The sequence below is a fragment of the Onthophagus taurus genome, chromosome 8, assembly GCF_036711975.1.
Source record: "Onthophagus taurus isolate NC chromosome 8, IU_Otau_3.0, whole genome shotgun sequence".
Lineage (NCBI taxonomy): Eukaryota > Metazoa > Arthropoda > Insecta > Coleoptera > Scarabaeidae > Onthophagus > Onthophagus taurus.
In genome coordinates, this window is record NC_091973.1 from 20,973,631 (window position 1) to 21,045,719 (window position 72,089).

General features: G+C 38.2%; 5 protein-coding genes across 5 annotated transcripts; 4 read left to right on the forward strand and 1 right to left on the reverse strand.

Annotated features, from left to right (window-relative positions):
* Positions 1 to 25,983: 25,983 nt before the first annotated feature.
* Positions 25,984 to 28,211, forward strand: LOC139431402 (uncharacterized). Its single transcript, XM_071199061.1, has 2 exons — positions 25,984 to 28,084; positions 28,150 to 28,211. The coding sequence occupies exons 1-2, from the start codon at positions 25,984 to 25,986 to the stop codon at positions 28,209 to 28,211; spliced, it is 2,163 nt and encodes a 720-aa protein (XP_071055162.1).
* Positions 28,212 to 28,653: 442 nt separating this feature from the next.
* Positions 28,654 to 29,448, forward strand: LOC139431403 (uncharacterized). The gene has a single exon (XM_071199062.1). It carries the CDS (start codon positions 28,654 to 28,656, stop codon positions 29,446 to 29,448), a length of 795 nt encoding a protein of 264 aa, XP_071055163.1.
* Positions 29,449 to 48,765: 19,317 nt separating this feature from the next.
* Positions 48,766 to 53,037, reverse strand: LOC139431404 (uncharacterized). The gene is made up of 2 exons (XM_071199063.1): positions 49,242 to 53,037; positions 48,766 to 49,196 (listed from the first exon to the last, which is right to left on the reverse strand). Exons 1-2 carry the CDS (start codon positions 53,035 to 53,037, stop codon positions 48,766 to 48,768), a joined length of 4,227 nt encoding a protein of 1,408 aa, XP_071055164.1.
* A 3,065-nt stretch (positions 53,038 to 56,102) lies between these two features.
* On the forward strand, positions 56,103 to 57,962 carry LOC139431405 (uncharacterized). Its single transcript, XM_071199064.1, has one exon. It carries the CDS (start codon positions 56,103 to 56,105, stop codon positions 57,960 to 57,962), a length of 1,860 nt encoding a protein of 619 aa, XP_071055165.1.
* Positions 57,963 to 57,981: 19 nt separating this feature from the next.
* LOC139431406 (uncharacterized) lies at positions 57,982 to 59,532 on the forward strand. Its single transcript, XM_071199065.1, has one exon. The coding sequence runs from the start codon at positions 57,982 to 57,984 to the stop codon at positions 59,530 to 59,532; it is 1,551 nt and encodes a 516-aa protein (XP_071055166.1).
* The last annotated feature ends 12,557 nt before the right edge of the window (positions 59,533 to 72,089 follow it).

A 72,089-nucleotide genomic window follows, 5' to 3' on the forward strand; every position in this document is an offset into this window, starting at 1 on the left:
GACAAACCAAGTGGCTTATCTAAAATCTTTAATTGATGATTATATAGATTTAAAGTGCAAAATTTTACCACAAATTCCATTTAAACCTAAACAACATTTCATAACCCATTATCCAGAACTATTTCTTCATTTTGGTCCACTTCGGCACTTGTGGACTTTGCGTTTCGAGCATAAACATCAATACTTTAAAAATGTAGTAAGACATTCTAATTGTTTCAAAAACCTCTTAAAAACTTTATCATATCGACACCAGCTTTTACAGAGCTTAAATATTGCACAAAACAAGCTGTATAATTCAGAATTTATTACTGAAAGTATTAAAATGTGCACAGAAAAATATTCCTCTGTACACTCATACCTTATGTCAATTAATGTTATTGATAGTACTGAGTATTTCATAACAGATCAGGTATTATACAGAGGAATTATATATGCGAAAAATTTTGTAATTTGTTACGGGCAAAATGATGTTGGCGATTATTTATTGTGTAAAATTAATAATATACTATTAAATTTTAAATTGAGCACATGTACTTTCATTGGAACTTCAGTTGTTGTATCGTCTGATCCCATTAGTGGATTATATTTCGCTAATAATAATGTTTCTGATAAATTAGTATACATAAATGTAATGTCTTTGATCTGCATAGAGCCTCTTTTGGTGCAAAAAGTTGGTAATTACCATCAGTACTCTTTTAGGTCTGCACCACTTGAACTATAACTATCACACACATTACATTGTATTATACCGCTTAAAAATGACGCTGTTTAAAGTATGGGATTCGACACGTAATAAACGGTTTATGGTAATGGTTCCTGATGGAGAGGATCTGTATGAACAAATAGTACTTAGAGGTAAACATTATTTCAATAATTTTATATTGCGTATATTTTGTTACTTCCTATAGTATAAAAATTTATTATTTCTTAGCTTCTACCAAATTACAAATAAATGGGGTATCGTTAGTGCTAGAAGAAGATGGTACAGTGATTGATGATACTAACGTACTCCGCGAGTTAAGGTCTGAACAAACACTTTTGCTCCTAACTGCCAACGAGAAATGGACGGAGCATTTAAATTTGACAACGACAGAATCAAGAACGTCAGGATTTAGTACGCCGACATCTGCTACATCTTCAATGCTATTATTTAATATTGAAAGTAGTGATAATATTGCAAATCTGAATGTTGAAAATGATAACACTGAAATTAATAATATTGAAATTAATAGTATTGAAATTAATGATATTGAAAATGAAATGAATGTAATGAATACTGAAACATTATCTAATAGAAATGAAGAACTCGACTGGACTAGATTCCAAATACCTTGTCACAAGTTCCCAGCTAACTACTTACATTTATATGAACAGGGGACAAAACACCAACATATTATTACAGATATGGTCCACATAATTGTAAATGTATTAAGAACCATAGATACCCAACCACCGATGCGTACACTCAAAAATATAGCTAGAGAAATATCGTAAAAGTATCCTAAAACTTTCTGCGATGTAGACGATGACGGTGCAGTATTAGGGAATGGGTTCGCAAGTTTATTTTTCAAATTACATGAACGGGTACATTATTTAAGGAGGCCACACAAACGGTCAAATAATAGTGTAGAACCAACAACTCCAAAAAAATTTTTAAAAAAGAAAACTTCTGCACAGGCAGGATGCTCACAATGGGCATCTGTTGTAGTTAACCACATTGAAAACATCAATTATATTGATAATTTTACACTGTAAATTTACAATTGCAATGTAAATTTATGTTAGTACGTGTAAATTCACTTTTACTATAATAACATTACAACGAAACGATGGGTCAAAAATAACCAATCATCTCATCGTAATTTTCCCACATTTTTTTTTCAGTGTAGATATATTGTTTACTAAAGCATTTGCTGCAACTTTCGTTTGGATCCGTTATCATATCCTTGGCCATGTATGTTTTGCACATCTAAATCATAAGTACTTAATAATTCATTGGTAAAGAAATTAAACAATCCTTCTCCAGTTGCATCCAATACTGGATAGAACCCAAGAAATAGTTCTTTAATTTCAATAGGAGATGTACTCATATCCACTATTCTGGCTACAAAAGAAATTTGTTCAACATGCGTTACATCTGACGTACAATCTAAAATAACAGAAAAATATTTCGATTTTTTTATTAACTCTTGAATTTTTGTTTTTATCGAATTAGCCAGTTTCGTAATAATTTCATTTTGGAAAGAGTGTCCTAGGTAATGAGGCATGTAACTGTAGTTCTTACTTTTTTGAATATTATTGATATGATTTGAAATAATTGGATCAAATTTCGCCAGCATTTCTATACCTTTTAGAAAATTTCCGTTATTTCGTTCATATAATACATCAGAATCACATCTAAAAGCTAAACATTGTCCTGCTAAATACTGTACAATTGCAACAATTCTGGTGACAATATCACGCCATCTTCTTTTCTCCGACTCAAAATATCGTTATTGTTCACAGTCTATAGTACAATTCTTACTAAGTCTTTTTTTCAATTCATTCCACTTTTGATAATTGAACATATGATCAATACTTGATTCATGTCGGGATAATTGTGTAGCCAAATGTCGCCAATCAGAAAATTCGTCTTTTCCTCCTAATTTCATTGATTTAATGGAAAATAATTTGCAACAATAACAAAATGTGCTGTTTGCCTTGAGTGAGTACACCAACCGTTTTTCTCCGTTTTTTTCTTTCAATCTTTTCACCATTTGGTAATATTCGAAAGTATTGTGACGGTGAGAACGTCACAATACTTTCTTCATCGCTGTCTGTGTTTGTAGGAAATTTTATGTTTTGTTGAATCGATGGAGGTCCTTTTTCAACGAGAATTTCCAATAATCGGTTATTGATTATTGCTGGCCAAGTAGAGGGGTCGTGTAGATTTATAGATGAGGTCGAAGATACATTATCAATTTCTATTTCAGTATTTTTTTTCATACGCGGAACTTGCGGGACTAGTGGTAATACTGGTAATGTCATCAGTTGGGATAGTAATGTTACTAATATTATCAGATGTTGCTTCGTCGATAGAAAAATTCCTCGCTGAAGTCGAAACTGGATTATTATCTTCATCTAACATAACAAACTTAAGCATAGAATTTCGTAATTTTTTTTCTTGCTTATCTTTTTCCGCTTTACGCTTTCTATAAAAAGCACCAGATTCACGCTTTGTCTTCCTTTCTGACATCTTCAATCTTTATGCTTATGTTAAGAAATAATATCCACCTTAGTTAACTTAGTGTCTAAGTAAATAGGAATTTTATTTATCTTCGAATCGGCAGGTTATTTCACAATAAACTAAGTTAATAAACCAAATATTAATACATTGAACATTTGGGAAACAATGGTGGGTTTGGAATGCCAACTTAATCACAGCCGTAACCGATTTAGAGGTTAGCGCTGACCGGTTAGGAAACATTTTTAACGATTTTAAATTTTACTTAAAAGAGGTAAGTGTTGTCAACAAAAAAATCAGAACCAATTTTTTTATTTATGGTTGGTAGCACGATGTAGTTTTACTTTCGGCGACTAGATGCCGCTGAAGGCATTCGAAGTTTGAGTAATTTCCGTCGAGTCGTATGATGGCGCAAACTGAATATTTCAATATGGTTTCTTTTTAATATTTCGTCTGTGCATATGACGGCCGGCCGCCTTCGTGCATGCACGCTTCGCACGCTCGGTAGAACCGGGCCTGGTTAAATTTCATATGTATATACTAATACTCTTGTAATAAAATGATTAGTTAAAATTATGAAAATATTCTTCTTACTTACCCAGTGTGACGTTTAGTTCCTTTGAAATAACTGATCAAATCTTGTCTGTATTATTCGTATTTAGGATTTTGTGAATTAAAGTAAAGATTCAAACTTTCCTAACTTAACTCCTTATTACAAGCACGTTGACATGTTACACACCGAGGTGAAGTGATCATTCCTCTTCGACGGTACTCCCATCACACCCACGCATGCGCAATATCGATAACTTTCAATACATTACACACCTCTCGGCGAATCAACGAACTAAACAAAAACAAAACTAGTAATTATAATTTAACCTAACCGGTATTTTGCGTGTGCGTTATGGACGTAACGGTATTGACTCGTCTTTATCAGAAACAGAAGGCGGATCAGGCGAAATTATCTTATCTCTATCATCCCTATTCGACTCATTCTCTATTTCTGGTGGTTCGACGGGTACTACTTCGGCTTCGGTTTGCGGTCTAATATTAACAGTAGCATGTGAAACGTCATCGATTACTAGTTCTCTTCTATTTATTTGATTGATGTGACGTTTCCACACTAAAGGCGTGTTACAAACAGAAATTAAATAACAATTCTTTCCAATAATTTTTTTTACTATTCCTGCGGTCCATTTCACATTATTATCACGATAATCATTACAAAATATAGTATCACCAACTATAAAACTCTTTCTTTCTTTTCCCCCTTTATAAAATTTATTAGAGTTTTGATTTTTCACAATATTTTTTTGAATTATTTTTAAATTTACAGGTAAATTTTTACTGTTATTTCTATCAGGTGTAAGTAAATCTAATCTAGTTTTTATTTGTCTGCCTAACATTATTTTAGCTGGCGATTCTTTAGTAACACAATGTGAAGTGACACGATAATTAAATAAAAATACACAAAGTTCTTTGTTTAAATTGCAATGTGTGTTATTTTGAATTTTTTTATATATGAACGATTTTAAAGTTTTTACAACATTTTCGGCTAAACCATTAGATTGTGGATTGTATGGTGGAGAAGCGACATGATTTATACCATTCATTTTCAAAAAAGTTTCAAATTCTACAGACGTCAATTGTGGTCCGTTATCAGAGACCAAAGTTTTAGGTACTCCAAATCGTGCAAATACTTCTCGTAATTTATTAATTGTTTGTTCTGTTGTTATAGAGTTCATTATGAAAACTTCTACCCACTTTGAAAAAGCGTCAACCATGACTAAAAAATATTTATTTTTTATAGGTCCGCAAAAATCAATATGAATTCTTTCCCAAATGTTATCTGGTACAGGCCAACATTTTAATGTATGTTTAGGTGGATTACACCGATTAACTTGACAAATTTCACAATTTTTACATAAATTTTCTAAGTCTATATTTAATTTAGGCCACCAGATGTAAGATCTGGCTAATGATTTGGTTTTAACAATACCCATGTGAGCACAATGTAATTCACTTAATATTTTCTCTTGCAAAATAGTAGGTATTATTATTCGATTTCCCCAAATAAGCAAATTATCTTCTATATTAATTTCATTTTTACGTTTCCAATATGGCTTAAATTCTTCGCGTTTTTCCTTTTCTGGCTAGCCTTTATAAACATATTCTTTAACTTTACTTAATATTTTATCATTATTTATTTCTCTTACGATATCCCTACAATTTATTGGAAATTCACTTTGACTATTAATATAGTCCACCAAATAATTCTCATGAATTTGCTCATTACTAAATTCTTTACATGGAAGTCTAGATAAAAAATCCGCTGTGTTATCTGCGGACTTAACATATTTGATTTCAAAATCATAACCAAGTAATGAATATACGTATCTCTGAATTCTGTTACTGGCCATTAATGGTACACCTTGCTTAGGTGAAAAGATATACACTAGTGGTTTATGATCAGTCAAAATAGTGAACTTACGCCCATACAAATATTGATGAAACTTTTTAATACCAAAAACAATGGCAAGTGCCTCTTTATCAATTTGAGAATACTTTTTCTCTGAAATTCCTAGTGTTCTAGATGCGAACGCAATGGGCTTAACATCATTAGACTGAAAAGAATGTGCCAATACAGCACCTAGCCCATACGAAGAAGCATCAACAGTTAATATTACATCAATTTCTGGATCATAATGAGCTAAACATTGTGGCGACAATAACATCTCTTTAATTTTTAAAAAAGCATCTGTACAATCTTTAGTCCAATTCCATGAATTTTTTTTTTTGCAATTGATATAAAGGATGTAAAATATCAGGTATTTTTTGCAAAAACTCCAGAATCTAATTGCAAATTACATTTTAATTGATTTAATTTTACCGCCAAATAAATCGGTTTATTTCTGTGATTATTAATACAAAATAAAGATGATTCATTCAATAAATTTACATTTCTATTCTTGCAAAATTTGCTAAGATGCCCTTTTTTATTACACGCGTGACAAATATAATTTCGGTAACGGCAATTCTCTGCGCGATGATTAGTCTTACCACACCGATAACACATCAACGACCCTTTCGTCGCGACTGAGCGGCTGTTGTCCTGCTGCGCCTGCGGTCTACCACCCCCTCTGCTTGATCCTGGACGATTCGGTCCTGCGCGAAGCTTAAGGATCTCACCGGGTTCCTGCTTAACGACCTGCTGCTGACTGAGCCGTTGATTCGTTCCGCCACTTTGCAAAAACTCCAAGGACTCGGCAATTTCCATCGCCTCCGCGAACGTTAATTTTTCGTCCTCCATGATGACTTTATCCAAAATTCGACCCGGATTTAACCCAGCAATAAATTTGTCCCGTAACGCCACGTCTAAGAACGTTCCGAATTTGCAATATAATCCCAATTTTGTTACTCGGACGCCCTATTCTTGCGTATTTTCCCCTTCGCTTTTCATTGCGTTGTAGAAATTTGTTCTTTCGACGAAAACAAATTTCTTCGGCTCGAAATGGGTGTCTAGAACTTGAATTATTTCTGTATATGGCATTCCTTCCGGTGTACGCGGTACCAGTAAATTTTCCAGTAATAAATAAGCCTCTTCGGATAAACTATTTAATGCCACTGCGCATTTTACCCCGTCTTGATTTACCCCATTCGCGATATAATACTGCTCCAATCTTCTTTTGTGAATTGACCAGTTATTTATCGCCGGTGTAAATTGAAAAGCAAACGTGGTCCGCACGTGGTCCATCGGTGGATTTCCGTCAACCATTATATCTTAAATTTCTTCCTTTTATCCTCGTCGCCAGTTGTATTATTCGTATTTAGGATTTTGTGAATTAAAGTAAAGATTCAAACTTTCCTAACTTAACTCTTTATTACAAGCACGTTGACATGTTACACACCGAGGTGAAGTGATCATTCCTCTTCGACGGTACTCCCATCACACCCACGCATGCGCAATATCGATAACTTTCAATACATTTATAGTGGTTGTCACTATACTTAGAATTTTCTAAATCATAGAGGGCCTTATTTTCCCTTACCAGTTCGATTAACTTCTCGTCATTCATATCTCAATAACACGATAAACAATAACAATAACACAATAAACACGAAAAATGTAAACGCGAAACACAATTTTATATTCAGTGCAGTTCAATAAAATATTGAACTGAACCGTAACGGTATCCCCACTATCAATAACGTTTCCGTCACGTCTCAGCTTGTCCGTTAAAAATATGATTGCATCAATATGGAACGGAACGGAATGGAAACGGTATGTAAATGGAACGGAAGGTGTGCATGCGTCCACTCATTTACAGCCTATAATATTTTACGTAAACGGAATGGTACCGGTACGGACTGGAGACGGAACGTATAGTGAGAATCAACCTTAAAGCGGAGCGCATCTAAAACGTATGTTATCGCTTCGGCGACTGAACGTTTTGGCTGCCGCCTTCACGCGGGAGGCGGAACTTGCCGGGCGTGTTGTCTTGGTCGCCGCCTTCAACGGGGAAGGCAGACGGCCTGATCACTCCCAATCGGGAGTAGGTGGGCGCGGCCGGTTGGTCGGCGTCCAAAGGCGGTATATGGTGATACTCTCCCCCTCAAGACACCAGGCCGTACTGCTTCCTTAGAGGATGCGACGACCAGCGCGGCAGGCCGCACCGCCTCCCTCGAGCAGGTGGCGACCAAATGCACACCTAAGGTTAGTACCGCCATCCCCGAGAAGGCGACAACCGAAACAACCCCCGTCCTTGGCAGCACTGCCTCCCCAGTGGAGGCGAAAGCCATAGCACCATCAGGCCGTACTGCTTCCCTCGAGGATGCGACGACCAGCGCGGCAGGCCGCACCGCCTCCCTCGAGGAGGCGGCGACCACCTCCACTCCGAGGTCATTCGCCGAGGCGTTGGCTTCCATCCCGGCGGGTAAAATGGATGTCGACGTGGCAGTCGGTCCATCCAACGGGAAAAGGAAGGCCAGCAGCGACCTGGAGGACGAGTACTCGGAAGCCGTGCGTCCTCGATTGGAACGCGTTTCCAAGCGGGTCCCCCCGGTAATCCTTCATGCGAAGGAAAACTGGGATTCCATTTCGGCGGAGATGGCGAGACTTCGGATCGCCTTTTCGAAAGCCAGAGCGGTTCCGCAAGGAATCAAGATTGAGCTCCCCACCGCGGAAGCCTATCGCGCCCTGGTGAAGATGTTGATGGCTGGTAAACACCAGTACCACACATTCTCTCTACCGGAGGAAAAGCCGTTAAAGGTGGTTTTTCGAGGCGTCCCTACCAGTATCGGGGAGGACAGCATTGCTGCCGACCTGAGAAAACAGGGATTCTGGCCCGATACGGTAAAACGTATGCGCCAGGGCTCTGAAAGGAGGCCGATCCCGTTAGTCCTGTGCGTCTTGAAAAAGACCGCGGACGCCAAACGGATCTTTGACCTCAAGACGGTCATGGCTTTAACCATAACTGTCGAGAGCGCCAAGAAGAAGACGGAAGTCGGCCAGTGTCATCGCTGTCAGCGTTACGGCCACTCCCAACGAATGTGCAACGGTGCACCTCGTTGCGTGAAGTGCGCTGGTGACCATCCGACGGCTTCCTGTGCCAAAGCAAAGGATGCGCCCGCCAAGTGCGTCCTTTGCGGTGGTCCTCATACCGCCAACTACAAAGGGTGCCCAAAACACCCGAAGGCGGCGGAAACGAGGGCGCCGGCGGCAGCCCCAAAGGTCAAAGCGACCGTTCCCCCGAAAGCACCTATTCAGGCGCAAAAGGGGGACAAAAAGGCTCCAGTAGTCGCGGCGAAAACCGTGAAAGCGGTTAGTAGTCAGGCGAAAAAGCCGAAAGGCAACGCTAACGTTGCCCCCAAAGCGAACGCTCCAGCTACCAAGGTAGTTCGGAAAGAGGTCGCGGCGCCCAAAGCTAAGCTCAACGAGCCGAAGCAAAAGGCGACCGACGACCCCCCGAAGCTGTCGAGGTCGCAGAGGAGGCGTCACAATAGGAGGCTTCGTAAAAGCGGGTCGATCGCGGTGGCTGAAACACCATTCCCGGTCAATGTTGCGGCACAGGCGGCGGTTGAACCCCCAACCGACCCCCTTGTCAACATACTGGCGATGATGAGCGAGATCATCCAAATCGACAAATCCGATAGGGACGCGCGAGTTAAGTTGTGCGTCCAAATCATGTCCGAGATGATGAAACTCTTATGATGACTCATCGAAGACCGAGAGTACCGCATTCGCTTGAGTTGGCTTATTGGAACGCCAACGGCCTTGTCTGTAAACAGAATGAACTTCGCGAGTTCGCCGAAAGGTACGACCTTGACGCGATACTCATTTGCGAAACCCATCTGCGAGCGGGCGACAGGCCACGGCTGCCCAATTATCGCTTCTATCGAAACGATAGAGTTGGTGCAAGAGGCGGCGGGACAGCCATCTTTGTAAGGACCAGTTTGGATCATTACGAAGATCTGACTCCCCCTCTTCAACATCTCGAAGCTACTACGATTGTGGTACGAACACTATCGGGGTGCGTCCGCTTGGTCGCCGCCTACAATCCGCCGAATCGGCGGCTGTTGGAAGACGACCTAACGGGTGTCTTGGATACGGACAAAGGCGTGGTTATCGCCGGCGACCTAAACGCTAAGCACCCATCGTGGAACAGTCGGATCGCAAACGCGAACGGTAAAATACTGCGGAGTTTTACCGACGAGACGGGCATTGTCACCGATGCCCCCGCCGACCACACGTATTACCCGTCGAACGAAGGGCAACGATCTGACGTTTTGGACGTGGTTGTAATCAAAGATGTCAGACTAGTTCATAGAGTTACCACGCTCAACGAACTTAGTTCCGATCATCTCCCTGTGCTGCTGCAGCTAGGAGACGTCCCGGACGTTCGCGTCCCGGTTGAACGTTCCACTGTATCGTGGCCGGCTTTTAGCGACCACTTGCACCACAATATGGGACAAATACGACCGATCCACAACGCTCAGGAACTGGATGAGGCTGTTGAACGACTCACGGTCGCAATCGAGGATTCTCTTCGATACGCGACCAACACGATTCCCGTAAAGGACCATCGATGGGTGCTTCCGGCGCACATCAGGGAACTTATGCGGGAGCGTGATCGCGTCAGGCGGACTTATCAGCGCAATTGGGATCCCGATCTCAAGCGTCGCTATAACCGTCTGCGCGGTGATGTGAGAAGGGAGCTCGCGGAGTTCCGATACGCGTCTTTCGACGCCAAACTCGACGCCCTGAACACCGAAGACGATCACTCCTGTTGGAAGATGGTCAAGGTGCTGAAGGGGAACACGACGCGCATGCCGCCCATTCACGGTGAAACCGGAATGGCTTTCACTCTCGAAGAGAAAGCAGAGGCTCATGCCGATAACTTCGAAAACCAGTGCAGCCCGCTATGCGACGATGACGAAGATGAAGATTTCATCGATCGAGTCGAACGCGTAGTGAGTAGGCGGCTGGCCGTAGAAGATCGTCGGCATATCGAGCACGCTTCTCCGACCGAGGTGAAAGAGGCAATCGCGAGATGTAAGTCGAAGAAGGCATCGGGACCGGACGGGATAGGAAACGCTGCTTTAAAGGCCATGCCTTTAAAAGCGGTCGTTTCGCTGACGGGAATCATCAATGCGGCGTTCCGGCTGCGGCATTTCCCTACCAAGTGGAAATGCGCGGACGTCGTCGTGTTACCGAAACCCGGGGCGAACCTAACGTTCCCGCAAAGCTACAGGCCCATCAGTTTGCTTTCTTGTCTCGGCAAGGTATGCGAGAGGATCGTCCAGACGAGGCTACAAAGATCAGTTCAAGATCTTAAGCTCATTCAGGACGAACAGTTTGGTTTCCGACCCAAACATTCGACCGTACACCAGGTACTGCGACTTGTCGAATACATAACCGAAGGCTTCAATCGAAAGCAAAGCACTTGTGCGGCGCTTTTCGATGTTGCCAAGGCGTTCGACAAAGTATGGCATGAAGGACTTTTGTTCAAAATGCTAGAAGCGGGCGTGCCCCTGGCGTTGGTTCAATTGATCGCGTCCTATCTTGGCGGTAGGAAGGCGCGCATCAAATTGAACGGTACGCGTTCGACAGAGCGAATCCTAACTGCTGGCGTCCCTCAGGGGTCGTTGCTTTCACCGATACTCTTTTGTATCTTTGTTAGCGACCTACCCCGGTGCGAGGGCACTCAGTTAGCGATGTACGCCGACGATGTGTGCATCTACAGCAGATCTTGGTCCCCCGAGATCGCCGCTCGTAGACTGCAGACAGCATCGGATCAGCTGCAAGACTACTTCGCAAAGTGGCGGGTCAAAATCAACGCTGATAAAAGTACCGCAGTACTCTTTACTCGGCGTAGACAGAGACCCCCCGATGCGTTGGTACTGCGAGGGAACGAGCTTCCCTGGCATTCCGAAACCAGGTATTTGGGTGTCATTCTGGACTCTAAACTAACTTGGAAAAGTCACATCGAGGCCATGGCGAACCGGGCGAAGGTAGCTCTGGTCAATCTGTACGCTCTGATAAATCGCCGAAGTAAGTTGGATCCTCTCCGGAAGATTCGACTCTACAAAGCGGTTATCAGACCTGCGATGACATACGCTTCTTCAGTCTGGGGTTACGCCGCGCACTCGCACGTGCAAAAACTCCAAGTGGTTCAGAACAAGGTCCTAAGGATGGCATTCGATGCTCCTTGGTTTGTTAGTAATGCGACACTGCACAATGATTCCCAGATGGTGACCATCGAGGAATTCATTCGGAACAAAGCCAGTACCGAGTTTACGCGGCTCGAAGACCACCCAAATCCCCTCCTAGCGGGATTAACGGATTACGACGTTGAACACCTTCGCCATAAACGGCCAAGGCTGCTTCTCGTCTGACGATCCGGGAACCCGACTGTCCTTTCCAAATCCACTTCCGATATCGCTAATTTAGCGAATATTAACTAATATATTTTCCGTCTGTTTTAGATCCGATGAAGAGGGTTAAGGAAGATTCCAGGAACCTCAAGAGGCCCGTCAAGTTCACCGTTCACCCCCTCAAGACGCCGTAACGGGCGGCGATGTTGTTTTTGGGGCCTGTTGTTGGTGTGGGTGGCGAGGCCTTGGTGGAGGTGCCGGACGGAGGATGTTAATGTGCGCCGTTGTTGGTTCTGATGAGCGATGCCTTCTTATCCAATAAGTTGTAGGACCGGCTTCTTCTATCACCGTGTGGGGCCCTGTCCAGCGAGGTCCGAAAGGCTGCTTCATGTATGCGTGGGCTCGTTCCATGACTTTTTGTCCCGCAACGAATCGTCTCGGTGGCTCGTAACCCAGTAGTAGACTGGCGGGAGTTTCCTTCGTGGCGGCGTTTCGACGACGATACGATGTGCACGTGAATTGATTTATATTTTTTGTTATTATTGTAAAATTGTTAGAACAATTTTTTTTTGCTAATTTCTTATAAGGACATTAGTACGTCTATTTATATTACAATAAATCTTGTCTATTGTAGTTTATTTTATTTTTATCAAAATAACAGTGCGAATACGCATGGTGAGCGAACAATTTTTGGAGTCACTGTAAGTTGTTTTTCCAAATTTTTTAAGTTAAATATTTGGTGCTTTGGTAAAATTATTATATATTTTATGTTTAAAAAGAAAAGTTTCAATATAAAGTTATATATCAGTGAATTTTTGTCTTGAATTTTTGTCAATGTTATTACTCTACCCTTTAATTCAGACGCTTGTGATTTTGACGATCCTGGTTTCAGATAAGGATTTTTAATCCAGCATTGTGACCCTTTAATGACCCTAATTTTTGCATCCCGATGCCATATGACCATGATTATAACATTTAAAACACACCCGTTCTTTCCTTTCCAAGTGCTCAGTTGACGGTTTTAATTCCCATTTATCTCGATTGTTGTTTATCATTCCCGATTTTCTATCGTGCCCTAGTCTGGATTTATTTGTAAACATCTCTCGACTCAGTGGTTTCTCAGGGTGCTAACCTCGACGAGTTTCTTTCGTTGACCCTTTAAAATTATTTACATTCTGTAAAGTATTAATTTCGAAAGCCATTCCGCCCATCATCATTTGATTTAACTCTTCCTGACTTGCTATTTCAGCAGCTTTGTCAAGATTCAGCTGTTTTTCTCGCATCAACAGGACGCCCTTGTGATTTCCCTTCTAAAGCCCAAAGGAAATTGTGTTTATAATAATTTATTATTTTTCTTAGTTATCCCCTTGTGGGGTTATTCTCACATATTAAAAAAATTAATGGAAAAAGATTTTTTATAAAGAAAATAAAAATTGACTTTCATATTTACATATAATACAATTAATAGAATAGATTGAAAATTTTCTTGGAGCATAGCTTCCACGACTAGTTTTCTCTTAACCCATATTGAACTAGTCTTTTCTATAGCCATTACTCTTTCTAATTTTTACCTAGGTGTTCCATTATCAGGCGTGCGGAATGCGTAGCAACGCTATATGCCGCTCTCCTGACCATTTGCTGGAAGGCATGGTCCATCACTCCCAGCTGCTGAACGGCTTTCTTGAGGGTTTTGTGTTCCTCCGTCTTTACAACACCTCCCAAACTGCATACTGTAAAGATGGCCAGCTGCACATGGCAATGATGTGCCGCCCTTAGTTCTTCTACTAGGTTTAAGTTGCGGGGGATGTGATGGAGGTAGAGGTCTTTCCATTCTCTTGTTCGACGGATATGTATATGTCTGGTTTGTTGTGGTGTAGCTTTTTGTCCGTAATAATCTGTTGTCCTGCTCTTAGTGAGATTATTTTTTTACCCCATTTGTAGTTTATTGCCGCCTTGCCATATTGCAGCTACCTTACCACTTCTTCCGGGGCTTTCGTTGTTGATAGGATGGATTTCAGCAACCTGTTCTTTTATGCTTTTTATAACCGTTTTGATGTCTATGTTTTCCTCAATTGAGTATTTCTTTCTGATGTATTCGTAGTCTCCTAGGGGGTTCTACAGCCCCTGCGTTTTGGGGTTTCGAACTGTTTCCTTGCCTCCGCAAGCTCCTCATGCTCAACCAGATAATAATATCCTTTTTAGGTCCTTTTTAATCTTTATGCACCTATCAAGACATCGGTTCTACATAAGCATTACCGCCCTTGGGTTACGGACAACAAAAACTTCTTATGAGATTGAGAGATACGGCCTATAAGAAGTTCAAATCCTCTAATTCACCATCTGATTTTACTTACTACAAACAACTACGTAACTTCACCAATATTGCACTCCAACATGAAAAGAAAGCCTTTTTATCTCACGTATTCAGGCATAATAATTCAAAAAAACTATGGGGTGCCTTCAGATCTTTGGGAGTGTATAAAAATAAAACTAGTGGCATTCCTAGTAACATTGGCGATGCTGATTCTATTAACAATTTTTTTCTATCCTCTCAAAATAACAGCCCTGGTGATGCAGATGTTATACAATTCTATAATTGTAATTTACTGCCTCAGGTATCTGGTAGGCTGTACTTTTCGCTTGCCTCTAAAGAGGAAGTCTTTCGTACGTTACAATCTATTAAAACTAATGCAGTTGGGTGTGATGGTATTAGCGTAGAAATGTTGTTGTGTTGCCCTGTTATTGTTCCATATTTGTGTCATATTATAAACTGTTGTCTGGAATTTGGGGTTTATCCCGACCAATGGAAAACTGCATTGGTTTCACCAATTCCAAAAAACAAGAATCCAAATGCATTGGTTGATTTACGGCCTATTAGTATTTTAAATGTTACCTCGAAGGTTTTGGAGAGGATTGTGGCGGCGAGAATTTGGGGCCATCTTAATGAATTTAATATATTACCAGCCAATCAGTCTGGATTTCGCCCTGATTTCAGCTGTACTACGGCTCTTCTTGATGTTACCGACGATGTCTTGCGTGGGGTGGATGAGGCTAGGCTATCCTTGAACATTCTTGTTAACGATGAACAACTAAACTTTACGCACGTTGCCCGTAATTTAGGTATTGCCATGGACTCTGATTTGAGATTTAAAGGGCATGTCAGTAATCTCCTTCAAAGAGCCTACTCCACCCTTAAGCTTTTGTATTCAAGTAAAAACTTACTGCATCAACAATTAAGAATTCATTTATGCGAGTCACTTGTGTTATCCATTTTTAATTATGGGGATGCTCTGTACCACTCTTGCATCGATGCTGCGAATAGATGTCGTATTCAGAGGGTGCAGAATTCTTGCCTTCGCTTTATCTATGGTATCAGAGGATGTGAGAGAATTTCTCATACGCTCGGTTGGGTCGGTTGGCTGAATATGTCACGACGTAGAATACTACACTCCGCTTGTCTGTATCATAAAATCCTTACTTATAAAACCCCTCCTTATTTACACAACAAAATTTGCTATCGGACAGATATTCATAATATAAATGTTAGGCACCGTTACACGTTAACAATACCGAAGCATCGGATCGAACTGTTCAAGAGAGCCTTTTCCTACTGTGTGCCTAGCATTTATAACAATATCCCACTTACTATAAAGCTGGAGAATGTGCGTGGTTTCCGAAACAAATTAAAAATTGAACTGCGGAGACAGCAGGAGGAAGCGGGCAATCATTAGGCATATCAAGCATTTTATGACACACACACACATTACGCACTCCCTTTCATGTGGCATCTAGGCATCGCCCTTAGCCACCTTTCACACTACCTTTCACTCGACCCACTTGGCCCCCGGTTCGGATAATATCTTTCCCGGGGTTACCGTCCCTAACCAACGTGGAGGTGGGGTCATCCTACTACCCGACGTTATCACATATCCCTCCCCCTTTCACCATCATACATCCCGCTGCCACCCTAGTGTCCGCCGTGACTTTACGTCCTCTCACGGACCATGCCGGAGTGAGGATTTTACCCCATCTTCCGACACTTCAGAGTGGCCGCTTACACTCCTTCACCAAGTGACTGTCGTGCCTTTACGGCCTCTCACAGTCCATCCCGCCAAGAGATTTTTCCATCCCATTAGCGGGACTTTAGGGGAATCACCCTAAAAAACCAGCCGTACGCCATCGCGTCTCTCGCTGATACATCCACCCCTCCTTATATTCCACCAAACATTAAACACTTAAGAAATTTTAGCTAACTAGTAGCTAATACGCTTCTATTTTATCATTATTTATACGATCAACACCATTATATTGATATCTCCCTTAATCCCAAATTTTCTTTGTTTCAGGTGCAGACCATCGGCCAGCCCATCGACAAATCAACGTTCACAAGGAGCAGCAGAAATAAGGTACGAATACCCTATGTTTATAATCTCCAGTACATTACTTTACATATCTAACTACATTTCACCCATCTTTGTTTCAGATGACACATCTTTCGACTGTCACCCTACACTTAACTATCGTCTTTATAATTTGTTTTGTTTTAGGCACGTACTCACTCCCTCATGGGCTTCACTGGACTCTATGGAGCAGTCGGGATCGTCGCAAGAAGCTAATATCTCCGCAAAAAAAAAAAAAAAAATTATAAAAATATAAATCCTTGTACATATAACTATACACATGTAACTGTAAAAATATACTAAAAATATGTAACTCTGTATAAAAATATAACTCTGCAAAAATATATACTCTGTAACAATATACAACTCTCAAACAAATAAGCAAACAAATAACAAATAAATAAATATATCTCTGAACTTTCACTTATTTTACGTTAGTATCACAGATAATTTTGGTTCAATATCACAAAGAATTCGAAAACGTGACTAGACTAGACGTTATCATTTGATACATTTTCTCGTCTGCGTATCGTAAATAACTCATCAACAAAAATCTTAAATAGTTCATACCTGTCTTGTGCTGTCATAATTTTATCATATTCCTTCCTTTCCCATCCTCTCTCGCACAATGCCTTATAATATGTATTTCGAATTTCATCGTACTTTGGGCAAGCCTCGATCATATGAACTAATGTTTCTGTTGCACCACAAGTGCACAGTCCATCTCCTCTCAGCCCAAGTTTCCTAAGATTTTCGCTTATCGGCCCATGGCCACTTAATGCAAAACCAATATGCAACCCAACCTTTAACCATTTAGGCCATTTATTCCGAACAGTTTTAACATACATATACGTTGTTCTGCCTTTTTCTGATACTTCCCACCTATCCTGCCAAATTGTTTTTACCTGTATCAACGCGTTCTTTTTTATCGATTTCCTTGTATTTCCCAATAAGTCTCCGCGTATTCCTAAAATATTCTTTGACTTACCCTTTATCTTCCAGGATGCCGCCCAGCTCGCCGCCATCTCTAAGTCGAGCGGAGCACAGCCAGCCAGCACCTGCAGGGCATCATTTGAAATTGTTCTACACAACGGAAGCATCGCTAACAACACAACTCTTTGGATTGATATCAATTTCCTGGAAAAATGTGCATTTGAGGCTCTCTCCCCCCACACCTCTACACCATATCCCACAATTCCCATAAATAAGCCCTTGTACAATATTCTTGTAGCATGTCGGCCCAGGCCCCATTCGCTTCGCATTATAGATCTTAATTTATTCACTGTCATCAAGATTTTTTGTTTAATATACTCCAAATGCGGCAAGAAAGTCCACCCTTCATCCAATATTATCCCAAGATATTTTACTTTAGTACTGTACTTTATTGTTTTTTCTTTTATCTTCAAGATAGGATATCTTTTCATTTTACCCTTTAGTAACATCATCTCTGTTTTGTTTTCCGCTATTTTTAATTTATTTTGAGTCATCCAATCATTTACTTTTCGTAATACGCAGTTTCCTCTGTTTTCTATTTCCGTTCTACTGTTCCCTTTAATTAGAAGCAATATATCATCCGCATAAGCCACAATATCCACACCTTCAAAATGACAAGCCAGAAGATCATCCAGAAGGATTGACCAGAATCTTGGACCCAAAACAGACCCCTGCGGACACCCCCGCACTACCCTTCTCCCTATGATCTCCTTCCCCGCCCTTATGTTTATGTATCTGTCCTTAAAGTAATCCAACACCACACCATATACTGCCTGCGACACTCCAGCCAACCTAAGTCGCTTCAGGAGTGCCGGCCACCAGACCGTATCAAAGGCGGCCGCCACGTCAATGGAGACACCTAAAACATATTTATCGCTAGCCTCATTTCTTATCTGTCCTACCTTATTTATTGCGTCAACCGTTCCCATGCCTTGTTTAAATCCGTATTGTCTGTTACTATTCATGTTTTTATCTGTATAACTCTTTTCTATTTTGTTCCAAATTACCCTTTCAAATATTTTACCCATAACTGGCAACAAGGAAATAATGCGATATGACTTTTGGTTATCCGCATCTTTACTAATGTTCTTTATAAGCAGTGCTGCTTCCGCGCATTTCCAGGCAGTCGGAAATCGTTTACTATGCATGCAGCCATTTAAAATAGTTTTTATAATACCAGGCTTATATACCCACAACTGTCGCAGATATTCCGGGAATATCCCATCATTTCCTGGCGCTTTCCGCAGCCTCATCTGCCCTATAGCAGTATTTATTTCATGCATAGATACCCAATCATGCTCTCTATCAGCCATGTAATATATTTCATCGAGCGATTCCACCGGGCCACCCACTACCAAAGCGTCCAGCACCGCATTCACCGTCTCCCCCCACCCCCTTGTCTCTTCTCCGTTCACCTTAATTGATCTATATACCTCTCTTACTTTGAGTTTTTGCATGTGCATTTTATAGATATACCCCCAAGGGTCTTCACTATTTCTTTGAACATAACCTTTCCAACTTTCCATTTTTGCGTTTCTTATCTTTTCCTTATACTCCCTAACTCTGTCCCTGTAGTTTCTTTTCAGACCTAGTATGATTTCCTCCGCCCTTCCCTCTCTCACTCCTCTCTGCACCTCCCTCCTCATCCTTCTCACTATTCCCTTATCATAGTCCAATTCCCTATTCCACCACCTATTTCTTTTATTTCCTCCCCGCCTTCTACTCGGGAGTGTCCTAGCCATAATCGTTCCCATTCTATCGTTTAGCGTTTCTACCATCTCATCAACATTTACCAACTCATTTATCTTTTTCACAAACTCCCCATCCATAACCTCCCTCATCTCCTCCTCCACCTTTTCCCATCTAATTTTTTTGATAGTACCAATGCAACTAATGTCTTTTTCTTTATCTTTTTCAGGTCTACCCCATTGGACAGAGAATAGGATCCCCCGATGGTCGGAGGTGGTGACAGCTTTCACCCGCCATTCGCCTACTAAGGACAGAGCCAGCCCGTTTACAATGGTCAAATCAATGTTGGATTCGCCGTTGGGCGTCCAGTAGGTAGGAATATTGCCTGCCTCATTTACTGTGTACAGGTCATTGGTAAGTATGAATTCTTGCAGAATTTCGCCCTTTCTGTCAAGTTTTCTATCGTGCCACATTGGTGATTTGGCATTGGCATCCGCACATATAATAATTGGCACTCCCTGGAACAGACTTAAAGTATTTTGTATCTTACCTACATATGCAACAATATCATCGGAGTATTGGCAATACAAGGACACAATGACCAACATCTTTTCGCCAACGCCCAGTGTTACAACCACACAATTCTTATCAGTTAGCCCCGTTTGTATTGTTACCACCAACGTGTTATTTAAAACAAAAATAGCGGAACCTGGTTCCCCAGATCCGCATTTAATTATCCTCCCTAGATTTCTTTGCCACATGGGCTTATTTACTGGTATGTACGGTTCCTGTAACAGCAAAATATCAAACTTACCTTGCATTGCAAGGCACTCAATCTCTCCCATCACCGCCCTGGAGTTTTGACAGTTAAGCTGCAATATTTTCAAACTAGACATAGTTTGTTTTTTCTCGGCGTAGTGCGATCTGGCGAACGAACTCTGGGCAGCTGACCGAAGTCGTCGAGTGATTACTTTGCCTATTTCTGCCCTTACAACATTTACAGGTCGGTTCTTTAATTTTATCCGCACAGTCTTTAATTGCGTGCCCCGTCTTGGCGCAGTGCCTGCACGTGTCCTCGCCCTTGCATACTTTCGCAACATGCCCAAACTCTAGACATTTGAAACATCTTGTAACTAGGACATAATCAATTACCCTGCATGATCTGGGCCCTATATATACCCTGCCAAGTTTTACTAGCTGCTTCCAGACTTCTACCGGTACCTCGAGTATTACGTTACTTTCAACTTCTTTCTTAGCAACTCTAGTTATTATTTTCGATTCTTTGCAAAACTTTTCGCATGTAAGCCCCATTTCAACTGTTATGTTCCTGTTATAGATATTATTCAGTAGGGTCTCCTCCGTTATGCTGTTTGGGACATCAAAAATTTGGACCGTAGGTTTCAGACTTTTTGGTTTCTCAACTTTTAAGCCCATTTCCTTAAACTTCATACAGTCTCTCATTTTTCTTATTTCGTTTTCACTCGCAACCTCAATCACCACACCAGAGTTTCTTATCGTTCTTATTTTATCTATTTTTACGTTTCCCAAATCGCTTTCTATAACTTTACACACTCTTTCTTTAACCATCTCGCTACTAACCACATCACCCTCTTCGCAACTCTTAATTAATATTTTACTCTTTGTTTCAGGTATTCGGACGGACTTCGCCACCAAGCCAGTTCCAGTTCCCGTTCCAGCCACCACCTTCGCAAATGACCGAGACTGGGCCGAAGGACCAGCAGACTGATCAGGTACGTCACGTTTAATATCATTAAGCCTGTTTAAATATTTATTCTGTTCCCTCAATTTCATGTTCTCCACCAACGTCTCTCTCAACGTGTCCTCGAGGCCATTCCACTTTTCGAGGATCACCACAGAAGCCTCTTTAGATATTTTAGATGCTGCAGACAACAGGTAAGTTTGTAAAGCAGATCTCTCTTTCTTAATTTTTTCAATCTTATCCTCCTCCCTAAAAAAAAATTTTTATAAAATAAAATAAATAAATATGCAAATAAATATGTAAATAAAATATATACTTATAACAAACTCTGAAATCGTATAAATATCGCTATCACACAAAACACTTAGAACGCAGCAACTGTAACCTCATTGGTTACGATACTGCCACTGCGCAAAGCATTTTATGACACCTTGAAACCTTTGAATTGTCGTTGCACTTGGGGTGGGTGGTGGGATGGGTTTTAGATATAATTTCATTTAATACTTCCGAGGGCCAATGAAAAACAGTTTGCGCTTTCGCTAATTGACTTGGCCCTCTTTAACTCCATTGATTGTTTATTAGTATTATTATTAGTTTATATACTTTCCTTTGTCATATGATTTTTTTTTGTATTACTCTTCTTTTTGCAATGTATTACATGGGGTTAATAAATATTATATTATTATTATTATTATTAATATCTTCTGGGATACTGGATCGCCGTTTCCGCCTAGATCGATCTGAATCTCAGACCGCCCAACGATGGTGTCAGGTACATACGCTGGTTCGAAGTTGTACCGCTTTTAACATTCGCGCTGACAGCAATCTTCCGAATTTCCGTGTCCAGTTTTCTGCATTTCGTCAGGGTTGACAACACTGATTCTTCAGGGTATATTTTCCCCATGACGTATATGGCTGCCGGTAACACCCGTGTAACTACCGTGTTGAACAGTTTTCTCTTTTGGGATGCGTTTAAGCCTGAGTTCATTCTTTGTACCGCTTTTTCTGTAATTTTCGTTGTTAGTAGTTCGTAGTTATTTTGCGAGCCTCTTTCTATCTGGTAGATACCTAAATATTTGTATGCTTTGCGAATTTGTGGTATATGATCTTCATCGAACTGCTCTTGTGTTTTCATTCCTGTATCAAGTGTACCACATTTGTTATAATTCAGCTGCAGGCCCAATTCAGCCGACCCATTTTCTACAATTCCTATCGCTCTGGCTCTTGCCTCCTTTGATGACGTTTGGAACTTAATGTCATCCATATAAGTGATAGTTTGTATTCTGCCGTGGCATGATTTTAGTAATTCCACGGTTCTATTTAGAAGCGGGCTGAGGCAGTCTCCTTGTAGGATCCCTCTCTGGATTTTTATTGGGGGACCTAGATCTCCTTTGATTCCTTTAATCCTGGTGTGCCATTTAGTTATCGCCGCTGTTATGATATTTTTGAGTTTGGAATCCACCGGTAGAGCTTTAACTACTCGTCGTAGACTGTGGTTGCTGATGGAGTCGAAGGCCTTTTTAAAATCAAACCATACCGTAAAATACAGGTCAGTGCAACCGTCCGGTAAACGGGAGACCTGGGTTCGATTCCCGGCGCTGCTAATTTTTCCTTTCTATTATTCCTGACTTCAACGTGTGAATGCTAAAAATCCTTCCTTCTGGTTGTTTGTTTATGTTACTTACACGTATTTATTATTCCAATTAATATTTGATTTTGTGAATTATTGTTACTAAATTTTAAATTATAAAATGTTGAAACCTTTATGCATTTTTTAAGAAATTGGTGTTTGAATTTAGGTTATTAAAATTTTGATAAGAGCCGCACCAAGGACCTTGACATTTCAATGCTTTATCTTTGAATCTGTAGTGGTAATAACAAAGTGAAGAAGAAGAAGAAGATTGATCTTCTTTTGTACGATTTCTAGAGTTAGAACGCGATCTATATCTTTGTTGACAATTTTGACAAGTAAAATGTGGTCTATAATTATCGCTATCTTTAACTTGATTTTGAATGTTGGTAATTTGGGTTTCCATAATTGCTTGTTTTTGAGAAATATTTGTAATCAGTGATTGACAAGAAATGTTTAGATCACTAATTGCTTTTATCAAAGATAAATTATTTTGTTGATTCTATTGAGCTGTTGAAACATCCGAATTTTGATTAATGTTGGAAATATTATTATGAGGAGCAAATTGATTAAAGGAATCCCAGATTTTATCTGCAATTTGTAAAAGATCATCAATATTTTCTTTTCCGGATGCAAGAAGTGCTACAGAGATGAATGGATTGTGGAATGCTTCCACAATTTTAAAGGGAGATCATGACTAACCATCTGTGTTCCGCCAACGGTACTCAACATACCTCAATAGAAATCAGATGGTTTTTGATTTCCCATCTCGGCACCCGACAACAGTTCATCAAGTCTTTTTTCTTCACTGAATGATAGTCGAGAAATTAAAGCAGTTTTAATTGTATTATACATATCTATATCATATCATATATCTTTATCAGGAGGTGAAGAGATAATGTCAAAAATATTAGAAATTATATCGAAAGGCAAATTTGCAACCACCAAATGATGCTTGGACTTATCATTTGTTATTCGAGAAATACAAAATTGGGATTCAATTTGAGTGAACCAAATTTCAGGTTTTGATGTCCAAAAGGGTGGCAATTTAAAATTTGAAGATGAATCACCATTTTGATTCGAATTTTCTGTCATATTGACGTTGATTTATTAAATTTATTAAAAGAAAATAATTTTGAAATATATATTGCGAAGTTGTTACTTTTGGGAAGGTAAATACTTGTAACGCACTTCCCGATTCCGATGCCAATTAAAAGAAATTTAAATTATAAATTAAGTAGATGCAAGTGATTTTCTAAATTTTGATGTTCCAGTAAGTTTGATGGCGTCGGATGATACGTCTTTCTTGATTTTAAATTTGTTCTTAAGCTCCTTTTTCTTTGATTCAATTCATTTATTTTTCATATTCAATTTGTGTTATCTTTTTCTTTTATCTTCTTAAAAATTTAATTTTTTCTTCTTAGATTTTTAACTTTTTCTTTATAAATTATCGTTGTCTTGTTCTTGCGTAGGCGTAGTCGCTTCCCGGGGTAACCAAAATATGTGGGGGTATTCTCTCATATTAAAGAAATTAATGGAAAATGATTTTTTATAGAGTAGTATAGAAATGAGAGTTCTGGCGCAGGAGCTGCTCCCCCTGTGACGTTACGCTCCAATGTTATAAGATAGGGAAAGTGACCAACTTAAATCTGGGTTGTGAAAAAAGTTACCAAGTTTGCAGAGAAAATCAACTTAATAATTGTTCAAAGTGTTGTCCGTTATTAGCTAAACAATGGTACAACCGTTGTTCAAAACTACGGCGCACATTTTCAAAAACTTCCCTTTGAATTCCACGGCAAGCTGCAGTAATTCTCTGACGAAGTTCTTCTAAATTTTGAGATTGAGGGGTAAATACAACAGACTTTAAATGACCCCATAAAAAAAGTCTAATGGCGTCAAATCTGGTGATTTGGCTGGCCATTCTATAGGACCTCTTCGTCCTATCCATCTGTTTGAAAACGTATTATCTAACCACTGTCGTACTGGGAGAACATAGTGAGGAGGAGCTCCGTCTTGTTGAAAATGTAATTCATTCTCATCAAGTAAGGCATTTTCTTCTCTATCCAACTGATTCTCGAGAGCTTCCGTAATTAGTGGATTGATAGTATTTTCTAACATATCCAAGTACACTTCGCCGTTTAAATTTCCATCGATAAACACTGGACCAATCACTTGGTCTCCCAAAATGCCGGCCCATACATTAACTTTTTCAGGATATTGTGTATGCCCTTCTACAGTCAGATGAGGGTTTTCATTACTCCAATATCTGCAGTTATGTTTATTTACAAATCCATTTAAAGAAAAAGTGCATTCATCACTAAAGCAGATATTTTTCACAAAAATGTTGTTATTATTAATAATAGTGGTCACTTCTTCACAAAACTGTATTCTCCTGTCAAAATCGTCTTAAGTTAGCTCTTGATGTATTTTCAATTTATAAGGATGGAATTTGTGAAGTTTTACAACTTTATGAACAGAACCCAAGCATATACCAGTTGCACGAGATACCTGACGCAATGAAGTATTGGGGTTGATACCGAAATGACCCAACACTTCCAGTTGAGCGGTTTCATTCAAAACTCTCGACTCATTATGTTTTATGTTGGCAACAGACCCAGTCTGAGTGAATTTCTTCGTGAGATTCAGGACGTATGTATGAGATACGTTCTTATCAGGATGCCTTTCATTAAAAACTGCGGCAGTTCGTCGAGCACATTCATTTTGGGATCCATACATTAATACAATTTCAATCCTTTCCTGCAAGCTGTAAACCATTATTGCTGTTTGTTTAAAAAGTTTAATTTATTTACATTTTGTTTATTTTATAGAACTGTTAAAAAATGTATTGTTTTCGTTTCATTCACATATTTTATTATTATTTTATTTTTAAATTCAAATATTATTTCATATCGTATTTCTTGTTCCTGTTTGTCTTGTATAAAAGTCGTGTTTTTCGAATAAATGTCCTCTTTTGTCGTTCAGATTTTGTGGTGTTTAATTCAAAACCTGTTCCCCCAAAAGTTATTTCGATTTTCAATTCCCGAAAAATACCCCTTGAATTCCGCGAAAGTTTTCGTTTAACATTTTTTGGTCCTTCGAGCCGGATGTTATAATCGCGGATTATTTCGATTTTCGCGGAATCACGTTAGTTTCTTCACGTGTGCGCCATTTTTTGGTGGTCTTCAAAAACGTGGGTGCTCCAAGGCTTCACTTGGTGCCTTTTCAACGCCGTCATCCGGGTGCTCCAACCCTCCACCAGGTGCTTCAGGTCTCCACCAGGTTCGACATCGCCTTCAACGTGCTCCAAATCTTCTCCTGGTGCCCTTTCAACACCATCATCCAGGTGTTTCAAGTTTCCCTCAGGTGTCATCGTTTCAACGAAATTCATTAAATCTGCAACAGGTGACAATTTACTTAAGTTTCCGAACATTTCTTATTCGTGTTCGACTTCGCGATGCCGAAAGAATCATCCGCGAGCGAACTAGACGTTATTTTCGAGCGTCAAAATGAACTCTACAGTTCAATTTCTCGCGCAGCTGATAATGCTCGTAAATTGGCCATACCCAACCGAACTTCTGGCCAATTCGCCGCTCGTTTAGAGAGATTGACCGATAATTGGACCGAATTTAGTAAAAACCATCGGCTCTTAAATCAATATCGGTCAAGTTATTCAGAAACCGTATACTTCTCAGATGATTTATATAATTGTTGTGAAGAGAGTTACATAGACTCTAAAGCCGTTATCATAGATATGCTGAACGACATAAAAAAACCTTCAGATGCTACGGTATCTACTGCTCCGGATGTCGTCGAGTCGCGTTCCAAGCAGCTTCCGCGCATTAGTTTACCAACATTTAGCGGGCGGTACGCGGATTGGACGCAATTTCGCGATCTTTTTGTAACTATGGTAAAGGACAACGCCTCTTTAACAAAAGTAGAGAAATTCCAATATCTCAAGATGAGTTTAGAAAAAGAACCCTCCAAATTAGTTAAAAATCTTCTTATTACCAACGATAATTTCGACGTCGCGTGGACACTGTTGGTAGAAAGATACGAAAACTTAAGAATCTTAATTGACACCCAACTTACCATTCTGTTATCCATCAAAGCTCTTAAAACCGAGTGCTCTGTTGAGCTCAATATGTTAATCTCGGAGGTAAAAGAGTCTCTCGGAGCGTTGGAATCTTTGGGATGTCCAGTTGATCATTGGGATCATCTCTTAATACATATCCTCGTGAGAAAGCTGGACTGCGAATCGATCAAAGAATGGGAAAAGTCGATAACTGATCGTAAGGTTCCGTCAAAATTTTCAGAATTCTCTCAATTTCTTATCGGGCGCGTTTTAACCCTCGAAGCTATTGAGAAGCTATCCGATAAACGAAAAAATTTTAGTTTTTCTTCAAGATCAGGCAACAAATCGGGAACGATAAAATCTCACAATGCATCGGCTAAGAATTGGACATGTGTTTTGTGCGGCGACGAACATTATTTATCTCGATGTAAAGCCTTTCTCGCGAAATCACCAAAACAACGTTCCGAATTCGTCGCCGATCATAAGCGTTGTTACAATTGTCTCGGTCGTCATCTCCTCGATAGATGTCTTGTAACATCACGATGTCGCACGTGCGCGAAACGACATCATTCGCTATTACATGAGTTTCCCCCTGAAAAACTAAACAAAGTTATTTCAAATGAAAACAATAAAACTAATTCGAATTTACCTGAACCTTCGACAAGTCATCGTATTCACTCGTTCCATATTCATTCTTCTGTTCTGTTAGCAACAGCCTTAATTAAAGTTAAATCAGTGCGTGGTGACCTTTTTCTGGTTCGCGCCTTGATTGATCATGGCTCGAAAGTCTCCTTCATAAGTGAATCGTTGGTGCAGCGTTTGTCTCTTCCTCGTAGTGCAGCTTCCGTTCCAATTAACGGTGTTGGATCGACGCGAACGTGCATATCCAATGGACTTGCTTCGATTCAATTAGTGTCGCGACATGATGGTTCGATCTCGTTTGAAGAAAAAACGTTTATTCTTCCGAAACTAACTTCATACGTGCCTAAAGTACAGTCGAAAAGTATTCCTCCGGAACTAAAGACACTTGATCTTGCTGATCCTGAGTTCAACTCTAATCGCAAAATCGATCTTATTCTTGGTGATAAATTTTATTCGCGTATCATTCAAAATAACATCCGAAAATTTAATAATGGGTTCATGGTAGCACAAGAAACGTTGTTCGGTTGGATTCTCTTCGGTTCAGTGTCCGATTCCTGTTCTATCTCAAATTCAGAGCGGTACGGGTTCCAGTGTTCGGTCGATCGCGAGCTTTTGGAGACGATTCAACGTTTCTGGAAGTTGGAGAACGATTCTATTCCGATCCGGAAGCTTTCTTCCGACGAAGAAGAATGTGAAAATCATTTCCTTCAGACGTGTTCGCGGGATTTAAGCGGTCGGTTTGTTGTTCGGTTGCCTTTCAAGCGATCTCCATTAGCGCTCGGTGCCTCTTATAACGTCGCCGTTAGATCTTTCGGACGAATGGAACAGCGGTTCGCGAAAAGTGAGAGACTATCTGTATCGTATCACGACTTTATGCACGAATACTTGTCTCTCGGACACATGCAGCTCGTTTCATCGAACATACAAGCTCCAAATTATTATCTTCCGCATCACGGAGTGGTTCGTGAATCCAGTACTACAACTAAGTTGCGCGTCGTCTTCAACGGGTCTGCTCCAACATCTTCCGGACTCTCATTAAATGAATGTTTACATATGGGTCCAAAGTTACAGTCAGAATTGGTTGATGTTCTATTGCGTTGGCGACGTCATAAAATTGTCTTTTCTTGCGATCTAGAAAAAATGTATCGTCAAATTTATATTCACCCGGAAGATAGATCCTTTCAGCGGATAGTTTGGCGTGATAACCCTTCTCAAGAGATTCAAAGTTACGAATTAAAAACGGTTACCTACGGTTTATCGTGTGCACCATTTCTAGCTATACGATGTCTTCGACAGCTGGCCAACCAGCATTCTGGTCTTCAACCATCCGGTTCAGCGGTACTATTAAACGACACGTATGTTGATGATATTTTGACGGATGCGGAAAACATTGTCGAAATTGGCCAAATCATGCAACAATTGAATTCTATTCTCACGGCGGGCGGCTTTCACGCGCGAAAATGGATTTCTAATCATCCTGAAATACTCGCACAATTACCTCCTGACGATATGTCGGTCACTAAGACAGTTAATTTCAGTGAGGATGATTCTCCACGAGCTTTTGGACTTCTCTGGAACAATGAAAGTGATCAATTTTTGTTCGTGTTAAACAATAAAATCGAAATTAAAGATCCACTCACGAAAAGATCCGTCTTATCATTCATAGCGCGACTGTATGACCCTCTCGGACTCTTATCTCCATTCATCATCACTGCCAAAATCTTCATGCAGGAGTTGTGGGTGCGCGGGCTCGATTGGGATGATGAACTTCCGGGCGATCTCGCAAAAAAATGGACCCTTTTTCAACGCGATCTTTTAAACGTTCCAACGATTCGCGTTCCGCGATGGCTCTGTATTGATAGTGACACAATTAATATTGAGCTTCACGGTTTTTCCGATGCGTCTTCGAGTGCCTTTGGTGCGGTCGCTTATCTTCGGGTAGAAAAATTGGCGGAGGTGCGGGTAGTGTTGATTGGATCTAAAACAAAAGTTGCTCCTTTGAAAAATGTATCGATACCACGCTTGGAACTGTGCGCGGCGGTAGTTCTTGTTCGGTTGATAAAGCGCGTTTCGGTTGCATTAAAACTAGACAATATTCCTGTTTTTCTTTGGACTGATTCCACAGTAACGGTTTCGTGGATACTCAGCCACCCAAACAGATGGAAAGACTTTGTTCGTAATCGGGTCATTGAAATTCAAGACTAGAGAATCCTGCAGACTTAGCTTCGCGAGGTGTTCCAATCAACCGCCTTCAGAACGAATCCATCTGGTGGTCTGGCCCTCCTTGGCTTTCTGGTCCTTCAAATTCTTGGCCAACTTCGCAAATTCCAAATTCTCCAGAAGCCGATCGTGAGAAGCGAACTACGATTTCATGCCATGTGGCATTGGTTCAAGGCTGGGATCTAAAAACAAAATATTCTTCGTTAATAAAACCATTACGAATAACGACGTGGTGTTTTCGTTTTATTAAAAAGCTTAAACGTGACTTTGTTACAGAGTATATTGATCCAGACGAAATTGAAAATTCTCTTTTGTTTTGGGTTCGTGACAACCAACAAAGCAACTTTAACGAAGAAATTCAATGTCTACATAATGGAAGACCTATTCCAAAGTCAAGTTCACTATATCGACTTACCCCTTTTCTTGACGGTAATGGTTTACTAAGAATCACCGGACGTCTTCACTTCGCCTCTCTACATTGGGATGAAAAGCACCCAATGATTCTTTCAAAAGATTCCCATTTTACCAAGCTGATTATCGATGCTCATCACAAACGGACGTTGCATGGTGGTACACAATTGACGTTATCTTCAATTCGAAGACGATTCTGGATTATTGGTGGAAGAGCTCCTGTTCGAAAATTCATCCACCGATGCATCGTTTGTGCAAAACAAAGATTACAATCAAGTCAACAATTGATGGGTCAACTGCCGCCTTCACGGGTTGTTCCCTCCAGACCATTCCTTCACTCGGGGGTTGACTACGCAGGTCCATTCATTTTGAAAACTTTTAAAGGACGAGGTTGTAAGACATATAAAAGTTACTTAATCCTATTTATCTGTTTAGCTACTTCCGCCATCCATCTAGAAGTAGCTACAGATTATACAACGAATGGATTCATAGCCGCTTATAAACGTTTCACTGGTCGACGAGGACTTTGCCAGTGCTTATATAGTGATTGCGGTACTAACCTTGTAGGAGCTGATAAGGAACTCCGCTCTCTTTTTACTGCAACCTCCAAGGAGTGGAGAGGAATAACTGACTTATTGAGCAACGATGGAACACGTTGGAAATTTAACTCTCCAGCATCACCACACTTCGGAGGAAAATGGGAAGCTGGGATGCTTACTCACTTACGAAGAGTTTACTACGGTTCTCATTCAAATTGAGGCTATTTTAAACTCTCGACCCCTTTGTGCTGTTTCAGATGACCCAACCAATTATGAAGTTCTTTCTCCGGCACATTTTCTGGTTGGATCATCTCTTTCTGTTGTTCCGGAGCCTTCATTATTGGACGAAAAGTTAAGCCGTCTCAACCGATTTCAACTTCTTCGAAGAATTATCGATGAATTCTGGAATAAATGGCAAAAATTTTACCTTCAATCCCTTCAAAACAAAACAAAATGGTTTGAAGAGGTGAACTTACCAACGCTTGGATGTTTAGTTCTCGTCAAGGACGAGCGACTTCCACCAGCAAAGTGGATGTTGGCTCGTGTTTTAGAACTCCACCCCGGAAACGATGGTCGTGTACGAGTAGCAACCATTAAAACACCTACTACAACACTGGTGCGTCCAATTGTCAAGTTGTGCGTTCTTCCACATTAAATGGCGAATGACGCGAATAACAAAGATGGCGAGGATCCAATTGATGTTTCGATTGACCGGTTGATATCGGTCGAATTTTTTTTTCTTTTCTTTCATTTTATTTTTCATTCATTTATTCAATTTCATTTTATTATAAACTTTTCATTCTTTTTTTGTGTGTTCAATGTAAATATTTCAATTTTCTTTGTCTTACTTACGAATTACAGTTGTCTGTGTTGCCGATTCGGCAAGGCGGGCGGTATGTTTAAAAAGTTTAATTTATTTACATTTTGTTTATTTTATAGAATTGTTAAAAAATGTATTGTTTTCGTTTCATTCACATATTTTATTATTATTTTATTTTTAAATTCAAATATTATTTCATATCGTATTTCTTGTTCCTGTTTGTCTTGTATAAAAGTCGTGTTTTTCGAATAAATGTCCTCTTTTGTCGTTCAGATTTCGTGGTGTTTAATTCAAAACCTGTTCCCCCAAAAGTTATTTCGATTTTCAATTCCCGAAAAATACCCCTTGAATTCCGCGAAAGTTTTCGTTTAACACTGTTTTATTTAAATAACTTTGTTAAGTGGATAACACAAAGTTGTTTAAGTAATAACCAAATAAACTTATGTTTAGAATTGCACTTTTATTTTATTCTTTTCTCGCACTGTGAGCCTGCCTATAACTCGTTTATAGAAAGAGAAAAATTTCGTCTCTTTTTTTCCTTTTTTTGGTCATTCGAGTCAAGAGTAATTTTCATACAGGTTTAATGTAATATACTTTCAATAAAATTTAGTTTAATTCATAATTATACGTGTTTAGTTTTCTTAAATATTTCCGATTGCTCCGAAATAATAAAGCTGATTAAAGTTTTTAATATTAATTAAAGCGGGAAATACAAAACAAAGATTTCCGCAAAAATTTTGAACACGAATCAATCGATCAATTTAAAAAAAATAAATACTAACTTAAAAGACCTTTAAAATGAGGTATCACTTGACACCCCCTTCCATTTAAGATTTTTAAGGGGTTGGTTTCTGGCGGCGGGGGGTTGAAGTGAGTGAGTCAATTTTTGCATAAAAAGTTGTCCCCCTTGGTTTTATTCTTTACCTATTTCAGCGATTTTCTTTTTAAACTTCCGGATTTACAGAAATTGAGGTGGAAAGTTTTGAAATGAAGGGTGTTCATTTCAAAACTATGTATAACAGTTGAACAGAACAAAAAAAACATAAATTTAATAATGATAAAACTATTTACAGAGCTATTAAACGCTATTATTATTAATACTATGATGACCCCAAGCTAATGTATCAATCCCGTCATTACAAATACTACTATTCATTTTAACGTAGTAAAAATTATGTGATGAAAACTCCTAAAAGATAATTGCTTTCTAAACAAAACCGCTTTAGAATTTAAACATTCGATATAATTTTCAAAAGTAATTTTGAAATCAAAAGTATCGGAATAATGTTTTGAAGTTTGAAATATAGATTACAATTTGAATGGCGGTATTTACCGCTTATGTGACAATGATCTCGAACCTTAACTTGATCGGATGTGAAAGGATTTTGACAAATAAAACAATTTTCAGCCGAATCGAAATTCCGTTGCTCATCGACCGTTAGAGGTAGCATTGGTTTTACGGTTTTGAAGTATTTGTCGTAAATAAATTTGACATCATCGAGTAATTTTGAAATAAAAACTTTAGACGCATCCCCATATACGATTCGAATTTATTGAAATCGCTATCAACGGTGGAATTGATGTAATAGGCGAAACTGTAGGGCTGATGCATCTCTACTTTTTCGGTAAAAGATTTGGTTGGATTAGGCTCGTAAAAGTTGTTTTTTTAATACCGGTCAATATTTTACGCGTACTGACAATACATCGACGCAAACACAACCCGCACCGTTCCAATCTCGCACATCACTACCGCACAGTTTTCTTCCATACACGACGACACAACATTCACCAAGAGCCAATCATTCCTTACCGCGATTATCGCCCCACATCCCGTTAACCCGCACTTCACCACACGCCCCAATCCCCCCACATCCCATACAGACGACACACTTCGCCGGCAATTGCTTGTTCGGGCAATCCTTTTCAGAATGATCTACGCCTGAGCATTGTCGACATTTCTCCACCCTATCAGAAACTCTGGCGATGTGCCCATAATCCAGACATTTAAAACAGCGCATAACCAGCACACAATCCACTACCCTGCACGACTTTCCGTCAACGTAAACTCTTTGCAGCACAATTAAATTCGTCCATGTGCCTGGATTCACCTCCAATATTACGTTGCTGCATCCTTCCCGCTTCGATAGACGCGTTACAACTCTCGAGCTTTCGGCGAAAGTACTCTGACTAAACCCTGGCTCAGCCAAGTTCCTGTCATAAACATTGCCTATAATCTCCTTGTCCGACAGGTCGCTCGCAACATCGAATATCTGGACAGTGGGTCTCATCTGCTTAGGCTGTTCCATTTTAAATCCCAATTCTCCTATTTTGCTACATTTCTTAATCTTCCTCCGTTCCGCCTGACTTGCAGCCTCCACCAAGACTCCCGTACTTTTCGTTGTTCTGACACCCTTGATTTTAACTCGTTTCTGAGAATGTTACAAACGGCTTCTTTCACCTTTTCGCTGCTCTCAATTTTTGAACCCTCCACTGGTTTGATCAATATCTTATTTTTTTTCTCTATTTCAGGTACCTGTCTCATCCCGCGCGGAACACCACCCGATGCCCGCACCGCACTACCTGTCGCCGCCGTCGCACCAGCATAAACGCCCGCGTACGAAGCAACCGAACCCCCTGCTGTACCACCCGTTGGTACGTTTTTCAGCATTTTTAAGTACTTTACTTCCTCCCGGAGTTTAATAACGTCTATGTGTCACGAAGGGAATCTTCGAGCACATTCCAACTGCGCAAAATTACTGCGGACGCGTCTTTGCTAACCTTTGACGCCGACAAGAGGAGGTACTGCTGATGTGCAGAGCTTTCGCGCTCTATAACTTCAATTTTGAGTTTTTTTTTAGATGTTGACTCCAAGTCTTCATCGCTATCGGTGTCTCGTTGCCTCTTGCCGTATTCCTCTGTCAGCATCGGTTCTCCCGCCTCCGAGGCCCTCGAACTGACGACCGATGCAGAGTCCAAATTCCAGTCGACTAAGTCGGCGTACGGAGTAGCCTCTTTCCGCCCGTTTCTTCCCCTCGTCCGCCTCCTCCCTTTCAGCTTCTTTCTTCTTCCTCGTCTCCCCTTCTTTCTTGCGCTGTTGCATTTCTTTCTTCTCCATCTCCTTGACTTTCTCGACCACGCTTTTCTCTGCTTCTTTCTGGTGTCCGTCACCTCCCGGTTTAACCAGAAGTGTAAAACCACGCCACAAAACACCCCTACAACACGACAAACACAGTGGTTTTTGTTCCAACCACGTCAGATGAACCGTTCGTGAGTTATCGATCACTTCTGGTCGGACCGGAAGTTCACCCACCCTAAAATGAACTTCACGCCCACTATGAGGTGTTATAGGGGGACCGAAAACACGGTCCGTTACGCTCTCCGACCCTTAGTTTACGAGATACGGCCGAATTTATGTTGTGATGTTTATGCTCTTCTTTTCATTCTCTGTATAATTGCTTTATGGATTTGGAGTGTAATTTGTTTAAAATAAACTTATTTCTTTTATTTTCTTTATTTAATCTTTCGATGACTACATTACGGTTCTAAGTTTAGCTTACTTCTAATTACTAATATAAAATCAAACACAATTTATTTGTTGAATTGGCGAATATCGCACTCCTCGCCCAAGTATGCCTACTCGTGCATTTGAGTTTATTGACTTGATTAATTATTGTGCAATATTCGCCAACTACAAATACTTTATTTTCCATTACAATGTTTATATGCGCCATCCTATATATATTTTTGTCACCAGACGATACGTCACGCCACAACACAACACTCACCGTCTTCGACTAACACACGAAGGGATTCTGCTCAGAAAAGGGAACCTTTTCTGTCACACAGTGACTCGAGGCCTGTGGGCGATTTTCGACCTTAAGTCGAAAACACGCGATTTCTTAACACAAAACACTTAATAATTACTACAAATCTTAACTAATTTACACCGAACTAATTTTAAACTATGCACAATATGGTCCTGTATGTCGGCCAAGACAAAACCCGCTGAAATTCGCGAAGAAGCACTGTAATTCACGTCAAGATGAGAGCGTAGCCAAAATGGGTGCGTTCTCTCTCAACGATTGAACACGACTGAGTAGGTAGGGACAGCGGGAATCTTGTTAATCCATTCATGCGCGTCACTAATTAGATGACGAGGCAGTTGGCTACTTTAAACAGGTCCGAAAGGACATTTTGGCCGAAGCCATAGGTACCAGAGCAAGTGATGCGGTTAAATTTAGGAAGGCACCATTCCGCCACGGCCGGACTATGTTACTTCCCAAAAAGGAAGAACAAGACCGCCGGGTCAGTTCCGGTCGCCGTGAGTGGGCTACTGCGATCTTGTAAGACGCTTGGGGAGCTAAGGCCTTCTGCACACGGAGCTGCTCGTCATAGACGCGTATTAGATGCGATTGTAGGAAGGCGTACGCTTCAGTGCATCTCACGTATTTTTAAATGAAAACCAACCTGCACATAACGACGCGGCGTCGCGATTTCGTCTAATAAAACACTTAAAAGCGTCATGCAGCTTCTTATACGCCTAAAGATCCGCAAACGAACCAATCTTAAAATGTACTTTATTCACTACTTGTCAATATGTCAAGTGATGAAGAGGATCTACTTTTGTTAAATTATCTTCGTTCTCGTAAGAGAAAACAGAAATATAAGAGAAAATTTTGGGTGCATCCTTATATTCGCAAAAATATCGACAAGAGACTATTCATTGCTGCCAAAGAGCTACCAGTAGACGACTCTAAATTTCAAAGTTTCTACAGAATGTCTAAAAGTACGTTTAAAGAACTTGTGTTAATTGTAGGTCCCACCATTCAAAAACAAAATACTAACATGCGTGAATGTGTTAGTGCAGAAGAGAGAATTTTGATAACGCTAAGGTAAGCAAAGTAATTTATTTATTATAAAAACAATAATACAAGTTATATATTTAATTTTTTATGAAAATTATTTTGGTCATTTATATTATTACTACAAGCAGGTAAACTTTCCAAATTCTGAATTGTGTATCCATCCGTGGTGTCGTAAATACTGGAAGCTGAGGACGATGCAATACTAATCGGCGAGGGAGCATTGGTTTGTGCGTTATCGTGCATTTGAAAATAATCTATAGATTGCTCTTGCTGCATTAACAGTTGTTCTAGCAATACAAGTATTTTAATTTTAAATTGTCGTATATTTTTGTCTGATAAGTTCTTTATGTCGGGTAATAAACTTAAAAGAAACCTTCGATCGTCATCTAAAGTCTTATTACCTTTCTTTTCTTTGATATAATCTAAAATAGCGTGATCGATTTCATCTTTTTCCTCTATATGTCTTCTCTTTCTTTTCTTTTTTTCAATGTTAAAAGAACTTTCTTTAGAAGATTTCGTGACGTTATCGTTTTTATTTTCTTCAAGCAGGTACTTAACTGAGGTTCAGGATTGTCTTCGTCGGTTTCTGTCACTATTTCACTTTCTTCCAACGAAATGTTTCCGGTTTTTTCTAAATGCTGAATGGGTCTTACATATGGCAAGACAAACTGCATAATGTCATGCAAATAGTAAGGTTTTTAGATTTTGCTGATGATCCACTGGCAGGTGGTTTAAGGCTGCGCACAAAACCATTCCGAATGCTTTTCCATTTGTCTTTACAATCAGCCGCTATAAAAAAATCACGTGTTTATAAGCAAATATAGCGTGCTTTTCATATAATACCGTGGGAATTATTGTAGAACAAACTACAAAAGCGATATGGAATGTGTTGAAACAGCCATATATGTCGTTACCAAATACAGAAAAATGGAAACAAATAGCAAGTAGACTTTTTGAGCTATGGCAGTTGCCAAACAGTTTAGGAGCAATAGACGGTAAACATATCCGCATTCAGTAATATCCAAATTCCGGATCCACCAACTTTAATTATAAAAATTAACATTCTGTTGTTTTGTTTGGCTGTTGTGATGCTGAAGGTCTATTCTCAACAATAGAATGCGCGGATATGTTGGCCGAAATAGTGATGGAGGCATCTTTAGGGTTTCCACATTTGGTCGTTGGTTGGAGAACGGTAATACTTTGCCATCTTCAACAAAACTTCCAAACTGTAATGGTTGGTGATAATGGTGTAAAATGATGGGATCTCCGGGTTAGAATAAACGCATAATAGCTTCTCTAAATTAATGCATTTATTGACAACACTTAAGTTACACGACGTGTCACCTTTCAGTAGCTTGAGTGTACTTTCTTTCCGAGCGATGACCGCCGCTACACAATACCCAACGTGCGTCATTTAGTGCTTACTATTAACTATCTTAACCTACTTAACAATTTGTTATTCTTACACTACAAAACGACGAAAGTGTCGCGGCTCTGATGATGACTCAAAAATTTCAATTTTTTTTAACACCTATACGAGTCCGCAAATATGAAACAATTATATCAATAATACAATAATAACATACAATAATGCACATTATACGTAGTTCCTGTAATAGAAAAGAATCCGCAAAATCCGAGAAACTAGCCAGATATCGCACCACCCGAGAAGAAATCACTCACATATATATATATATATATATATATACATATGTTATGAGGAAGTAAAATCTTCTCGGCAGGTGAAGAATTTTCATGTACATCGGTATTGAAATGTTGCTAGTATTGACTCGCACTGCTACTTGAACCGGGTGATGGCTCTAGAATCTTACTTAGAGAGTAGATTAGTGATGGTTGTGAATAAAAAGATCTAGACGGGGTCAATATTTGTGGATGGTGATAAGCCGGTATAAATAGCGCAGGAGGATGAGTAGCCTTCTGCTTTTTTTCATTACAATCGGACTTTAAATTTTCCAGTCGGTACGGACCACTTCACATGGTCCTTCGACACACAAGCCAGCAACCGAAATTAAAGTCTTCCTTTAGTTACTTCAGTCGTTACGGACCAGAACAAAGGTTCTACGACAATTACAAACCAACAAATAAAACCTTACACTTTTCCTTCATCATGGAAGCATTAAACCAATCAAGAAGTACACAATATAACAAAAAAATCACAGTGCCGAAAGACGCCACATCACATACAACAGCGTCTACATACCCTCAAATCACTTTGGAGGAAGACGATGTTCTAAACTACATAAAGGGGTATCCAAAGCCGCAACATCCCGAAACCAGGATGGAAGCAACAAATCAAGATCAAGAATAGATTCGAAAAATAAGAAATTACAACAGCTTCATTAGTATTATCTAATTAATTCTTCTTTCTCTTTTAGGCGGGCAGAATGTTTAATCTCAATTAAACAATATTTGCTATTCAATTTTTCTTTTTATTTTTTACTTTTTTTAATAAGGTAAATTAACAAACGTTGCTGACCAAAGTCATCGCTCGCACCTCATAATTGTGTAATGCACGGTGTGCACAATTATGCGACCTAAATTAATTACTTTAAAAAGACTTGATTATTGTTATGTTAGCATGGAAGAATTTGTATATAAACCCAAAATTTGTATTAATAAAACAGTATTATTGATATCTCCGTAATGCTCATTTCCCATTCGCTTCTCACTATGCTTCTTAATTTATTGACTGCTGTAATATTTTTAGCCTTTATGTGTTCCAAATGGGGCATGAACGTCCAGCCCTCATCCAATATTACGCCCAAGTACTTTATGGTTTTACACTTTTTCGCCTTTCCCATTTTCATTACTTTCATGGCCGCGTTAATTTCATACATAGTTATCCAATCCTGATCATGATACGTACTACATCTCACCACCTCTCCCAAGACCATATCGTCATTCTCATTCCCTACAAGCAAAGCATCCACTACCACCTTACCCATTTCCTCCCAGCCCCTTGTTTCATTATCATTAACGCTGACTGAGCTGTAGAGATTTCTTATTGTTATTTTCTTCATGCTTAATTTGTAGAAATAGCCCCAGGGGTCATTACAGCTATTTTCGACTGACCTTTGCCAACACTGCCTTTTCTCTCTAATAATCTTTTCTTTATATTAATTTAGTCGAGTCCTATAGTCCTGCCTTATTCTCACTATCACCTCCTCGTCTGCACCCTCATTTATTTTAGTTCTTAGTTCCCTTCTTACTCTTTTCACAATTCTTTTATCGTTTTCTAGCTTATAACATGATTTATTGATTCATTGAACATATCAACCATCCCGTTTGCATCTGTCAATCTATTTAGCTTCCAGACAAACGTATTGTTAAAGACACTTCTCATTTCCTCCTCCACCCTATCCCATTTAACCCTTCTGATATTACCACCTTCATTAATCTTACTAATCGTATTTTCTATTTCATTTACAGGACCTAGATGGACGTGAAAGAGAAGACTACGGTAGTCAGAGGCAGTCGTGGACAGGACCCTCCACTCGGTTATCATAGACAGCGCCGGACCAGATACAATCGTAACATCGATAGCAAAATGCCCGTTGACAGTCTCAAAAGTTGGTAAGTTACCAGGTTCATTTATTATATACAAGTCCCTTGATAAAATATAATCTTGTAATATTTCCCCCCTATGATCTCATATGCGGTCGTGCCACATTGGCGTTTTTGCGTTTACATCGGCCCCTATTACGACGGGAATACCCTGAAACATATTAATTATTGCCTCTAATTTATGTAAATACCTGTCTATGTCCTCGTTGTATTTGCAATACACCGGAATTGTATCGTATAACTCGGCCCAGTCTATAATGCCACATCGGTCTACCGCTCGGTAAGTATGGTTCCTGTAACAAAAAAACATCCATATTCCCCTGGGAAGCAAGGTACTCTACCTTCCCATTACAGCCCTGGCGTGTTGGCAATTTAGCTGCATAATTCTTAAAATTTAAACATAGTTTGTTTTTTCACGTCTTAGCGATACTTGCCGCAAAAATTCTGGGCATGTGGTGGAAGTTGGGGAGTGGTTGTGTTTTTTATTTCGGTTTTGACAGATTTTGCAAGTGGCTTCCTTTTGTTTATCCGGACAGTCATTAAAAGTATGTCCAGTTTTCGAGCAGTGTCGACATGTGTCGTCCCCCTTGCATGCTTTTGATATATGTCCATATTCCAGGCATTTGAAGCACCTAGTCACAAGAACATAGTCCGTGACTCTGTAGGATCTCGGCCCAATGTACACACGCACTAGATTCGTTAATACTTTCCAAACGTTAGTTGGAACTTCAAAAATTATATTTGATTCGCTTTCTCGTTTCGCTACTCTTGTTATTATTTTGCAATCGTTTTTGAAACATTCATACCCTCTTTGCCTTCAATATTTCGATTATATAAGTTGTTTATTAAGTTCTCTTCTGTTCCGTCGTTAGGGACATCAAACATTTGTACTGCTGGTCTTAAGCTTTTTGGTGTTTAAACTTTTAAGCCAACTTCTTGCAATTTTGCACAACTTTTAACTTTTTGGACCTCTCGCTCATCCGCCAACTCCACAACCACGCCCGAATTTCGTATCGTTCTTATTTTATCAATTTTAACATGTACAATTTTACATTCTTTTTCTCTTACAATTGCAGAGCACCATCTCTAAACGCACATGGAGGTATTATAATTGTCACAAAACCGACGTTGACTTCACAAGTCCTCGATTTATCAATGTTCTCCAAAGAAAGATGCTTGGAAATATGTGCAATTCTTCTATTTAAATTAAATAGTGTAATTGCGATTTACCATCCTCCGAACAGAGATAAAATTGAAATGTTGGAAAATATGCTAACTCAAGTAAAACACATTTATAAAAATATTTATTCTCATTGGCGACTATAATGTCTGTGTCAACGAATCAAGAAATCATAAATGTTATACGAGCTCTGAACCATAAAAACACGAAAGACATATATGGTGTATCAGTAACGCTATTAAAGTCCAAAGATACAACAATTTCCAAACAACTGTGTAAAGTACTAAATAAATGTCTAAAGGGGGTCTTTCCCTCAGAATTAAAGATCGCTAAAGTAATACCGGTTTACAAAAATGGTGATATAAATGATTGTAAAAACTATAGGCCCATATCAATATTACCAAGCCTATCAAAAGTTTTTGAAATTATACTAAAGGAAAAAATTGTAAGTTATCTAGAGGACAACAATGTTATAACGAAATTCCAGCACGGTTATCAGAGAGATAAATCTACCACTACAGCACTCCTAAGCTTGCTAAAAGAAATTATTCAGGAGTTTGATCTTCAGCAATACACACAGGTGGCTTTCTGTGATCTTAGTAAAGCTTTTGATAGCGTTTGATCATGGGATACTGAACGCGCAGTATAAGAAAAAAACTGGGTTTTAATAAAACGGTGCTGGTTCAGAGATATAAAGAATGAAATTAAAGCGTAGAAAAATGTGGGAAAAAGTAGAATAAATAAAAGAAGGTGGTTAAATTAAGATTCTTACGTTTAATTTTCACTTCACTAAAATACTGATTTTAAACAAATTCATCGATGCATCGTGCGCATCGATGAATGAACTGAGGTCGCGTTAAAAAGAGGGTGAGCGCATGCTCTCGTGTTAAGATATCACAGCCCAGTTAAAAGCACGCACGTGCGTGTAAATAATTCTTAGGGTGACGCGGTGTGAACAGCTACTGTTATATAAACTGGAGAGATACGGGTTTCAGTATGGAGCTCTGAGACAAATTAAATCTTACCTATGTGAAAGAAAACAATGTGTATACCAGAAAGATCGCCAATCAGAATGGAACGACGGGTGTTCCGCAAGGCTCGGTACTGGGACCCCTTCTTTTTCTTTTGTACATAAACGACTTACCAGAAAATATCCTAACAAACTTAATGTGCTTATATGCCGACGATACGTCGCTTATGAATAGAGATACAAATGTAGAAATCCTAAAACTAAAAACGGAACAGACTTTATGAATGCGTAGAGCAGAAGACTGGTTTAACTGCAATAAATTAAAACTGAATACGGATAAAACTAAAATACTCACTTTTTATACCAAACGAAGAGGCGAGGTAACAAATCAAACAGTAACACTTCTGGGTGTTACTCTGAATGAAACTCTCACTTGGTCGGATCATATAACAAAACTAAAACAACGATTGACTGGTTAGCTGTACTGTCTAAAAGTTATAGCAAAGAACTTACCTTTAGAGGAAGCAAGAAATGTGTACTTTTCGTAGTTCCACAGCATCGCGACCTATGGTATAATGGCATGGGGTGTCTCAACTGACATGGAGAAAATCTTCAAACAGCAAAAGAAGGCCATACGAATCTTACTGGCGATACCTCAACGAGATAGTTGTAAAACACATTTTAAAGATTATGTTCTACCATCGTGTTTTATACTTGCCTGTGCAGAACACATTCACAAAAATCGAGGAGAACTCTCCGTAAATTCGGACAAACATAGTTACTGCACACGTCACAGAGAAGACTTAACGATCCCGTATCATCGGATAACCAGAACGTTAAAAACTTTCATTTATATAGTAATAAAATTATACAATGCACTGTCAACAGAAGTAAAGGAAATGAATCCCAAAAGGTTTAAAAGCACAGTGAAGAAAATCCTACTGGAAGGAGAATTTTATTGTATAAATGTATTTATAAATCTTGAATTGTAATTTTTTATTTTCTTCTTTTTCTTTTTTCTGACGATATTTTGTACGCTCTTTTGTACCTTATTGAATAAATAAAATATAAAATATTATATTTACGACGAGAGAGATAAAATCCTATTAAACCTGCTTGATTTGAGTAAGGCTTTTGACACTGTCAACGCAGAGATCCTTATCCAGAAGTTGCAACATTATGGGATAAGAGGAAATCAACTCGTGCTTCCGAGGTCTTGTTTACCGGATCGAAAGCAGCTCGTAGAGTGAGAGGTCAACTTACAATGATATTGCTCATGGGGTGCCTCAGAGGTCAATATTAGGGCCTTTGCTCTTTGTAATCTACATAAACGACATGCCCAACTGCGTTGATGGAGAGGTATATTTCTATGCGGATGACACATCCATCATCATCAGAGGCAACAACAAGCTAAGTCTGGAAGGGGGATCAAAAGAAGCAGTCGAACAAGCACAGATGTGGTTCTCCGATAACAAGCTCAAACTTAGAATGAACAAAACGGAACAAATCATTTTTGAAACTACTCAATTGGAGGAACCACATGTTGTCAAATTCTTGGGGTTATATACAGTGTGTTATATACAAATTTTTGAATTCAAATTAAATCTTTTGCAATGTCATAAAACGAAGTATAACCAAGTTTTACGTCAAATATCCTCAAAGTACCAAAGTTAACCGAAGTTTGTTAACTGTTGCAGGTAAAGTGGTCTTTCTGAGCAATGTACGACAAAAGTTAATTAAGATAAAATGTTTGTTATGTTAAATTATAGCGATATGCCAAATTTTATTAATAATAATTAATTAATTAATTTTATTATTAATAATTTTATTAATCTTCATCCTTCATTGAATTTGACTACCCTGATCTTGTATAATCTTTAACTTTCGTCTTTCTCTTTTGCTTGTGCAACATTTCCCAGTTGAATTGGTAATTTATTCACCAAACAAAAAGAATTTATGTAATTTGGTATGTCAGTTTCAGTTTGTACTGGCAATCGTGATAAGCCATCTGCGTTTGCCACTAGTGCTCCTTCCTTGTATTCTATTTCATAGTCATACACTGATAAAATAATGGCCCATCGTGTGATACGTGCTGCTGCAGTTATCGGAATACCTTTCTTTCTTCCGAACAAGAATTGTAACTTTCCAATAATAGTCTCCAGGGACATTGTGGTAACAATTAATGTAAAAAAACTCTAGACGTCCACAACGAGTAAAATTTATTTGATTTTTCACTCAGCACGACATATGTTTCGCTTATTAAGCGTCTTCAAGTGCGACTACAAAGTAGTAAAAAAATAAAACAATAAAAAATTATAGTAAATCGACGGGTAACATTAACAAATGTAATTTAAATCTAAGAACACTGAATCTTACCGTCAATTAATCGAACAATGTTGTTATAATCATAGATATCCTAGTCATACATGAGCCCATCTAAATTAATTATAGTTGAAATAATTATATGAAAATACAACATCGAATAAATCCTGCAACGTGTTAAACTACGTGAAATAAGTCAAGGTTGAACCCTTGACCTTGGATGTAGGAGGAAAAATACTCTTGAGTAAATTGTCAATTATAAAACTGAAAGTTATCAACTTACAGCAATGATAAAACTAATTATCACAATATTAGCCGCGCGCACAACTTAAAGGTTAAAACAGTCTAAATCCAGTTACAAACGAATCGACGAATGAGTGATAAACAAAAAAAGCAAGCTTTGCCGTCTAAAGATGTGAGGTGGAAGAATCGAAAAAAACAAACTACACAAACTTCGAAAACAACCTATTACCACCGACAGTCGTAAATTCATTTAAAACAGATTCAGGGTCGGATTCTAGATGTGATTTAATATAATATTCTTCATATAAATCCAGTCTTTTAGATTTATTGATATGTTTCAGCAACGTTATATTGTTAATGTCAATTTCATGATTACTCTCCATTATGTGTTTATAAACTGTGGATTCTGTTTCCCCTGTTGGTATTGCCAGCAAAACCGCTCTTACAATTCCTATTAAAACCCCTGTTTCCTCTATTATAACCTCCACGCTTACCATAATGAAACACGTTAGATGAAAATGGTTTATTTCGTTCTTCGTCTTTCGCGGCGCTTATTACATCTCTCAAGGTTGAGCAATTTCTGGCTTTAACTATCATTCTAATGTCATGGTTTTTAATTCCATTGCAAAAAGAATAAACACCAATTGTTTCATTGATCACTCTCAAAGATTGTAATAATGTTGCATCATTTCCTGTCTGAGCCCAATTAAGGTTACTCAGGAGTTGTTCAATTTCTTGACCAAAATCATCTATAGATTTATCGAATTGACGCGCTTGATGAAGTTTTTTATTTTATTTTATTTGTAATCTTTGGGATGCAAACAGGACAAGCATCCAGTGAAGCATCCACTAATAATACATAAGAGAACAAGAACAAAAAATTAATATTAATAATAATATAAAATATATACATATATTGTCTTGATAACGATTGTTGATGAAATATATATGAATTAAAGGTTCTTTCTCAGGGTTCACTTGTGTGAGTTCAGTTCAAAAGACAAATTTATTCAATTCAACTAACATTAGAACTAAAACTAGAACTAACACTAGAAACTTTCGGGTTTTGCCGTGCGTCTTTTAAGAAAAGGTTTTAACCTAAACCTTTACAAAAAATTAACAAAAAATAAAGTAATAACAAAAAGAAAATGACAATATTATGAATAAATGACAATTTAATGATAATAATGATATCAATATCAACCACTCGCTCAGCTGGCTGACAACGCACGCAATGCTACTGACAATGCAAGTGGCGAATGTTTTTCTTGAATGTCGCCGTATAGGTGTTGAACATATCGAGAACAGAGCAATAGCGATTAAACGTGTATATAAGGCGTGGAACCGCGGCGTTTGAAGAAGTGTTCGTATTAGTACGAGACACCGAAAATAAAGACAAGTCGCGAGACGGTCGAACAGGAATTTTAAATTTTAACCCGGATTGTATCGCGGAGCAGTCAATAAGGCCATTGCACACTTTATGAAGTAGGATTAAGTCATTAATATTGCGTTTGGAAGAGAGCGGCATGAGACCAAAAACTGTGCATCGCTGCGCATAATTACAATACGGTAAGCAAAATTTATGCGACAAATACCGAGCAAAACGCTTCTGGACTTGTTCCAGGCGGTCGATGTAGGTATGATATTGAGAGTTCCAAACGGCAGATGCGTAATTAAGGACAGAGTATAAGGCAGAATATAATGAACGAATACAGGACAGATCAGAAAAAGCACGGGATATGCGACATATAAATTCGAGCATGCGAGAAGCTTTGTTAACAATACAGTCAATATGAGCCGAAAAAGAGAGTTTAGAGTCAAAAATAACTCGAAGGTCTCTCACGCATTCGGGTTGTGTGAGGATAGTTGAGCCAAGGGAGTAATCAAAGACGACAGGATAGCGTTTGCGAGTAAATGTAATTTTACTGCATTTATCAAGGTTTAAGAACAAGTTATTTCTTAAACAATATTCATATAACCTGTTTAAATCGTCTTGTAGTTTTGCACAGTCGTCGGTAGAACTGATGCGGCTAAATATCTTGCTATCATCGGCGTAAAGGAGAAAATTTGAATGGTGAAAGCATGCATGGATATCGTTAATATAGAGTAGAAAGAAAAGCGGTCCCAGATGACTACCCTGAGCGACGCCAGAAGAAACATCTCTAAATGCAGAGCAGTAATTACTTATGCTAACAGCCTGCGATCTGCCGGAGATGTAAGATGAAATCCAGGAAATTAAACCAGTTGGAATGTCAAAATTAGTAAGTTTAGTTAAAAGGATCCCGTGATCAATTCTATTAAACGCCTTGCTATAATTGGTGTATATGGCGTCTACCTGGCAATTGTCATCAAGAGAGCTTAGTAAAAAGTTGGAATAAGAGATTAGATTAGATTCCACTGACCTGCCTCGGTAGAAGCCATGCTGTTCAGGGATTATAGATGATTTAACACTATACATAATAAGATCGTAAACAAGACGTTCAAAGACTTTAGAGGCGATTGAGAGAATAGAGATAGGTCTGTAGTTGCAAACTAAATCACGTTCGCCACTTTTATGTATAGGGAGTATTACGGCTTTCTTCCATTCAGTGGGGAAAGTGGCAGTATAGAGAGAAGTTTTGAATATATATACATAATAACGGTTCGGTGAGCTCCAAAGCGCACTCACGAAAGAACATGCCGGGCAGTCCATCAGGACCCGCTTCGGCATTGAGGTCCACAAGTAATAGCGCGCGCAGGATGTCATCGCGGGTAAGCCTGTGCATGAGCCCCAGATTGAATCGCTCGCGGTCGCCATCCAGAGAGCCATCAACAAAAACAGAACCAAAATAATCAGCGAATAGGTCACAGACATCCTGCCCGCCATCCACCGTTTGTTCGCGATAGGTCATTCTACTGGATATGCTCATATTACCCTTTGTTTAGACGTAGCATAAGACCAAAGTGCATTAGGGTCGACACACATATTAGACTGTGTGACGTCAAGAAAAGTCCTATAATCGGCTGTGATTAATGTTTTAGTGCGAGCTCTGAGCAAGCGAAACGTTTCATAATAATTATCGCAACCTGTGGACTTCCACTTTTTATGATATTTTAGCTTTTCTTTAATGGCTTTGATAGTAGACAGCGAATACCATGATGGAAATCTACGTTTATGAACTGTTCGATGAGGAACATGCTCGTCAACCGTACCACGCATAATTGAGTAAAACATATCAACCGATAAGACGCCAATGGCACCATCCCAATCAACCGACGCAAGAGACGTACGCAAACCCCCTTAGTCGGCCTTATGGAAGAGACGTATGCAAGCAACTTTCGCGAAGGGGACGCAAGGAAGAACAATTGATGGAAAGTGCTAAAGCGGGGTGATGGGAGTCCACGCGTACCAATGTGTTAGTACACTGACAATGAGTGATATCTGCACACATAGAACTATTGCTTTAAACGGAAGCAGATTGCTTCAAATTAAAGCAAACCGTTCTGTTAAATCTTGAACCGTTATGTTTTTTAAAGATTTATTTATTTAAGTGAACTAAAAGTCTTTTATGAAAAGTAGATCTTATCGTCTTATACGTTTAAGATATCAAATACTTATAATAACAATGTGAAATATTATATGAAGAGTTTAGATTTTTAAAGTAAATCTTAAAAATCTTATGATTACAATTTCCGATTGTTAGTATAAAAATACAATTTATTTGAATTGATTATGGAACTGTTTTAAATAAAAAAGTAACTTTATTCTATATTGTTAATTAAAAAAATTCTTACTCTTACTTTAAGATATGTATATTGTTAAGAAATAGTCGAGACCGGCGCGGGAAAAATCTGAGACGCTTATAGAAAGTTACTTAAAAACGCGGGGGTTAGAAAAAAACTGTCAAAAAGGAAAAATCTTACTGTTCTTGTAGAATAAGTAGAAGTATCTCTTCGAATAGCAAATAAAAGCCGAAGTGCTTCTATCGAACTTGTGTATTAACACGATTGAAACTACTTTTTAACGAAAATTACACGGAACGATTTATTACGCTTTTTGATGTCAACTACAACAACTCGTGAGAACAACTGAATAACAATAACGAATAAAATACGGAACGGCCGACTAATATATAAATTATAAAAACTTTGAACATTACCGCCCGCCTTGCCGAATGGCAACAGAAAATTAAAAAAAAATATACAATAATTTGAAAATTGACCCTAACTGAAATGATTACAAACTAAATAAAAAAAAATGGCGGCAGGAAAACAAACTTTTACATTAAATAAAGTAATGAAATAATTAGAAAGAAATTAACAATAAAAGACTGAATTAAATGAAACTGAATGAAATGTGAAAAAATAACTAGAATTGAATAACATTACTAATTTGTACAATATGGCAAAACGCTTAACTTAGCGAACGGACGAACAAGCGTTGAATTTGCGGTTTTGAGCGTTGCGACGCGAGCGTGGCCATCGGCACCGGAATGAATTTGAAGAATTCTTGCTAGAGACCATTTCGCCGGAGGTAATCTTTCATCTCGAATGAGTACAAGCTGTCCAATTTGAGGAAGATTTTGTTGATTGAACCATTTCGTAGCGTTCTGCATGGATTGTAAGTAAAATCGAAGGCGCCCGGTCACTCGTAGAAAACCTTTACCGTCTATGAACGGAGAAAGTCGGAAAAGAGAACTTGAACGCGGCACTACACGGCCGTCCGTTAGAATTTGAATTTCGTCCGAGAAATGAAGTTGTTGACACTCGCGCACCCAGAACATTAAAGAGTCGTTCAGTTCATCAGGAGAAAGTATGTCTGAAAACTTTGAATTAGTCTTTAGTTTATGAAAAAATCTCTTACACCAAGCAGTGACTCGCAGAAGCTTGTTCAACGACGAATATTTCAACTTTAAATCCCATCCTTTTTTCATAGCAGTTGCGGTGTTGGATGTATGGATAGAACGTGCTTCTGGAATTTCTTTGGCATCCGAATTGGTCCGAAGAGATGGCCATTCTGAGGGTGGTGAGCGAAGCCAAGACGGTCCATTCCACCATAACGTTTCGGTTTCAAGTTTCGTCACTGAAACTCCACGGGAAGACAAATCGGCTGGGTTTTCTTTCGTCGGAACGTAGCGCCAATGAACATGAGAAAGCTCTTGAATTTCTGTTACTCTATTCCGGACGAAATCTTTCCATCTTGAAGGATGACTGCAGATCCAAGAAAGTGCCACCGTAGAATCGCTCCATAGAAAAATTGGAACTTCGTTGAAATCCAGTGTTGCCCGAACGCGTTTTATCAACCGAACTAACAACACGGCGGCGCACAATTCAAGTCGCGGAATGGTTACGCGTTTAAGAGGTGCCACTTTCGTTTTAGAAAAAAGAAGAGAAACGCGAACATCATCAGCTCTTGAAACGCGAAGATACACTACCGCACCAAAGGCACTAGTCGAAGCATCCGCGAACCCGTGCAATTCAATCGAAGAACAATCGCGAGTAATTCCAAGCCATCTCGGAATGCGAATTACCGGACACGTTTGAAAAGAGTTAGTGTATTCGTTCCATTGAAGAGAAAGGTCATGCGGAAGGATTTCGTCCCATTCGAGATTACAAGTCCACAAATTTTGCATAAAAATCTTCGCAGTTACAATGATCGGAGAAAGCCACCCGAGGGGGTCGAATAAACGCGCAATGAATGATAGAACTTTACGCTTAGTAAGTTCTCGGAAGTCAAAATCGTCATTATTAAAACAAAATAGAAAGTCATCGGTCGAATTGTTCCAAAGAATACCCAATGCGCGAGGGGAATTGTCATCTTGAACACGCAACGTTTCTGTATCGGATAGAAGGTCTGAAGGAACATATGCGAGCGCTTCTGAAACATTTGAAATCCACTTTCGCGCTAGGAAACCGCCCGCCGTTAAAACTCGATTTAATTGAAAGATTAATTCTTGAACTTCATCAATGTCATTAGCACCGGAAATGATATCGTCCACGTAAGTGTCGCGAAAAAGAGCAGAAGAACCGAGAGGCTGCTCTTCAACATGTTCTTCTGCTAACTGTCGAATACAACGAATTGCGAGATATGGTGCGCATGAAAGTCCGTAGGTTACCGTTGTCAGGTCGTAACTTTGAAGAGGTTCCGAAGGATTTTCACGCCAGACGATTCGTTGAAACTGCCAATCATCTTGATGAACGTCAATCTGACGATACATTTTCTCTAAGTCACACGCGAACGCGACGGGATGGCGTCTCCACCGTAGAAGAACATCAACAAGTTCACTTTGAAGTTTCGGACCAGTATGAAGACAATCGTTTAACGATAATCCAGATGATGTTTTTTGTGATCCGTTGAACACGACACGAAGCTTAGTAGTCGTACTAGATTCGCGAATCACCCCGTGATGCGGAAGATAGAAGTTGGGTGATTCGACTGGCACTGTAACGGGACGCATATGATTTAAATCGAGATATTCGCGCATAAATTTGCTATACGCGGTCTTGAAGCTTTCATCCCGCGCGAATCTTAACTCGGAACGAGAAAAAGTCTTAACAGCGATCATATAAGAATTTCCCAATTCACGCGGAGACTTTCGAAATGGTAAACGAACAATAAAACGTCCAGAGCTGTCACGCGAATGTGAATTGACGAAATGTTTTTCACAATCAATTTCGTCGGTAGATAAACACGGCTTAGAACTTGATTCTTCTTCTATCGTCCAGAACTTTTGCATTAAATCCGCGAATTCACGATCTATCGAACACTGAAATCCATACGGGTTGAAGTTTGATTGTGATTGATTCGACAGTACGCCGGAAAGAATCCATCCAAACGCGGTTTGCTGGGCAATCAAAGAACCATCACTACTTCGTTTAACACCATTTTGAAGAATTTTAGAATATAAACTCACACCAAGAATCAAATCAATTCTTTTTGATGATGAGATATCTGAATCGGCTAACGGTAAATTCAGTAGCTCAATCGGTAACTGAGCAGAATATTTTTGAGGTAAATAAGCGGTTAATTTCGGCAATATTAATGCTTCTTCGTTGAATGAAAGAAATGGATTGAATTGCGAACTTAATTGAACTGTAACAATTCCGTTTGAAATACTTGTACGTTGCGAACCAATTCCGGAAATAGGAATACTTGCTGGTTTTCGCGGAAGTTGAAGCTGTTGTACAAGTGACTCGGTGATGAAAGAAACTTCGGATCCTTGATCAATAAGGGCTCGAACGATGACGGAATGTCCACGCGATGATTCAATCCGTACTAAAGCTGTAGCCAACAGTACCGGAGCATGAATGTGGTGCGAATGTAAAAGATGATTCGATACGGTTAAGTCATTAGCGGTGATGCTCGGTTGTTCTTGTATGGGCGCGAAAACTGTTCCTGACTTTGAAGGTTCAACTGAAGATTGTATTCTAGTTGAAGTTGAGCGTCGTGGCGCGTCGTGAAGAGACGTATGGTGAGATTTGCGACAAACGCGACATCGTTTAGAAACGCGACATTTGTTGACGGTATGTGAACCAAGACAATTGAAGCATAATTTTCGGGATATCACAAAATCCTGCCGTTCTGCCGGGCTTTTTGAAAGGTAAGCCGGACATGATGAAATGTAATGCGCTGAGTTGCACATAACACAACCATTTACAGGAGAAGAAGCATTATGAGCTTTTACACTAGAGACTTTAGAACCCGTTGAAATGGAATGCACTTTACGGCTAGATTGAAGATTTTCGACAGCTTCCAAGGTGTGAATACGGTTCATCAGAAAGTCCTCAAGCTCATCAAACGTTGACGGATCGCGATGATTTGAAATCGATCTCTCCCATTCTTTAACGGCGTCTGTATCTAATTTTCGTACGATTAAATATACGAGAATATAGTCCCAATGCTGAATCGGACACTTCAATACTTTTAAGGCACCGAAAGCTTCTTTAATTTCCCCGACAAGACGTTTAAGTTCGCTAGAAGAATCACTCTTTACGGCACGCGCGGAAAATAAAATCGATAATTGAGTCTCAATTAATAACCGTCGATTTTCATACCGGTCAATCAATATTTGCCACGATCTTGAAAAGTTATCACCGGTAACAGAAATGTTTTTTAATAACTGAGCGGGTTCACCGGTCAAACTCATTTTTAAATATTGAAGACGTTCGACATCGGTAAGGTCTTCATTGTCATTGACCATCGTAGAAAACAAGTCCTGAAATTGAGCCCAATTGGCGTATTTACCGTCGAAAGTTGGAAGGTCAATTTTCGGTAAATGACGCGAACGCGATGACGAATGACTGACGTTTGAAACTGGTTTTGTATCAACTTCCGGGGTCGGAGACAGCGGAAGAGGATTTAATAAATCAAGCAATGTCCCCTTAGCATCGAAATAAGTTTCCTCACATTCAGAAAAAATGTCCTCGGTGAAATATATCGTATCCGAATACTTGTCGCGATACTGAATTAATTGTTTATGAGCATTATTAAACTCATCCCAATTAGTCTCAAGTCGTTCCAAACGACTTTGAAAGTTCCCGCGAGTACGTTTAGCGATCGCGAGCTTTTTCAAATTATCTATTGTCCGAGAAATTAACCCGTGAATGTCATTTTGCCGTTCGAAAATCGGGTTTAAGTCAATTTCACGAGCGGTCGCCATGGTAACGTAAACACACAATAACGAAAATGAAAAATCGAAAAATACTCAAAACGTCTCAAAAAATCTCGGCCTTCTCTCCGCACTTCCGGTTATATCCGGCTCGAAGGACCAAAAAATGTTAAGAAATAGTCGAGACCGGCGCGGGAAAAATCTGAGACGCTTATAGAAAGTTACTTAAAAACGCGGGGGTTAGAAAAAAACTGTCAAAAAGGAAAAATCTTACTGTTCTTGTAGAATAAGTAGAAGTATCTCTTCGAATAGCAAATAAAAGCCGAAGTGCTTCTATCGAACTTGTGTATTAACACGATTGAAACTACTTTTTAACGAAAATTACACGGAACGATTTATTACGCTTTTTGATGTCAACTACAACAACTCGTGAGAACAACTGAATAACAATAACGAATAAAATACGGAACGGCCGACTAATATATAAATTATAAAAACTTTGAACATATATACTTACCATAAATACTTGAATATTTGAAAGGAGCGCTTGATTTTTTTTGGTTTAAGATAATAAATGATTAAAATAACAAATTTGTATTCTTTATTTAAGCATATTTATCAACAAATAATACAGGGGGTTGTTTCAAAATCGCATAAATGGTACCAGCGATAGTACACCTAAAAATAAAACTATTGAACAAAACAGGCCTTGATCAAAGTTTTATAATTACAGAAAGATAGGGTGCTAATACCAAATTCACATTTTCAACAAATCAGTAACTTGACAAATTATTACTTTATCGATAGGTCAACAAACTATAAGCAACTTCTTTATATCTGCTTTTTTTTAAGAACAAACGGGCTTTTAAATAAAATCTGTTTATATTAGAATGTTACATTATCAAAGACCATTAAAAATTGTCATACAACACTCAACAGCTTCCAAAATTATTACGAAAATTAAACCTTAAACAATAATTTTACTAATAATCTTGGAATCTGTTGACTGATAAGTGATGTCAGATACCACTTCAATTATTAATATTCCTTTCACAGCACCGTATATTTTTTAAGGTAAATGTTAATGTAACATCGAATTGAAAAATAATTTTATTAAAAAACCGTTTTTCGATAAAATGCACAATAACAAATAAGTTGCGCATTGTTATGTTGCTCCGTATGAAATAAAAACGACAGTTACATACAATACAAATACTGCTATCATTTACGATAATACTTAGTATTCAAATACTTTGTAGAATTAGTAATATATAACACTTAACAAACTTCTTAAGCAATCTAACTTAAACCGAGCTTATTTAATGACTCTGTTATTTGACAGAAATAAATGAACCAAAATTTAATATATGCAGTACTGTAGGAATCGACTTAAAGTCACTAAAATGTTTTAAATGGTAACAATCCGTACATTCCACTTTCCATGCTCTATAATGTGAACTAAATTCGATTGTTTTAATTTTTTTGAATATTAAATAACAATTATAGTTCAAATCATTCTTCTTTACTAGTATTTCAGATATCTGTTCAAACTCAGGAGTTTCATCTTGTAGTTTATAGAGAAGTACACATCCTGTAAAGTAACGCACTCCAGTAACTTCATAATAAGCAGTACAATGATAATTCTCCAATATTTCAGGAGATATGTCAATATTTGAGAATGTAACTTCACATTTCGTTTGGCCAACTGTGATACTATCATTCAAGCCAAGTTTTGCTTCAAATGTCATTGAAGATAAGTGACGTATTGGTCCAACTTTCTCAATAATACGTTTGTAATGCAATAAAAAGTGATGCTTAAGTTTCAAACATTCATTAAATAGTATTCTATTATTTTCGTTGTGGTATTGAACAAGTTGATCAATGTAAAGTAAAGAAGTTAAGTCAAATAATTTCAAATAATAGTTCCAAATAAGATCACTTTCAGGAACTAGATCACCAACAATAAATCTGAAATTCTTAACAAACAAGGACATTTCAGCAGCTGAAAATACTAGTTTTCCACTTTTTAAAGATTCTGCTTTTATAGCTGGTGGTATGTTTCTTTCAAAGTGTTCATATTGCCCAAATTTAATACGCTCATTTAAAGTAGATAACGTAAAATACTTTTTCTGTAATAAACCAGTAATGATATGTGCCATGTCATACCTGTGCACACCTTCGTATAAATCATGCGTTATGTCGCACGTAATGTTGTTATAAATGTGAAAATTTGGTAAAATATTCCATACACATTTTTCCTTAACTCCATACAATTTATTGGCAACATGTAGATCATAAAACTCTAGGCATCTAACTTTTTCGGTATCTTCTCTGCATTGTTGCTGAAGTAGTTCCTTACGTGTAATACAAAAATGGCAAAGGTAAGTTGAAGAAAAACTTTCTGTTAAACCTAGAATAGAATGAAGACCTAAATTGTCACCTGCTAAAGATATCATAGAGAAGTACACTCTTACTTGTATGCTATCGACAGATATCAATAATTCATTAATTAAGTAAGTAATTACCTCGGCACCTTTTCCTATTCGTTTCTTGGCTTTCTTTGGTTCTGAAGGTGTTTACTTAACAGTCGCTAATAATAGTTTCTCAAAAGTGCAGTGTCTGTGATTTGGTGTTTGTATGCTTGAAGATGGACCAGGCTGACTGTTTAAAGTTCATAGATTTTGTATTTTGAATTCATTTATTTTGTTTCTTACGTTTGCCGAAAATATTAAAACAAGTTTTATTTTTTGTATTATTCGTACGAACCACGTAGAAATTCAGTCAGTCTCGTTGTTGTAGTTATTAAGTTGATTTAATTATTGTTTAGTGCAGTGTGGAACCAAACCATTTAATTTCATAATATAATATATTGATAGTAAGTTATCTTTAATTCATTCTCAAACGAACTCGTAATTTCTAAACCTCAAAACATTTGGTCCTTCGAGCCGGATAGCTCGCGTGCGGTAAAACGTTTCGGACATTTTAACAAAACGTTTCTCAATTTTCGTGAAATAATATTAAACAATTATCGGGTTCGTAAATCAACTCATTCTTTAATCTCCGATTCTCAAATTTATCTCAAATAATCGTTAAAATTCGTTTAAATCAGATAGAAAATGTCTGAAGTTAGAATTACTCTAGATCGACAGATCGAACTTTACGGTCTAATTTCGCGTGCAATGACAAATTTGAAAAAACTAGGCGATGCAAATGTGACGATCGGTCGAATAAAAAGTCGTTTAAATTTATTAAATTCAAATTGGGCTAAATTCCAGCAAATTCATGAAACTGTAACTGGTAATCGCGATGAATTTCAAGATCACGTTTATTTTAAAGACGATATATATGCTGAGTGCGAAGAACAATACGTAAATATTCAAGGAGACATGTTCGATCTTATAGATAAGTTATCCGCTCCCTCTGACAACTTAGCAAATAATTCTTTAAATAATACAACACGTGCTATAAATTCTCATTCTCCTAAATTACCAAGAATAGATTTACCAAAATTCTCTGGAGACTATCTACAATGGAAACATTTTCATGACTTATTCGATTCTATGGTTAAATCTAATTCAGAACTCTCTTTGGTCGAAAAATTACATTATTTAAAAATGAGTGTAACGGAAGAACCCGCCCAACTTTTAAAAAACATCGCGATTTGTGAAGATAATTTTGCTCGAGCATGGGATATTCTTATAGATCGTTACGAAAATAAACGAATTCTGATTGATTCTCATTTGTCAGTTCTTTTGTCGACTCGATCAATTAAACATGAATCGTCCAGCGAGCTTAAGCGTTTGATAAGTGAGATTAAAGAGAATCTTGGTGCACTTGAAGCATTAGATTGTCCTACAAAGCAATGGGATAATATACTCGTTTTTTTGATTGTACGAAGACTTGATCCTGAAACCCTCAAAGATTGGAAAAAATCTATTGGGAGTAAGAAATCCCCAGCAACGTTTAAAGAGTTAGAAAGCTTTCTTTTTGGAAGAATTCATAGTCTTGAGGCGATTGAACAGCTCACTTCTACAAAACGAAACATTCCAATTAAGCCTATTGGTAACGTTAAATCTCACAACGTTTCAACGCCGACTCACAATCAGTCATGTTCGTTATGCCACTCTAATCACTACATCTCATCTTGTCAACAATTTATGAACAAATCTCCGCTACAACGACGAGAATTTGTGATATCCAAAAACCTATGTTTTAATTGTCTTGGACCTCATCTTATGAAGAATTGTCGCTCATCCAAGCGTTGTCGTATTTGTCAACGACAACATCATACTTCATTACATGGTTCTAACTCTCAATCTCAAACAGTAACTTCTCAAATTACTTCATCTGACAATTCTAATAATTCCATACCTCATACAACAGTTATTCAAAACTCCTCTCATATGGCAGTCTCACATCTAACAACTATATCTACAATATTACTCGCGACCGCTCTTGTAAACATTGCAACTTTCAATGGAAAACCATGTTTAATTCGAGCTTTAATAGACCAAGGCTCTGAAGTTTCCTTTATTTCCGAATCTTTATGCCAACTTCTACAGTTACCTCGACGTTCAAAATCTGTTCCTATTCATGGTGTTGGAGGACAAGCAACAAATATTTCACATGGAAATGTTGATTGTTATCTTAGCTCTCGAACTAAACCTTACATGCAATATCGACTTAATGCACTTGTATTACCTCAAATCACGGCTTACGTACCTCCACAAGTTATATGCAATGATCTTCAAAATGAATTAAAAGATATTACACTTGCTGATCCACATTTTATGTCATCTACAACAATTGACGTCATCCTAGGTGTTGACATTTATTCCCAAATTATGAAAAGTGGAATTCGTCGATTAAACAACGGTTCAATACTCCTTCAAAATACCACTCTTGGCTGGATACTATCGGGATCAATCCATTCAGAAAATGTAAGACAAAATTTACTCATTCCAATGTTCTCCTGAAAACAATCTTTATGAATTAATGCACCTCTTCTGGAACCAAGAAGAATCTCAAATCGTTAAAAAACCTTTACTGACTAAAGAAGAGCAGGATTGTGAAGATTATTTTAAACTTACTCATACCAGGGATTCTAAAGGAAGATTTATAGTTCGATTGCCCTTTAGAAATACTTCAATTAATATTGGTGATTCTTATGCAATGGCAGAAAAGGCGTTGCTTCGTATGGAATCTCGTTTTCTAAAAAATCCAAATTTTCAAAGTCAATATTCCAGATTCATGGAAGAGTATCTTTCTCTTGGTCACATGATTGAATGTTCAAAAGACATCTCTTCAGTAGGAAAACAATTCTTTCTTCCTCATCATGGAGTGATAAAAGAAAGCAGTACATCCACTAAGTTAAGGGTTGTTTTTAACGGCTCTCAGAAATCTACCTCAGGAATGTCTCTTAATGATTACCTTTTGCCTGGACCCAAACTTCAGAATGATCTTGTCGATGTTTTAATGCGATGGAGACAACATCCTGTTGCTTTTGCTGCTGATATTGAGAAAATGTATCGCCAGATAAAGGTTCACTCTGATCATTTGCCATTTCAACAGATATTATGGCGAACTAACCCATCTGATCCAATAAAAATATATCAATTGAGCACTGTTACATATAGCTTAACTTGCGCTCCATACCTTGCTATACGTTGTTTACATCAGTTGGCTGAAGAACACTCTAAAACTTTACCATTTGCGTCCGATATTATTTTGAATGATATATATGTAGACGACATCTTATCGGGTGCTAATGATACAATACATGCTAGAGAAAAAATTCACCAATTAAACGGGATTCTTATGGCGGGCGGTTTTCTTGCCAAGAAATGGTCATCTAATTCACAAGAAATAATTAGCTCGCTACCTGAAGAATATATTGCAACTTCTGATTCACGATCATTTGAAAATAATTTGATGTATCGAACCTTAGGTTTAATATGGAAAAGTAATGACGATAGTTTCATTTTCAGTTGGAAAACATTTTCAGTTGAATGTAATACGTTTACAAAGAGAAGCATATTATCAGTTGTTGCACAAATATTTGACCCTCTGGGATGGCTGGCACCCATCGTAATTACTGCGAAGCTATTTATGCAAGAACTTTGGCTAAAAAAGATCGATTGGGATGAAAAATTACCAGACGAATTTGTGAAGCGATGGTGTACATTTATAAAACAATTTCATTCATTCTCTGGAATTGCTGTACCTCGTTGGCTCGGATTATCTAATCATGTTAGTGTTATTGAAATTCACGGGTTTAGTGATGCTTCCAAGCAAGCTTTGGCCGCGGTCGTATATTTACGCGTAATATCAAATAATAACAATAAAATAACAGTCACTATCGTATCGGCTAAAACTAAGGTTGCACCACTTAAACGAATAACAATTCCGCGACTTGAACTTTGTGCCGCGTTAATGCTTGTAAAGTTGGTGCATCGTGTTCAAAAAACATTAAAATTGAGTGATCATATTCACCTTTGGACCGATTCTGCTATTGTACTTCATTGGATTACCAATCACCCATCATGATGGAAGGAATTTGTATCCAATCGAGTAGCTGAGATCCAGGAACTATCCTCTGCTCAATGGCATCACGTTGTTTCTGAAGAAAATCCTGCTGATTTGGCGTCACGTGGTGTGTTACCTTCCGAGCTTCCAAATCTTCGGTTTTGGTGGAGAGGACCTGAATGGCTTAATCTACCGAATCTATCCTGGCCACAATCTATACCAAGTTGTTCTGAATCCGAAAATTTCGAAGAGCGAAACAGTCATACATCAGTAATTACATCAACACTAACCTGTTGGGACCTCATAGAGCGCTATTCCTCTCTCACAAGATTATTACGCGTCACTGCCTGGTGTTTAAGGTTTGTAAAACAATGTAATAATAAATGTTTGGATTCAGTTTCAGCGGTATTGTCTACTTCCGAAATTAATGATGCTTTACTGGTTTTGGTAAAACATGTTCAAAAAATATATTTTGCACCTGAAATTTCCATATTGATGTCTACTCAATCACTGCCTCGATCAAATCGTCTTCATCGTCTAATACCATTCATCGATGGTAACGGATTTTTGCGACTTAGTGGAAGGCTTCAATTTACTAATTTGAATTGGAACGAGAAGCATCCTCTTATTCTTCCGAAGATGTCATCATTCACCACACTGGTTATCAGATATCATCATTTACTCAATCTTCATGGCGGTACACAAGTAACTCTGGCTTCTCTGCGTCGGCAGTTTTGGATTTTGGGTGGGCGTTTACCAGTCCGATCTTTTGTTCACAAATGCATGGTGTGTGCCCGTCAGAGAACAATTACTGGTCAACAATTAATGGGCCAACTCCCAAAATCACGTATTATTCCATCTCGTTCATTTTTGAACACTGGTGTCGATTATGCTGGGCCCTTTTCATTGCGTACACTGCGTGGACGTGGCGGTAAGATTTACAAGGGCTATCTGATCATTTTTGTTTGTCTCAGCACATCAGCTATTCATCTTGAAGTCGCCACAGATTATACTTCTTCGGGGTTTATCGCAGCATATAAGCGTTTTGTTGGAAGAAGAGGAATCGCTGCTACAATCACAAGTGATTGTGGGACAAACCTTGTTGGTGCTGACCGAGAACTCCGCAACCTCTTCAATTCAGCATCTGAACAATGGAAATCTATTGGCGAACGATGGAACTCAATGGATTTTCAACCCTCCTGGAGCACCTCATTTTGGCGGAAAATGGGAGGCAGGCGTTAAGTCCGTCAAATATCATCTCAAACGAGTTATCGGGGATGCATCTCTATCCTTCGAAGAATTTACGACATTATTAATTGAAATTGAAGCTATTTTAAATTCAGGACCGTTGTGTCCAATATCTGATGACCCAAACAGTATTGACGTTCTAACACCTGGACATTTTTTAATTGGAACTGCTCTCACATCCATCCCGCAACCATCTACACGTGATATCAATATATCAAGACTATCAAGGTGGCAAATGATACGACGAATATCTGATCAATTTTGGAACTATTGGTCTAAGTACTACTTGCAATACATACAAAATGCGTCGAAATGGTATTCCGAAGGCGAAAAGCTGCAGATTGGACGGTTAGTAATGCTGAAAGATGAAAGATTTCCTGCGACAAAATGGCCCCTTGCTCGCGTTATTAAATTATATTCAGGACCTGACAAGTTAACGCGTGTAGCCACAGTTAAAACAGCAAGCACCACGTTAACTCGTCCAGTAACAAAATTATGTTTACTTCCATCTATTTAAAATTGTATTGGGTTAATTTTTATTATGTTTTCATTGAATAATATTTTTTGATTTATATTTATTATTGTTCAATCGTTCATTATTGAATTTTTTTTACTCGTAGCCTCGTAGGCGGGCGGAATGTTTAAAGTTCATAGATTTTGTATTTTGAATTCATTTATTTTGTTTCTTACGTTTGCCGAAAATATTAAAATTTTCTCGGATATTTTCCAGCATGGGATCGAACTGCTTCAGGAAAATGATGTCCGAGTACTGATCTTCAATCCCTATAAATATGAACAAAATCGGTGATGACGAACCCGTAAGGTCCCCTTGTAAGACATCCTATTAAAATTTGAACACAAAGTTTTGTTTGTGAATTTTTATCTACGCCGCGTAGTTGTAAGTGGTTATCTAAACGCTGTAAGTACGAATCGAAATTCTCGTTGTTTTCATCATAGGGTTGCTCTTCCCGTATAATTTGTTTGTTTGTTTTCAATGATATGGTTTTGCGTAGCTTGAACATTTTTCAAAATTTCTGCGATTTGAGCTAAAACGTTCGTCAATTCGGCCATTTCAAGAAATAATGTAAAGGATTTGTATTTATAGGAAAATGATTGTGCCTAGAGGGCTATCGAGGCAGGTTTTAGGATGCCCTTGAAACATGGGTGTGGCTGTAGGAATTTGTAAAATGGCGTGCATACGCGTGACTTTGAAAAAGTAAAAATTATGAACGTAATCCTTTATTTCTTTATTATTTATTTTTTTTTTTGCGTATTTTCTATTGTAAACGTATAAATTTTTGACTCCTTATCCGCTTGTATTCGCGTAAATGTATAGAAATTTGTAATTGTACCTGTAATTTTTCCTCGTGTACTTTTCTTCTCCTCTTCTCCGTCTCGTCGCCAATTTGTTGTATATGTAAACAACTTGATTATAGAAACTTTTTATTACAATAATTGAGTATAATAACAAGCACTCTAAAGGTTATTTGTAAGCAATGGTGTATAACGTCAACGTGGTTTTTTATGAACTCCCGAACTGTCGAAATGCTCCTCTTATGGTGTTCGCTGAGTGGCGCTTGTGTCGCTTGTATGTTTGGTTGCATATACAGGGTGTTTCGGTGGCTCGGGGAACAAATTTAACCACATATACTAGAGTGAAAATGACGACGATTCATGTAAAAAAAATTAGTAAAAGTCTTCAAATTTCAAAGATACAGGCCATCAAAATTAGGAAATTTTAACACATTTTTCCAAAAATGTTAAACACTATTTACAGTAGAACGCTGAAATTTGGTACAGTATAATTCAATGTAATGTAAAATCGGTAGACAATTTATGATTTGGATTGGTCCGCGGGAACAATGCTATACAGGCTGTTCCTAAAGTTTGTTTGCTCAGAACTTTTTTATTCTATCATAACCCTCCATTTATTTTTGCAGTTTCTAATAGCAAATTTAGTTTAGAAACTTTTATTACTCTTAGATAATATTGATAAAAATCACCGTTTTCGTGTTAAATGCAAAAATGTTGGGTTCCGATTTCAATAATAGCACTTAAAAAAAAGAAATCTAAGTTTTTGAACATTTCCTTTAGTATTTTTTATTACTTGTCTTGTTATTTTATGTACTTTTTTTATTATTCCTGTTAGTGTTGTCGTTTTTTTGTTTATTTTTTGTTGATTTTTAATTTATTGTTTTTGGATTCTTTTATTAAACCAACTAAAACAAATTAAAAATGTGATTTAGCTAAATCTACACTTGGACATGTTGCATACATAATAGTTATGATAGCTCAGTTCGATTTTTACTTGTCATTGCCAATTCAGATTATTTATTTATTTTTTTTTTTTAGTGTTATTAAATTCGGAGCCTAACATTTTTGCCTTTAATACGAAAACGGTGGTTTTTCTCTAAGAGTGATAAAAGTTTCTAAACTAAATTTGTTATAAGAAACTGCAAAAATAAATGTAGGGTTATGATAAAAAAGTTCTGAGCAAACAAACTTTAGGAACAGCCTGTATAGCATTGTTCCCACGTACCGATCCAACTCAAAAATTGCTTAATGATTTTAGGTGATATTAGTTTACACTGTACCAAATTTCAACGCTTTTCCATAAATCGTGGTTAAAATATTTAGAAAAATGTGTTAAAATTTCTTAACTTTGATGGCCTGTATCTTTGCAATTTGAGGACTTTTACTAATTTTTTTTTACATGAATCGTCATCATTTTCACTCTAGTACATGTGGTTACATTTGCTCCCCAAGTCACCGAAACACCCTGTATAACAAGTTGCTATAATTTTTATTAACAAAAAAAATAATAATAATCATAAACAAAAAAAAAATGTAAGTCAAATGAAAATATTTTAAAGTACCAAAAAGTTAATACAATAAAACAACTCTTCCTATTTGGTTTTGTTTTAGGTTAAACCAAGGAATGCAAAAAAGAAATATATATATTTATATATATATATATATATATATATATATATATATCGATGTTAGCGAGTAAGACTGAAAAGAAACTGTTTGCTTTACCAAAATAAAATAAATCTAAAATTAAAATCCAAAATTAATTTAAAAAAAACTAAATTAAATCGCGCCCAGACTCCGTAGGGTTGAGCTCAACGTAAAGTCTATATAAATAATAGAAAGTAAAAAAAAATTATCCTCGCTAACAAAAACTTACAAAAGATATAATTAGAAATAAAAATTAAAAAAAAAAAGAATTTAAATTACTAATGAAATACTAAATTAATCTAAAGTTCTTAATGAGTTACTTTTGAAATTGAAATTTTAATTTAATTTAAACTATTAAAAAAAAAAGTATATAAACACTAAATGAAGGTTTTCCAATGAGAACCAAAAATTTATTATACGGTTCTCCGACCAAAAGAAAATGTTGAGGTTTTCTGACCTTTAACCTCCTTTAAGAGTCTTCTGAACTAACTTGAAGGTGATATGCTACAGCAGTTCCTCTGGTAAGGTCAGGACGGGTAAGATAATTCGATTGGTTCTTCCCGATGGTCTTGTTATTACCTTTTGTGCTTTCCCAGGAAATATTGAAGAAGGAGAAGGTCCTCCCGGAGGAAGTTATTGAAGAGAATTCGGAACGGCGTGATTTAGTATTCCAAATCTGGTTTTGAAACGAGGTCGAAAAGACCTTTGAACACACTTTTATGGGAATTGGGTTTAAAAAAAAAATACACCTGCGCAAAATGAAGTCAATTTTTCCAAACAACACAAGTTAACAACCCTTAACAAACAGAAAAAATTTAAATTTTAAAACGCAACATCAAAAAAAAAACAAATATAAGGAAGATCATCAAAGACCCAGAACACGATCACAAAAGTACATAAAGTGTAGAAATATGACAAGAAATTTAATTCACATGAAAGGGTTTAAGTTAGGTCACCGACCAACTACCCGAAATTTCGTTACCGTCCATGTCTTCCAGTATATAAATTTCAGACGACACCTTTTTACGTGTCCGGTACGGTCCTACGTATTTAATAATAATAAATAAATTTATTGCCATAATAAGAAACAACAAGTACAAATTAAAGAAAATGTATACATACATTTAACTTAATGCATAAATACGGACAAAAGGGTCGATTTATCGCGTAAGCGATATCTTCCAAACAACCTAATCAATCAGCAGTATACTAAGTTATATAAGAGAAACAATAAATAAACGGCAAGCTGCTATGCTAAACGTATGATCACTAAAAACGGTGCATAATGACAGTTGCTGGAATAAAAGAAGAAGAGAAGAGAAGAAAAGTAAAAGTAAAAGAAGAGAAGAAAAAGGAGAAGAAAAAGTTCTCAGGCAGATACTTGGAGCGCCAATAAATGACGTTTTAGGTGGTTTTTAAATGTCACAAGGTGAGGAATATTACGGATCTCAGTAGGCAGACTATTCCAAAGGGTTATCGCCTGCACAGCAAACGATTTATGGTAAATCTCGATACTATGGGTCGGGAACATAAGCACAGAATCTAACTGAGATCTAGTGGGTAAACCATGCGACGACAAGTGTTGAAATATACAATACAAATGCCTTGGGGTTTGATTGTGAAGAACAGTATATAACATAGTTAATATACGAAACGATCTACGGTTCTGACAGCTTAATATCTGCAAATAATTACGGTATGGGGTTATGTGTTGAGATCTCTGGAGATCAAAGATATACCGTATGCAGTTGTTTTGAAGTCTTTGCAGTTTGTTTCGTAGTGTTACCGAAAGATGAGGATATGCCGTGTCAGCATAATCTATATGGGGGAAAATCAGGGAAAAACAAAGATTACGACGGATCATGGGAGGAAGGAAGCAACGGAAACTTTTCAGTGAGTGGAAACTATGATAGACCTTTCTGCAGACGGATTGAATTTGAGGTTTCCAGGACATTGTAGAATCCATAACCACCCCAAGGTTTCTAACCGTGTCTGACAACTGAATAATGTCTCCGTCAAGCATTAAGTGAATGGATGAAAAATCATTCAGCTTTGCCAGTAAAGGTCGACTGCCAAACGCAATTGCTTGAGTTTTAGCAGTATTTAATTTAAGGCCATAACGTTTGGACCAATCCAAAATATTGGAAAGGTCATGATTAAGACGTTCAATTGCTTCCGGAAAATCATCAATAGTTGTCGTAGTGTAAATTTGGAGGTCATCAGCATACACATGATAATTACAAGAAATGCAGTGGGTGACGGCATTAATAAAAATCGAAAAGAGCAACGGATCCAACACACTACCCTGGGGTACACCATATTTAATATCACAAGCAGACGAGAGCGCAGAATCAGCACGCACACACAAGGAACGACAGGAAAAGTAAATTTGAAACCAAGATAAACATGAAGAGGCATCCAAGGGCAGCTAGTGACGCCAGCAAAAGATCGTGATCAACCGAATCGAACGCCTTGCTGAAATCAAGTAATACAAGGATGGTAACACAACGTTTGTCGCAAGCATACCTAATGTCATCTGTAATCTTAATAAGCGCCGTTGGCGTGCTATGACCCTTACGAAAACCTGATTGAAACTCGTTGTGCAAGTTAAATTCTTGTAAATACTTTTGAACTTGTAGATAAACAAGGCGCTCGAGAGCTTTAGATAGAACAGATAAAATGGAGATTGGGTGAAAATCATTTAAACTTGAGGGACTCTTGGATTTAGGTATAGGGACAACATGAGCAACCTTCCAGATTGAAGGGAATGAGGATCGTTCAAAGGAGAAGTTAAAAATGTGGGTAATAGGAGTAAGAACAATATCCAATATAGGAAGAAGTTTGAGACCAACTCCAACAGCTCCCACACTCGTAGACCTCGAGTGATTCAAGGCATCGCGGACTTCTGACGCTGTGACCAGGACAAAGGAGAAAGAGGAGTCTTTAGATGAGGCAAGAATTTCAGAAATAGTTGTCATCCTAGTCCCACCACTAATGAGCAGAGGAGGGTCAGCAAAAAGCCTCGCCAATGAATCCACATCACAAGCAGCCGGAACAGAGGGAGACTCACCGCCCCTAAGGAACACATCAACCTCCAAAACGTCCTCGGATTAGCATTGGATAGTCTCCGGTAGAAATACAATTTTTTAGCATTTCTACATTGGTGATTGCAACGGTTACGCGAGATCCTATAGTTTTCACGATTAATAGTATTTGGAATACGTTTAAATAATAGCTTTGCACGATTACGCTCCCTCGTCAGTGATCTTATCTCATCACTTAACCAGGGTGCGGGCGGATCTCACCCTGCGTCGTCTGAGTGGGGCATGCTTGTCATAGAGATTGATAAGTTTAGAGTTAAAGTAGTCAACCTTGCCATCAATATCGACCATTCGATAAAGCGGGAGCCAATCGATCCTCTGCGCATCGGACAGCAGCAAATCGTTATCAATACTACTCAGATCACGAACGGAAATAATGCGTTGCGAGAAAATATGTTGTCGCATCTGCACTGCACAGTAAATTAGATCGTGATTGGAAAATTGAGGAGCAGGGAGCTGACCATGCGTAAGTATGCTGCTCGGACGAATCGTAATAGTAAGATCCAGAAGCGAATGCGAATTGGAAGATGATGAGTTGGTTGTGAGGGCGGGATGGTCAAATTTAATGAGGAAGCAATGAAGCGAAGTCTGTCACTCCTTAAGTCATTTTTTAGCAAACAAGTATTGAAATCTCCCATCAGAAGAATAGTGTTATAATTAAAAGAGTGCCTCTCAAGGGTTTCCTCCAATTGATCAAAGTAGTTAACAAGAGGAGGACAGTAAAAAACTCCTTTATTTATCTAACATTTTTGCTGCAACGCCTTTAGTCGCGTCGGACAACGCAAAGTTTCGTCTCAAAATTACGTCGCCCACCTCAAATTTTACATCACCACGTCCCTGATTATACTGTTCACCTGACTTTTCCAAAGCCTGTTTAATTCTCCAATGGATCTCGCGAAACAACGGAATGAACGCTTTACCACGGGATTTCAGATTCACCTTAATTTCTCCATCAGGAATATCATCGTGAAGTTCACCATTCATAATTATTTCGCGCCCAAAATTAATAAAATTCGGAGAATAACCGGTCGTTTCCTGTGTTACGGAGCGTAAAGCGCATGCAACTTTTGTAAGATACAAATCAAGTTCGATGATTATCACTCGCGAATGAAACAACGTTAACATAGTTTTTATAGTACGGTTCATGCGCTCGGTAGGGTTGGATTTGGGATGGTATACAGGGGTATATTTCGGTTTAACGTTATAATTTTCCAACCGTTTCGTAAATTGTTTCGACTTAAATTGGACTCCGTTATCCGACAGTATCGTTTGGGGTACTCCATACACCAAAAATATTCCCTCCTCTATACAACGACACACCAAACTCGCCGTAGCCTGTCGCAACGGAAAAACAACAGGAAACTTACTGAACGTGTCAAGTACCACCAATATATATGCGAAGCCACGGGAACTTCTAGATAGAGGTCCAATTAAATCTACACTCACGTACTGCCATGGCCTTTTTGCTGTTGACATTTCATGAGACCAGCTGGAGCTTTCTGTTCAGGTTTCACTCTTATGCAAGTACCACCATTTTTTATGTATTTTATGACGTCATATCTCATCTTCGGCCAGTAAAACTGCTGAGAAATTCTGGAGATCGTTTTAAAAATACCCAAATGACCTCCACTTTCCGGGCGATCATGATACTTTTTCATAACTTCAATTCGTCGATTCTTCGGTACCACCCTTCTCCAACCATCAAAATTATCCCCCAAGTTTGGATGCTTGATGTCGACCAGTTTGTATAAAATTTCACCTTCCACACGATAATTTGGATATTTTTCCGGCTTTTCAATTACCATTCTCTTTGTTTTGCACCACCATTTGTCCTTTTGACGATCTTCCACCGATGTTTCGCTCACAACAGGCAGGGAAAGCGATAACGCATCGGCAACAACATGTTCTTTCGCTTTTCGATGAATTGTTGAAAAATCATACTGTTGTAGTCTGATAGCCCATCTTGAGATTGTTCAGCCACACCAGGGAATAATGGTCGGTGATGACTGTAAAATGAGCGCGTTCCACATAAGGTCTTAACTTCTCCACAGCTCAGAGGACAGCCAAGCACTCCGTTTCTGTAGTGGAAAATTTTCTTTCTTGTGCGGTTAGAGATCTACTAAGGTAAGCTATGACTTTCTCTCCATCTCCATCTTCCTTTTGGCTTAACACCGCTCCGATACCAAAATCAGAGGCATCGGTTTGAACGATAAACTCCTTTTCAAAATTTGGTCGAGATAGAATAGGTGCTGTTACTAACTTTTCTTCTATAGTTCCCCAAGCTTGGTCGCAATTTTTGGTCCATTCGAAGGTTTTATTCTTGAAATAAATCTAATAATAAATAATCTTGGGGAAATGATTGTGGAAAACCGAGGCACAAACCGTTGATACCACGAAGTCATACCTACTAATCGGCGTACTTCCGAAACTTTTCGCGGAGTAGGGATTTTAAGAATCGCATTAACTTTTTCCGGCTCTACGTGTAAACCGTTCCCATCAATTACATAACCAAGGTATTTCAGTGATTGCCGAAAGAATTGACATTTTTCCTCATTAAGTGTAAGTCCCGCCGATTTGAGTCTGTCACACACCGTTTCTAATACTTCGACACGTTTATCAACCGTCGCGGTAATGATAATAATATCGTCCAAATAGACAAATACGTTTGGCTCAAGATCATTTCCGATTATCTCTTCTATAAATCGTTGCCACGTTGCCGGTGCATTTGTCAACTCGAATGGCATCCGATTGAATTGAAATAAACCACGGTTGGGCACGGTAAACGCGGTATATTGTTTACTGTCTTCCGCCATTAGTATCTGCCAATACGCCGACTTTATGTCGATGGATGTCAAGTATTTCGCGTCTCTTAACCTGTCCAACGTCCAGGATACTTGCGGTAGTGGATACGTGTCTGGTTTAGTAACGCGATTAAGTTGTCAATAGTCTACACAGAATCGATATTCTCCATCTTTCTTTGGCACCAACAAAACGGGAGATGACCATGGGCTTCGCGATTTTTCAAGGATTCCTAACTCTAACATACTATCTACTCTTTATCAACCAATTTCTGTACCGCCAGCGAAATTGGGTAGTATCTCTGTTTAATAGGTAAAACGTCTTTTTCGATTCGTACATGATGCTTAACTAAATTGGTATGACCGAGTTCATGTAATTCTTTATCATTAAATGTTTTAATCAAGAATGTTTGCAATCTATTCTCCGTTTGAGGAGTGAGTTTCGATCTAGCATGAATCGCATTTACAAAAATTTTTGGTGGTTCCTTTGGGAATGTCCATTCACCGCGACGAAGATCCGGAACGATTCCCATTTCCGTCAGAAATCAGTCCCCAAAATTAAATCATTTCACACATCGGGTACTAATAAAACTTATTTCAAGACGACCCCCAATACCCATAGGCACGCTCACGATACTGTGACGCCTAAATTTATTAGTGAAAAAAATATATATATAACTAGACGTATAAAAAAAAGGACAATGTTTATATCTAGAAGGGACACACGCGAGTCCTCGACCGGCCTAGGGTAGAAGGGAGGGTTATTTATTAGGCGCCACATAGTTGCTCGCGCGTGATTCACGAACTGTGACATGTGATGTTAAGAAGTGATGCAAACATAACACAACACAACAAAAAGGTGAAATAGATTTTTTTTTGAGTAGCAATAACTTAAAAAAAAACAATAATCGTAAAAGAAAACAATAAAGGTAAGACAAAATGAATATATTGTGAAATAAAATATAATAAAATAAAGTAAAACAAAAGCTAGTATTTATCTTTTTTTTCTTTTAGGTTAACTCGATGTATGCCAGATATTAAGAACAAAAAAAAGAAATTATCAATGTTAGCGAGTAAATAAATTGAAAGAAAACTTTACCAGAAGCAAATCAAAATAAAATAAAACCGACCAAATTAAAGGAAATTAAATCACGCCTCCACCCCGTAGAATTGAGCTCAATGTAAAGTCGGAACTATTTATGAAAATAATATACAGGGTGTCACACAGAAAAAGCCCCAAGCTGTAACTCTGTCATTTACATTCCGATTTTCATGAGCGGGTTATCAAATGAAATGGTTTCATGAATACTATGATTCATGCTACAAATAAATTTTTTCCAAGGCCGTCTTCAATTTTAAGCGATTATTAACTTTTGCTTTTCAAATTGCTCTATATATTTTTCTTTACGTCATTGGATAGAGATTGTTTTTCTGAATCCACTGATATACAATACATCCATTTTGAATATAATTTTAGTAGAGAAAACACACCTGTATATACAGGTTGCCACACAAGAACGCCGCTAGCTGTATCTCTGTCATTTACCTTCCAATTTTCATGTCCTAGCTATCAAATGAAATGGTTTGATGAATACTATGATTCATGCTACAAATAAACTTTTTCCAACGCCATCTTCAATGTCTAGTGATTGTCAACATTTGATTTTCAAATTGCTCGGTATGTTTTTCTTCACGCTATTGGATAGAGTTTTTTTTTCTGAATCCATTAATGTACAATACATCAACATTAATTGTAATTGTAGCATAGAAAAACATTAAAATAGTTTCTGAACATTCTCTTAAAGTCACTTGTGTTATACTGTAGTGTGCCATGGGATAAATGAAAAACCAACTTATAAGTATCATTTACAACTGCTTGGGCATTGAAATAGCATTTAATGACTGTTATCAGTTTTGCATGTTATTTTTTTCCATGGCACACTGCAGTATTACAGAAGTGACTAAAAAAATGTTCGGAAAATGTTTTAATTGTTTTTCTCTGCTAAAATTACAATTAATGTTAATGTATTGTACATCAATGGACTCAGAAAACAATTTCTATCCCATAACGTGAAGAAAAACATACCGAGCAATTTGAAAATCAAAAGTTGATAATCGCTTGAAATCGAAGATGGCGTTGGAAAAAGTTTATTTGTAGCATGAATCATAGCATTCATCAAACCATTTCATTTGTTGCCTCGTTCATAAAAATCGGAAGGTAAATGACAGAGTTACAACTTACGACGTTCTTGTGCGACAACCTGTATATACAAGTGTCTTTTTTCTGCTAAAATTACATTCAAAGTGGATGTATTGCACATCAGTGGATTCAGAAAAACAATCTCTATCTAATGACGTGAAGACAAATATATGGAGCAATTTGAAAAACAAAAGTTAATTATCGCTTAAAATTGAAGATGGTCTTAAAAAAAATTTATTTGTAGCATGAACATTTGATGTCTCGGTCATC

What these genes read in the sequence shown, in the direction of transcription:
- LOC139431402 (XM_071199061.1), top strand. Translation starts at nt 25,984, where the DNA reads ATGCCGAAAGAATCATCCGCGAGCGAACTAGACGTTATTTTCGAGCGT. An exon ending in GGAACAGCGGTTCGCGAAAA is followed by an intron (nt 28,085 to 28,149) that starts GTGAGAGACTAT and finishes GGACACATGCAG; the next exon opens with CTCGTTTCATCGAACATACA.
- LOC139431403 (XM_071199062.1), top strand. Translation starts at nt 28,654, where the DNA reads ATGCAACAATTGAATTCTATTCTCACGGCGGGCGGCTTTCACGCGCGA.
- LOC139431404 (XM_071199063.1), bottom strand. Translation starts at nt 53,037, where the DNA reads ATGGCGACCGCTCGTGAAATTGACTTAAACCCGATTTTCGAACGGCAA. An exon ending in TCTGCGAGTCACTGCTTGGT is followed by an intron (nt 49,197 to 49,241) that starts GTAAGAGATTTT and finishes CAAAGTTTTCAG; the next exon opens with ACATACTTTCTCCTGATGAA.
- LOC139431405 (XM_071199064.1), top strand. Translation starts at nt 56,103, where the DNA reads ATGTCTGAAGTTAGAATTACTCTAGATCGACAGATCGAACTTTACGGT.
- LOC139431406 (XM_071199065.1), top strand. Translation starts at nt 57,982, where the DNA reads ATGCACCTCTTCTGGAACCAAGAAGAATCTCAAATCGTTAAAAAACCT.